A 72,089-nucleotide genomic window follows, 5' to 3' on the forward strand; every position below is an offset into this window, starting at 1 on the left:
TTTGATGCGGTTTTAGGTACGATATGAGTCGAAGAAGCCGATCTTGACTGGAATCTGTTTAAAATGACAAAGAAAAACCTATTATCAATTCAAGGAAGTGAATTTTTAAGTAGTTATCTGCAGTTTTAATGTAGATTTCAGTTCGCTAAGTTATGAAAATGCATGTTTTGGCTATAATCTTCCGTAAATCAAGGGCGAAAACCAATTATTTGTCCCAAAAGAAGGTGTTTTAAGTATATATCTGCATTTCTAAGGTAGATTTGGGTACAATAAGAGGCGAAAAAGCAGATTCTGACTAAGATTTTATCGAAATCGGCAACTATTTGACTCAGAAAGGTTGCCTTACGTCGAAATCTAATAGTTTATTAAGGTTTTCGTTACTAAAATGCCCAAAGACGCCGATTTTGACTAGAATTTGAGAGATATTGACATGAATATATAACTGTTTGTATCAAAAAATGATAGTTTAAACTGATATTTGCAGTTTTGATGCGGTTTTAGATACGATATGAATCGAGGAAGCCGATTTTGACTGGAATCTGTTTAAAATGACAAAAAAAACCTATTATCAATTCAAGGAAGTGAATTTTTAAGTAGTTATCTGCAGTTTTAATGTAGATTTCAGTTCGCTAAGTTATGAAAATGCATGTTTTGGCTATAATCTTCCGTAAATCAAGGGCGAAAACCAATTATTTGTCCCAAAAGAAGGTGTTTTAAGTATATATCTGCATTTCTAAGGTAGATTTGGGTACAATAAGAGGCGAAAAAGCAGATTCTGACTAAGATTTTATCGAAATCGGCAACTATTTGACTCAGAATGGTTGCCTTACGTCGAAATCTAATAGTTTATTAAGGTTTTCGTTACTAAAATGCCCAAAGACGCCGATTTTGACTAGAATTTGAAAGATATTGACATGAATATATAACTGTTTGTATCAAAAAATCATAGTTTAAACTGATATTTGCAGTTTTGATGCGGTTTTAGCTACCATATGAGTCGAAGAAGCCGATTTTGACTGGAATCTGATTAAAATGACAAAGAAAAACCTATTATCAATTCAAGGAAGTGAATTTTTAAGTAGTTATCTGCAGTTTTAATGTAGATTTCAGTTCGCTAAGTTATGAAAATGCATGTTTTGGCTATAATCTTCCGTAAATCAAGGGCGAAAACCAATTATTTGTCCCAAAAGAAGGTGTTTTAAGTATATATCTGCATTTCTAAGGTAGATTTGGGTACATTAAGACTGGAAAAAGCAGATTCTGACTAAGATTTTATCGAAATCGGCAACTATTTGACTCAGAATGGTTGCCTTACTTCGAAATCTAATAGTTTATTAAGGTTTTCGTTACTAAAATGCCCAAAGACGCCGATTTTGACTAGAATTTGAAAGATATTGACATGAATATATAACTGTTTGTATCAAAAAATGATAGTTTAAACTGATATTTGCAGTTTTGATGCGGTTTTAGGTACGATATGAGTCGAAGAAGCCGATCTTGACTGGAATCTGTTTAAAATGACAAAGAAAAACCTATTATCAATTCAAGGAAGTGAATTTTTAAGTAGTTATCTGCAGTTTTAATGTAGATTTCAGTTCGCTAAGTTATGAAAATGCATGTTTTGGCTATAATCTTCCGTAAATCAAGGGCGAAAACCAGTTATTTGTCCCAAAAGAAGGTGTTTTAAGTATATATCTGCATTTCTAAGGTAGATTTGGGTACAATAAGAGGCGAAAAAGCAGATTCTGACTAAGATTTTATCGAAATCGGCAACTATTTGACTCAGAATGGTTGCCTTACGTCGAAATCTAATAGTTTATTAAGGTTTTCGTTACTAAAATGCCCAAAGACGCCGATTTTGACTAGAATTTGAAAGATATTGACATGAATATATAACTGTTTGTATCAAAAAATGATAGTTTAAACTGATATTTGCAGTTTTGATGCGGTTTTAGGTACGATATGAGTCGAAGAAGCCGATTTTGACTGGAATCTGTTTAAAATGATAAAGAAAAACCTATTATCAATTCAAGGAAGTGAATTTTTATGTAGTTATCTGCAGTTTTAATGTAGATTTCAGTTCGCTAAGTTATGAAAATGCCTGTTTTGGCTATAATCTTCCGTAAATCAAGGGCGAAAACCAATTATTTGTCCCAAAAGAAGGTGTTTTAAGTATATATCTGCATTTCTAAGGTAGATTTGGGTACAATAAGAGGTGAAAAAGCAGATTCTGACTAAGATTTTATCGAAATCGGCAACTATTTGACTCAGAAAGGTTGCCTTACGTCGAAATCTAATAGTTTATTAAGGTTTTCGTTACTAAAATGCCTAAAGACGCCGATTTTGACTAGAACTTGAAAGATATTGACATGAATATATAACTGTTTGTATCAAAAAATGATAGTTTAAACTGATATTTGTAGTTTTGATGCGGTTTTAGGTACGATATGACTCGAGGAAGCCGATTTTGACTGGAATCTGTTTAAAATGACAAAGAAAAACCTATTATCAATTCAAGGAAGTGAATTTTTAAGTAGTTATCTGCAGTTTTAATGTAGATTTCAGTTCGCTAAGTTATGAAAATGCATGTTTTGGCTATAATCTTCCGTAAATCAAGGGCGAAAACCAATTATTTGTCCCAAAAGAAGGTGTTTTAAGTATATATCTGCATTTCTAAGGTAGATTTGGGTACAATAAGAGGTGAAAAAGCAGATTCTGACTAAGATTTTATCGAAATCGGCAACTATTTGACTCAGAAAGGTTGCCTTACGTCGAAATCTAATAGTTTATAAAGGTTTTCGTTACTAAAATGCCCAAAGACGCCGATTTTGACTAGAATTTGAAAGATATTGACATGAATATATAACTGTTTGTATCAAAAAATGATAGTTTAAACTGATACTTGCAGTTTTGATGCGGTTTTAGGTACGATATGAGTCGAAGAAGCCGATTTTGACTGGAATCTGTTTAAAATGACAAAGAAAAAAATATTATCAATTCAAGGAAGTGAATTTTTAAGTAGTTATCTGCAGTTTTAATGTAGATTTCAGTTCGCTAAGTTATGAATATGCATGTTTTGGCTATAATCTTCCGTAAATCAAGGGCGAAAACCAATTATTTGTCCCAAAAGAAGGTGTTTTAAGTATATATCTGCATTTGTAAGGTAGATTTGGGTACAATAAGAGGCGAAAAAGCAGATTTTGACTAAGATTTTATCGAAATCGGCAACTATTTGACTCAGAAAGGTTGCCTTACGTCGAAATCTAATAGTTTATTAAGGTTTTCGTTACTAAAATGCCCAAAGACGCCGATTTTGACTAGAATTTGAAAGATATTGACTTGAATATATAACTGATTGTATCAAAAAATGATAGTTTAAACTGATATTTGCAGTTTTGATGCGGTTTTAGATACGATATGAGTCGAAGAAGCCGATTTTGACTGGAATCTGTTTAAAATGACAAAGAAAAACCTATTATCAATTCAAGGAAGTGAATTTTTAACTAGTTATCTGCAGTTTTAATGTAGATTTCAGTTCGCTAAGTTATGAAAATGCATGTTTTGGCTATAATCTTCCGTAAATCAAGGGCGAAAACCAGTTATTTGTCCCAAAAGAAGGTGTTTTAAGTATATATCTGCATTTCTAAGGTAGATTTGGGTACAATAAGAGGCGAAAAAGCAGATTCTGACTAAGATTTTATCGAAATCGGCAACTATTTGACTCAGAAAGGTTGCCTTACGTCGAAATCTAATAGTTTATAAAGGTTTTCGTTACTAAAATGCCCAAAGACGCCGATTTTGACTAGAATTTGAAAGATATTGACATGAATATATAACTGTTTGTATCAAAAAATGATAGTTTAAACTGATATTTGCAGTTTTGATGCGGTTTTAGGTACGATATGAGTCGAAGAAGCCGATTTTGACTGGAATCTGTTTAAAATGACAAAGAAAAACCTGTTATCAATTCAAGGAAGTGAATTTTTATGTAGTTATCTGCAGTTTTAATGTAGATTTCAGTTCGCTAAGTTATGAAAATGCATGTTTTGGCTATAACCTTCCGTAAATCAAGGGCGAAAACCAATTATTTGTCCCAAAAGAAGGTGTTTTAAGTATATATCTGCATTTCTAAGGTAGATTTGGGTACAATAAGAAGCGAAAAAGCAGATTCTGACTAAGATTTTATCGAAATCGGCAACTATTTGACTCAGAAAGGTTGCCTTACGTCGAAATCTAATAGTTTATTAAGGTTTTCGTTACTAAAATGCCTAAAGACGCCGATTTTGACTAGAATTTGAAAGATATTGACATGAATATATAACTGTTTGTATCAAAAAATGATAGTTTAAACTGATATTTGCAGTTTTGATGCGGTTTTAGGTACGATATGAGTCGAAGAAGCCGATTTTGACTGGAATCTGTTTAAAATGACAAAGAAAAACCTATTATCAATTCAAGGAAGTGAATTTTTATGTAGTTATCTGCAGTTTTAATGTAGATTTCAGTTCGCTAAGTTATGAATATGCATGTTTTGGCTATAATCTTCCGTAAATCAAGGGCGAAAACCAATTATTTGTCGCAAAAGAAGGTGTTTTAAGTATATATCTGCATTTCTAAGGTAGATTTGGGTACAATAAGAGGCGAAAAAGCAGATTCTGACTAAGATTTTATCGAAATCGGCAACTATTTGACTCAGAATGGTTGCCTTACGTCGAAATCTAATAGTTTATTAAGGTTTTCGTTACTAAAATGCCCAAAGACGCCGATTTTGACTAGAATTTGAAAGATATTGACATGAATATATAACTGTTTGTATCAAAAAATGATAGTTTAAACTGATATTTGCAGTTTTGATGCGGTTTTAGGTACGATATGAGTCGAAGAAGCCGATTTTGACTGGAATCTGTTTAAAATGACAAAGAAAAACCTATTATCAATTCAAGGAAGTGAATTTTTAAGTAGTTATCTGCAGTTTTAATGTAGATTTCAGTTCGCTAAGTTATGAAAATGCATGTTTTGGCTATAATCTTCCGTAAATCAAGGGCGAAAACCAGTTATTTGTCCCAAAAGAAGGTGTTTTAAGTATATATCTGCATTTCTAAGGTAGATTTGGGTACAATAAGAGGCGAAAAAGCAGATTCTGACTAAGATTTTATCGAAATCGGCAACTATTTGACTCAGAAAGGTTGCCTTACGTCGAAATCTAATAGCTTATAAAGGTTTTCGTTACTAAAATGCCCAAAGACGCCGATTTTGACTAGAATTTGAAAGATATTGACATGAATATATAACTGTTTGTATCAAAAAATGATAGTTTAAACTGATATTTGCAGTTTTGATGCGGTTTTAGGTACGATATGAGTCGAAGAAGCCGATTTTGACTGGAATCTGTTTAAAATGACAAAGAAAAACCTATTATCAATTCAAGGAAGTGAATTTTTAAGTAGTTATCTGCAGTTTTAATGTAGATTTCAGTTCGCTAAGTTATGAAAATGCATGTTTTGGCTATAACCTTCCGTAAATCAAGGGCGAAAACCAATTATTTGTCCCAAAAGAAGGTGTTTTAAGTATATATCTGCATTTCTAAGGTAGATTTGGGTACAATAAGAGGCGAAAAAGCAGATTCTGACTAAGATTTTATCGAAATCGGCAACTATTTGACTCAGAAAGGTTGCCTTACGTCGAAATCTAATAGTTTATTAAGGTTTTCGTTACTAAAATGCCTAAAGACGCCGATTTTGACTAGAACTTGAAAGATATTGACATGAATATATAACTGTTTGTATCAAAAAATGATAGTTTAAACTGATATTTGCAGTTTTGATGCGGTTTTAGGTACGATATGGGTCGAAGAAGCCGATTTTGACTGGAATCTGTTTAAAATGACAAAGAAAAACCTATTATCAATTCAAGGAAGTGAATTTTTAAGTAGTTATCTGCAGTTTTAATGTAGATTTCAGTTCGCTAAGTTATGAAAATGCATGTTTTGGCTATAACCTTCCGTAAATCAAGGGCGAAAACCAATTATTTGTCCCAAAAGAAGGTGTTTTAAGTATATATCTGCATTTCTAAGGTAGATTTGGGTACAATAAGAGGCGAAAAAGCAGATTCTGACTAAGATTTTATCGAAATCGGCAACTATTTGACTCAGAAAGGTTGCCTTACGTCGAAATCTAATAGTTTATTAAGGTTTTCGTTACTAAAATGCCCAAAGACGCCGATTTTGACTAGAATTTGAAAGATATTGACATGAATATATAACTGTTTGTATCAAAAAATGATAGTTTAAACTGATATTTGCAGTTTTGATGCGGTTTTAGATACGATATGAATCGAAGAAGCCGATTTTGACTGGAATCTGTTTAAAATGACAAAAAAAAACCTATTATCAATTCAAGGAAGTGAATTTTTAAGTAGTTATCTGCAGTTTTAATGTAGATTTCAGTTCGCTAAATTATGAAAATGCATGTTTTGGCTATAATCTTCCGTAAATCAAGGGCGAAAACCAATTATTTGTCCCGAAAGAAGGTGCTTTAATAATATATCTGCATTTCTAAGGTAGATTTGGGTACAATAAGAGGCGAAAAAGCAGATTCTGACTAAGATTTTATCGAAATCGGCAACTATTTGACTCAGAAAGGTTGCCTTACGTCGAAATCTAGTAGTTTATTAAGGTTTTCGTTACTAAAATGCCCAAAGACGCCGATTTTGACTAGAATTTGAAAGATATTGACATGAATATATAACTGTTTGTATCAAAAAATGATAGTTTAAACTGATATTTGCAGTTTTGATGCGGTTTTAGGTACGATATGAGTCGAAGAAGCCGATTTTGACTGGAATCTGTTTAAAATGACAAAGAAAAACCTATTATCAATTCAAGGAAGTGAATTTTTAAGTAGTTATCTGCAGTTTTAATGTAGATTTCAGTTCGCTAAGTTATGAAGATGCATGTTTTGGCTATAATCTTCCGTAAATCAAGGGCGAAAACCAATTATTTGTCCCAAAAGAAGGTGTTTTAAGTATATATCTGCATTTCTAAGGTAGATTTGGGTACAATAAGAGGCGAAAAAGCAGATTCTGACTAAGATTTTATCGAAATCGGCAACTATTTGACTCAGAAAGGTTGCCTTACGTCGAAATCTAATAGTTTATTAAAGTTTTCGTTACTAAAATGCCCAAAGACGCCGATTTTGACTAGAATTTGAAAGATATTGACATGAATATATAACTGTTTGTATCAAAAAATGATAGTTTAAACTGATATTTGCAGTTTTGATGCGGTTTTAGATACGATATGAATCGAAGAAGCCGATTTTGACTGGAATCTGTTTAAAATGACAAAAAAAAAACTATTATCAATTCAAGGAAGTGAATTTTTAAGCAGTTATCTGCAGTTTTAATGTAGATTTCAGTTCGCTAAATTATGAAAATGCATGTTTTGGCTATAATCTTCCGTAAATCAAGGGCGAAAACCAATTATTTGTCCCGAAAGAAGGTGCTTTAAGTATATATCTGCATTTCTAAGGTAGATTTGGGTACAATAAGAGGCGAAAAAGCAGATTCTGACTAAGATTTTATCGAAATCGGCAACTATTTGACTCAGAATGGTTGCCTTACGTCGAAATCTAATAGTTTATTAAGGTTTTCGTTACTAAAATGCCCAAAGACGCCGATTTTGACTAGAATTTGAAAGATATTGACATGAATATTTGCAGTTTTGATGCGGTTTTAGGTACGATATGAGTCGAAGAAGCCGATTTTGACTGGAATCTGTTTAAAATGACAAAGAAAAACCTATTATCAATTCAAGGAAGTGAATTTTTAAGTAGTTATCTGCAGTTTGAATGTAGATTTCAGTTCGCTAAGTTATGAAGATGCATGTTTTGGCTATAATCTTCCGTAAATCAAGGGCGAAAACCAATTATTTGTCCCAAAAGAAGGTGTTTTAAGTATATATCTGCATTTCTAAGGTAGATTTGGGTACAATAAGAGGCGAAAAAGCAGATTCTGACTAAGATTTTATCGAAATCGGCAACTATTTGACTCAGAAAGGTTGCCTTACGTCGAAATCTAATAGTTTATTAAGGTTTTCGTTACTAAAATGCCCAAAGACGCCGATTTTGACTAGAATTTGAAAGATATTGACATGAATATATAACTGTTTGTATCAAAAAATGATATTTTAAACTGATATTTGCAGTTTTGATGCGGTTTTAGATACGATATGAATCGAAGAAGCCGATTTTGACTGGAATCTGTTTAAAATGACAAAGAAAAACCTATTATCAATTCAAGGAAGTGAATTTTTAAGTAGTTATCTGCAGTTTTAATGTAGATTTCAGTTCGCTAAGTTATGAAAATGCATGTTTTGGCTATAATCTTCCGTAAATCAAGGGCGAAAACCAATTATTTGTCCCAAAAGAAGGTGTTTTAAGTATATATCTGCATTTCTAAGGTAGATTTGGGTACAATAAGAGGGGAAAAAGCAGATTCTGAATAAGATTTTATCGAAATCGGCAACTATTTGACTCAGAATGGTTGCCTTACGTCGAAATCTAATAGTTTATTAAGGTTTTCGTTACTAAAATGCCCAAAGACGCCGATTTTGACTAGAATTTGAAAGAATATATGAATGAATATATAACTGTTTGTATCAAAAAATGATAGTTTAAACTGATATTTGCAGTTTTGATGCGGTTTTAGGTACGATATGAGTCGAAGAAGCCGATTTTGACTGGACTCTGTTTAAAATGACAAAGAAAAACCTATTATCAATTCAAGGAAGTGAATTTTTAAGTAGTTATCTGCAGTTTTAATGTAGATTTCAGTTCGCTAAGTTATGAAAATGCATGTTTTGGCTATAATCTTCCGTAAATCAAGGGCGAAAACCAATTATTTGTCCCAAAAGAAGGTGTTTTAAGTATATATCTGCATTTCTAAGGTAGATTTGGGTACAATAAGAGGCGAAAAAGCAGATTCTGACTAAGATTTTATCGAAATCGGCAACTATTTGACTCAGAAAGGTTGCCTTACGTCGAAATCTAATAGTTTATTAAGGTTTTCGTTACTAAAATGACCAAAGACGCCGATTTTGACTAGAATTTGAGAGATATTTTGACATGAATATATAACTGTTTGTATCAAAAAATGATAGTTTAAACTGATATTTGCAGTTTTGATGCGGTTTTAGATACGATATGAATCGAGGAAGCCGATTTTGAGTGGAATCTGTTTAAAATGACAAAAAAAACCTATTATCAATTCAAGGAAGTGAATTTTTAAGTAGTTATCTGCAGTTTTAATGTAGATTTCAGTTCGCTAAGTTATGAAAATTCATGTTTTGGCTATAATCTTCCGTAAATCAAGGGCGAAAACCAATTATTTGTCCCAAAAGAAGGTGTTTTAAGTATATATCTGCATTTCTAAGGTAGATTTGGGTACAATAAGAGGCGAAAAAGCAGATTCTGACTAAGATTTTATCGAAATCGGCAACTATTTGACTCAGAATGGTTGCCTTACGTCGAAATCTAATAGTTTATTAAGGTTTTCGTTACTAAAATGCCCAAAGACGCCGATTTTGACTAGAATTTGAAAGATATTGACATGAATATATAACTGTTTGTATCAAAAAATGATAGTTTAAACTGATATTTGCAGTTTTGATGCGGTTTTAGCTACCATATGAGTCGAAGAAGCCGATTTTGACTGGAATCTGATTAAAATGACAAAGAAAAACCTATTATCAATTCAAGGAAGTGAATTTTTAAGTAGTTATCTGCAGTTTTAATGTAGATTTCAGTTCGCTAAGTTATGAAGATGCATGTTTTGGCTATAATCTTCCGTAAATCAAGGGCGAAAACCAATTATTTGTCCCAAAAGAAGGTGTTTTAAGTATATATCTGCGTTTCTAAGGTAGATTTGGGTACAATAAGAGGCGAAAAAGCAGATTCTGACTAAGATTTTATCGAAATCGGCAACTATTTGACTCAGAAAGGTTGCCTTACGTCGAAATCTAATAGTTTATTAAGGTTTTCGTTACTAAAATGCCCAAAGACGCCGATTTTGACTAGAATTTGAAAGATATTGACACGAATATATAACTGTTTGTATCAAAAAATGATAGTTTAAACTGATATTTGCAGTTTTGATGCGGTTTTAGATACGATATGAATCGAAGAAGCCGATTTTGACTTGAATCTGTTTAAAATGACAAAAAAAAAACTATTATCAATTCAAGGAAGTGAATTTTTAAGTAGTTATCTGCAGTTTGAATGTAGATTTCAGTTCGCTAAGTTATGGAAATGCATGTTTTGGCTATAACCTTCCGTAAATCAAGGGCGAAAACCAATTATTTGTCCCAAAAGAAGGTGTTTTAAGTATATATCTGCATTTCTAAGGTAGATTTGGGTACAATAAGAGGCGAAAAAGCAGATTCTGACTAAGATTTTATCGAAATCGGCAACTATTTGACTCAGAAAGGTTGCCTTACGTCGAAATCTAATAGTTTATTAAGGTTTTCGTTACTAAAATGCCCAAAGACGCCGATTTCGACTAGAATTTGAAAGATATTGACTTGAATATATAACTGATTGTATCAAAAAATGATAGTTTAAACTGATATTTGCAGTTTTGATGCGGTTTTAGATACGATATGAGTCGAAGAAGCCGATTTTGACTGGAATCTGTTTAAAATGACAAAGAAAAACCTATTATCAATTCAAGGAAGTGAATTTTTAACTAGTTATCTGCAGTTTTAATGTAGATTTCAGTTCGCTAAGTTATGAAAATGCATGTTTTGGCTATAATCTTCCGTAAATCAAGGGCGAAAACCAGTTATTTGTCCCAAAAGAAGGTGTTTTAAGTATATATCTGCATTTCTAAGGTAGATTTGGGTACAATAAGAGGCGAAAAAGCAGATTCTGACTAAGATTTTATCGAAATCGGCAACTATTTGACTCAGAAAGGTTGCCTTACGTCGAAATCTAATAGTTTATAAAGGTTTTCGTTACTAAAATGCCCAAAGACGCCGATTTTGACTAGAATTTGAAAGATATTGACATGAATATATAACTGTTTGTATCAAAAAATGATAGTTTAAACTGATATTTGCAGTTTTGATGCGGTTTTAGGTACGATATGAGTCGAAGAAGCCGATTTTGACTGGAATCTGTTTAAAATGACAAAGAAAAACCTGTTATCAATTCAAGGAAGTGAATTTTTATGTAGTTATCTGCAGTTTTAATGTAGATTTCAGTTCGCTAAGTTATGAAAATGCATGTTTTGGCTATAACCTTCCGTAAATCAAGGGCGAAAACCAATTATTTGTCCCAAAAGAAGGTGTTTTAAGTATATATCTGCATTTCTAAGGTAGATTTGGGTACAATAAGAGGTGAAAAAGCAGATTCTGACTAAGATTTTATCGAAATCGGCAACTATTTGACTCAGAAAGGTTGCCTTACGTCGAAATCTAATAGTTTATAAAGGTTTTCGTTACTAAAATGCCCAAAGACGCCGATTTTGACTAGAATTTGAAAGATATTGACATGAATATATAACTGTTTGTATCAAAAAATGATAGTTTAAACTGATACTTGCAGTTTTGATGCGGTTTTAGGTACGATATGAGTCGAAGAAGCCGATTTTGACTGGAATCTGTTTAAAATGACAAAGAAAAAAATATTATCAATTCAAGGAAGTGAATTTTTAAGTAGTTATCTGCAGTTTTAATGTAGATTTCAGTTCGCTAAGTTATGAATATGCATGTTTTGGCTATAATCTTCCGTAAATCAAGGGCGAAAACCAATTATTTGTCCCAAAAGAAGGTGTTTTAAGTATATATCTGCATTTGTAAGGTAGATTTGGGTATAATAAGAGGCGAAAAAGCAGATTTTGACTAAGATTTTATCGAAATCGGCAACTATTTGACTCAGAAAGGTTGCCTTACGTCGAAATCTAATAGTTTATTAAGGTTTTCGTTACTAAAATGCCCAAAGACGCCGATTTTGACTAGAATTTGAAAGATATTGACTTGAATATATAACTGATTGTATCAAAAAATGATAGTTTAAACTGATATTTGCAGTTTTGATGCGGTTTTAGATACGATATGAGTCGAAGAAGCCGATTTTGACTGGAATCTGTTTAAAATGACAAAGAAAAACCTATTATCAATTCAAGGAAGTGAATTTTTAACTAGTTATCTGCAGTTTTAATGTAGATTTCAGTTCGCTAAGTTATGAAAATGCATGTTTTGGCTATAATCTTCCGTAAATCAAGGGCGAAAACCAGTTATTTGTCCCAAAAGAAGGTGTTTTAAGTATATATCTGCATTTCTAAGGTAGATTTGGGTACAATAAGAGGCGAAAAAGCAGATTCTGACTAAGATTTTATCGAAATCGGCAACTATTTGACTCAGAAAGGTTGCCTTACGTCGAAATCTAATAGTTTATAAAGGTTTTCGTTACTAAAATGCCCAAAGACGCCGATTTTGACTAGAATTTGAAAGATATTGACATGAATATATAACTGTTTGTATCAAAAAATGATAGTTTAAACTGATATTTGCAGTTTTGATGCGGTTTTAGGTACGATATGAGTCGAAGAAGCCGATTTTGACTGGAATCTGTTTAAAATGACAAAGAAAAACCTGTTATCAATTCAAGGAAGTGAATTTTTATGTAGTTATCTGCAGTTTTAATGTAGATTTCAGTTCGCTAAGTTATGAAAATGCATGTTTTGGCTATAACCTTCCGTAAATCAAGGGCGAAAACCAATTATTTGTCCCAAAAGAAGGTGTTTTAAGTATATATCTGCATTTCTAAGGTAGATTTGGGTACAATAAGAAGCGAAAAAGCAGATTCTGACTAAGATTTTATCGAAATCGGCAACTATTTGACTCAGAAAGGTTGCCTTACGTCGAAATCTAATAGTTTATTAAGGTTTTCGTTACTAAAATGCCTAAAGACGCCGATTTTGACTAGAATTTGAAAGATATTGACATGAATATATAACTGTTTGTATCAAAAAATGATAGTTTAAACTGATATTTGCAGTTTTGATGCGGTTTTAGGTACGATATGAGTCGAAGAAGCCGATTTTGACTGGAATCTGTTTAAAATGACAAAGAAAAACCTATTATCAATTCAAGGAAGTGAATTTTTATGTAGTTATCTGCAGTTTTAATGTAGATTTCAGTTCGCTAAGTTATGAATATGCATGTTTTGGCTATAATCTTCCGTAAATCAAGGGCGAAAACCAATTATTTGTCGCAAAAGAAGGTGTTTTAAGTATATATCTGCATTTCTAAGGTAGATTTGGGTACAATAAGAGGCGAAAAAGCAGATTCTGACTAAGATTTTATCGAAATCGGCAACTATTTGACTCAGAATGGTTGCCTTACGTCGAAATCTAATAGTTTATTAAGGTTTTCGTTACTAAAATGCCCAAAGACGCCGATTTTGACTAGAATTTGAAAGATATTGACATGAATATATAACTGTTTGTATCAAAAAATGATAGTTTAAACTGATATTTGCAGTTTTGATGCGGTTTTAGGTACGATATGAGTCGAAGAAGCCGATTTTGACTGGAATCTGTTTAAAATGACAAAGAAAAACCTATTATCAATTCAAGGAAGTGAATTTTTAAGTAGTTATCTGCAGTTTTAATGTAGATTTCAGTTCGCTAAGTTATGAAAATGCATGTTTTGGCTATAATCTTCCGTAAATCAAGGGCGAAAACCAGTTATTTGTCCCAAAAGAAGGTGTTTTAAGTATATATCTGCATTTCTAAGGTAGATTTGGGTACAATAAGAGGCGAAAAAGCAGATTCTGACTAAGATTTTATCGAAATCGGCAACTATTTGACTCAGAAAGGTTGCCTTACGTCGAAATCTAATAGCTTATAAAGGTTTTCGTTACTAAAATGCCCAAAGACGCCGATTTTGACTAGAATTTGAAAGATATTGACATGAATATATAACTGTTTGTATCAAAAAATGATAGTTTAAACTGATATTTGCAGTTTTGATGCGGTTTTAGGTACGATATGAGTCGAAGAAGCCGATTTTGACTGGAATCTGTTTAAAATGACAAAGAAAAACCTATTATCAATTCAAGGAAGTGAATTTTTAAGTAGTTATCTGCAGTTTTAATGTAGATTTCAGTTCGCTAAGTTATGAAAATGCATGTTTTGGCTATAACCTTCCGTAAATCAAGGGCGAAAACCAATTATTTGTCCCAAAAGAAGGTGTTTTAAGTATATATCTGCATTTCTAAGGTAGATTTGGGTACAATAAGAGGCGAAAAAGCAGATTCTGACTAAGATTTTATCGAAATCGGCAACTATTTGACTCAGAAAGGTTGCCTTACGTCGAAATCTAATAGTTTATTAAGGTTTTCGTTACTAAAATGCCTAAAGACGCCGATTTTGACTAGAACTTGAAAGATATTGACATGAATATATAACTGTTTGTATCAAAAAATGATAGTTTAAACTGATATTTGCAGTTTTGATGCGGTTTTAGGTACGATATGGGTCGAAGAAGCCGATTTTGACTGGAATCTGTTTAAAATGACAAAGAAAAACCTATTATCAATTCAAGGAAGTGAATTTTTAAGTAGTTATCTGCAGTTTTAATGTAGATTTCAGTTCGCTAAGTTATGAAAATGCATGTTTTGGCTATAACCTTCCGTAAATCAAGGGCGAAAACCAATTATTTGTCCCAAAAGAAGGTGTTTTAAGTATATATCTGCATTTCTAAGGTAGATTTGGGTACAATAAGAGGCGAAAAAGCAGATTCTGACTAAGATTTTATCGAAATCGGCAACTATTTGACTCAGAAAGGTTGCCTTACGTCGAAATCTAATAGTTTATTAAGGTTTTCGTTACTAAAATGCCTAAAGACGCCGATTTTGACTAGAACTTAAAAGATATTGACATGAATATATAACTGTTTGTATCAAAAAATGATAGTTTAAACTGATATTTGCAGTTTTGATGCGGTTTTAGGTACGATATGAGTCGAAGAAGCCGATTTTGACTGGAATAAGTATATATCTGCATTTCTAAGGTAGATATAGGTACAATAAGAGGCGAAAAAGCAGATTCTGACTAAGATTTTATCGAAATCGGCAACTATTTGACTCAGAAAGGTTGCCTTACGTCGAATTCTAATAGTTTATTAAGGTTTTCGTTACTAAAATGCCCAAAGACGCCGATTTTGACTAGAATTTGAAAGATATTGACATGAATATATAACTGTTTGTATCAAAAAATGATAGTTTAAACTGATATTTGCAGTTTTGATGCGGTTTTAGATACGATATGAATCGAAGAAGCCGATTTTGACTGGAATCTGTTTAAAATGACAAAAAAAAACCTATTATCAATTCAAGGAAGTGAATTTTTAAGTAGTTATCTGCAGTTTTAATGTAGATTTCAGTTCGCTAAATTATGAAAATGCATGTTTTGGCTATAATCTTCCGTAAATCAAGGGCGAAAACCAATTATTTGTCCCGAAAGAAGGTGCTTTAAGTATATATCTGCATTTCTAAGGTAGATTTGGGTACAATAAGAGGCGAAAAAGCAGATTCTGACTAAGATTTTATCGAAATCGGCAACTATTTGACTCAGAAAGGTTGCCTTACGTCGAAATCTAGTAGTTTATTAAGGTTTTCGTTACTAAAATGCCCAAAGACGCCGATTTTGACTAGAATTTGAAAGATATTGACATGAATATATAACTGTTTGTATCAAAAAATGATAGTTTAAACTGATATTTGCAGTTTTGATGCGGTTTTAGGTACGATATGAGTCGAAGAAGCCGATTTTGACTGGAATCTGTTTAAAATGACAAAGAAAAACCTATTATCAATTCAAGGAAGTGAATTTTTAAGTAGTTATCTGCAGTTTTAATGTAGATTTCAGTTCGCTAAGTTATGAAGATGCATGTTTTGGCTATAATCTTCCGTAAATCAAGGGCGAAAACCAATTATTTGTCCCAAAAGAAGGTGTTTTAAGTATATATCTGCATTTCTAAGGTAGATTTGGGTACAATAAGAGGCGAAAAAGCAGATTCTGACTAAGATTTTATCGAAATCGGCAACTATTTGACTCAGAAAGGTTGCCTTACGTCGAAATCTAATAGTTTATTAAGGTTTTCGTTACTAAAATGCCCAAAGACGCCGATTTTGACTAGAATTTGAAAGATATTGACATGAATATATAACTGTTTGTATCAAAAAATGATAGTTTAAACTGATATTTGCAGTTTTGATGCGGTTTTAGATACGATATGAATCGAAGAAGCCGATTTTGACTGGAATCTGTTTAAAATGACAAAAAAAAAAACTATTATCAATTCAAGGAAGTGAATTTTTAAGTAGTTATCTGCAGTTTTAATGTAGATTTCAGTTCGCTAAATTATGAAAATGCATGTTTTGGCTATAATCTTCCGTAAATCAAGGGCGAAAACCAATTATTTGTCCCGAAAGAAGGTGCTTTAAGTATATATCTGCATTTCTAAGGTAGATTTGGGTACAATAAGAGGCGAAAAAGCAGATTCTGACTAAGATTTTATCGAAATCGGCAACTATTTGACTCAGAATGGTTGCCTTACGTCGAAATCTAATAGTTTATTAAGGTTTTCGTTACTAAAATGCCCAAAGACGCCGATTTTGACTAGAATTTGAAAGATATTGACATGAATATTTGCAGTTTTGATGCGGTTTTAGGTACGATATGAGTCGAAGAAGCCGATTTTGACTGGAATCTGTTTAAAATGACAAAGAAAAACCTATTATCAATTCAAGGAAGTGAATTTTTAAGTAGTTATCTGCAGTTTGAATGTAGATTTCAGTTCGCTAAGTTATGAAGATGCATGTTTTGGCTATAATCTTCCGTAAATCAAGGGCGAAAACCAATTATTTGTCCCAAAAGAAGGTGTTTTAAGTATATATCTGCATTTCTAAGGTAGATTTGGGTACAATAAGAGGCGAAAAAGCAGATTCTGACTAAGATTTTATCGAAATCGGCAACTATTTGACTCAGAAAGGTTGCCTTACGTCGAAATCTAATAGTTTATTAAGGTTTTCGTTACTAAAATGCCCAAAGACGCCGATTTTGACTAGAATTTGAAAGATATTGACATGAATATATAACTGTTTGTATCAAAAAATGATATTTTAAACTGATATTTGCAGTTTTGATGCGGTTTTAGATACGATATGAATCGAAGAAGCCGATTTTGACTGGAATCTGTTTAAAATGACAAAGAAAAACCTATTATCAATTCAAGGAAGTGAATTTTTAAGTAGTTATCTGCAGTTTTAATGTAGATTTCAGTTCGCTAAGTTATGAAAATGCATGTTTTGGCTATAATCTTCCGTAAATCAAGGGCGAAAACCAATTATTTGTCCCAAAAGAAGGTGTTTTAAGTATATATCTGCATTTCTAAGGTAGATTTGGGTACAATAAGAGGGGAAAAAGCAGATTCTGAATAAGATTTTATCGAAATCGGCAACTATTTGACTCAGAATGGTTGCCTTACGTCGAAATCTAATAGTTTATTAAGGTTTTCGTTACTAAAATGCCCAAAGACGCCGATTTTGACTAGAATTTGAAAGAATATATGAATGAATATATAACTGTTTGTATCAAAAAATGATAGTTTAAACTGATATTTGCAGTTTTGATGCGGTTTTAGGTACGATATGAGTCGAAGAAGCCGATTTTGACTGGAATCTGTTTAAAATGACAAAGAAAAACCTATTATCAATTCAAGGAAGTGAATTTTTAAGTAGTTATCTGCAGTTTTAATGTAGATTTCAGTTCGCTAAGTTATGAAAATGCATGTTTTGGCTATAATCTTCCGTAAATCAAGGGCGAAAACCAATTATTTGTCCCAAAAGAAGGTGTTTTAAGTATATATCTGCATTTCTAAGGTAGATTTGGGTACAATAAGAGGCGAAAAAGCAGATTCTGACTAAGATTTTATCGAAATCGGCAACTATTTGACTCAGAAAGGTTGCCTTACGTCGAAATCTAATAGTTTATTAAGGTTTTCGTTACTTAAATGACCAAAGACGCCGATTTTGACTAGAATTTGAGAGATATTTTGACATGAATATATAACTGTTTGTATCAAAAAATGATAGTTTAAACTGATATTTGCAGTTTTGATGCGGTTTTAGATACGATATGAATCGAGGAAGCCGATTTTGACTGGAATCTGTTTAAAATGACAAAAAAAACCTATTATCAATTCAAGGAAGTGAATTTTTAAGTAGTTATCTGCAGTTTTAATGTAGATTTCAGTTCGCTAAGTTATGAAAATTCATGTTTTGGCTATAATCTTCCGTAAATCAAGGGCGAAAACCAATTATTTGTCCCAAAAGAAGGTGTTTTAAGTATATATCTGCATTTCTAAGGTAGATTTGGGTACAATAAGAGGCGAAAAAGCAGATTCTGACTAAGATTTTATCGAAATCGGCAACTATTTGACTCAGAATGGTTGCCTTACGTCGAAATCTAATAGTTTATTAAGGTTTTCGTTACTAAAATGCCCAAAGACGCCGATTTTGACTAGAATTTGAAAGATATTGACATGAATATATAACTGTTTGTATCAAAAAATGATAGTTTAAACTGATATTTGCAGTTTTGATGCGGTTTTAGCTACCATATGAGTCGAAGAAGCCGATTTTGACTGGAATCTGATTAAAATGACAAAGAAAAACCTATTATCAATTCAAGGAAGTGAATTTTTAAGTAGTTATCTGCAGTTTTAATGTAGATTTCAGTTCGCTAAGTTATGAAGATGCATGTTTTGGCTATAATCTTCCGTAAATCAAGGGCGAAAACCAATTATTTGTCCCAAAAGAAGGTGTTTTAAGTATATATCTGCGTTTCTAAGGTAGATTTGGGTACAATAAGAGGCGAAAAAGCAGATTCTGACTAAGATTTTATCGAAATCGGCAACTATTTGACTCAGAAAGGTTGCCTTACGTCGAAATCTAATAGTTTATTAAGGTTTTCGTTACTAAAATGCCCAAAGACGCCGATTTTGACTAGAATTTGAAAGATATTGACATGAATATATAACTGTTTGTATCAAAAAATGATAGTTTAAACTGATATTTGCAGTTTTGATGCGGTTTTAGATACGATATGAATCGAAGAAGCCGATTTTGACTTGAATCTGTTTAAAATGACAAAAAAAAAACTATTATCAATTCAAGGAAGTGAATTTTTAAGTAGTTATCTGCAGTTTGAATGTAGATTTCAGTTCGCTAAGTTATGAAGATGCATGTTTTGGCTATAATCTTCCGTAAATCAAGGGCGAAAACCAATTATTTGTCCCAAAAGAAGGTGTTTTAAGTATATATCTGCATTTCTAAGGTAGATTTGGGTACAATAAGAGGCGAAAAAGCAGATTCTGACTAAGATTTTATCGAAATCGGCAACTATTTGACTCAGAAAGGTTGCCTTACGTCGAAATCTAATAGTTTATTAAGGTTTTCGTTACTAAAATGCCCAAAGACGCCGATTTTGACTAGAATTTGAAAGATATTGACATGAATATATAACTGTTTGTATCAAAAAATGATATTTTAAACTGATATTTGCAGTTTTGATGCGGTTTTAGATACGATATGAATCGAAGAAGCCGATTTTGACTGGAATCTGTTTAAAATGACAAAGAAAAACCTATTATCAATTCAAGGAAGTGAATTTTTAAGTAGTTATCTGCAGTTTTAATGTAGATTTCAGTTCGCTAAGTTATGAAAATGCATGTTTTGGCTATAATCTTGAGTAAATCAAGGGCGAAAACCAATTATTTGTCCCAAAAGAAGGTGTTTTAAGTATATATCTGCATTTCTAAGGTAGATTTGGGTACAATAAGAGGGGAAAAAGCAGATTCTGACTAAGATTTTATCGAAATCGGCAACTATTTGACTCAGAATGGTTGCCTTACGTCGAAATCTAATAGTTTATTAAGGTTTTCGTTACTAAAATGCCCAAAGACGCCGATTTTGACTAGAATTTGAAAGATATTGACATGAATATATAACTGTTTGTATCAAAAAATGATAGTTTAAACTGATATTTGCAGTTTTGATGCGGTTTTAGGTACGATATGAGTCGAAGAAGCCGATTTTGACTGGAATCTGTTTAAAATGACAAAGAAAAACCTATTATCAATTCAAGGAAGTGAATTTTTAAGTAGTTATCTGCAGTTTTAATGTAGATTTCAGTTCGCTAAGTTATGAAAATGCATGTGTTGGCTATAATCTTCCGTAAATCAAGGGCGAAAACCAATTATTTGTCCCAAAAGAAGGTGTTTTAAGTATATGTCTGCATTTCTAAGGTAGATTTGGGTACAATAAGAGGCGAAAAAGCAGATTCTGACTAAGATTTTATCGAAATCGGCAACTATTTGACTCAGAAAGGTTGCCTTACGTCGAAATCTAATAGTTTATTAAGGTTTTCGTTACTAAAATGCCCAAAGACGCCGATTTTGACTAGAATTTGAGAGATATTGACATGAATATATAACTGTTTGTATCAAAAAATGATAGTTTAAACTGATATTTGCAGTTTTGATGCGGTTTTAGATACGATATGAATCGAGGAAGCCGATTTTGACTGGAATCTGTTTAAAATGACAAAAAAAAACCTATTATCAATTCAAGGAAGTGAATTTTTAAGTAGTTATCTGCAGTTTTAATGTAGATTTCAGTTCGCTAAGTTATGAAAATGCATGTTTTGGCTATAATCTTCCGTAAATCAAGGGCGAAAACCAATTATTTGTCCCAAAAGAAGGTGTTTTAAGTATATATCTGCATTTCTAAGGTAGATTTGGGTACAATAAGAGGCGAAAAAGCAAATTCTGACTAAGATTTTATCGAAATCGGCAACTATTTGACTCAGAAAGGTTGCCTTACGTCGAAATCTAATAGTTTATTAAGGTTTTCGTTACTAAAATGCCCAAAGACGCCGATTTTGACTAGAATTTGAGAGATATTGACATGAATATATAACTGTTTGTATCAAAAAATGATAGTTTAAACTGATATTTGCAGTTTTGATGCGGTTTTAGATACGATATGAATCGAGGAAGCCGATTTTGACTGGAATCTGTTTAAAATGACAAAAAAAAACCTATTATCAATTCAAGGAAGTGAATTTTTAAGTAGTTATCTGCAGTTTTAATGTAGATTTCAGTTCGCTAAGTTATGAAAATGCATGTTTTGGCTATAATCTTCCGTAAATCAAGGGCGAAAACCAATTATTTGTCCCAAAAGAAGGTGTTTTAAGTATATGTCTGCATTTCTAAGGTAGATTTGGGTACAATAAGAGGCGAAAAAGCAGATTCTGACTAAGATTTTATCGAAATCGGCAACTATTTGACTCAGAAAGGTTGCCTTACGTCGAAATCTAATAGTTTATTAAGGTTTTCGTTACTAAAATGCCCAAAGACGCCGATTTTGACTAGAATTTGAGAGATATTGACATGAATATATAACTGTTTGTATCAAAAAATGATAGTTTAAACTGATATTTGCAGTTTTGATGCGGTTTTAGATACGATATGAATCGAAGAAGCCGATTTTGACTTGAATCTGTTTAAAATGACAAAAAAAAAACTATTATCAATTCAAGGAAGTGAATTTTTAAGTAGTTATCTGCAGTTTGAATGTAGATTTCAGTTCGCTAAGTTATGAAGATGCATGTTTTGGCTATAATCTTCCGTAAATCAAGGGCGAAAACCAATTATTTGTCCCAAAAGAAGGTGTTTTAAGTATATATCTGCATTTCTAAGGTAGATTTGGGTACAATAAGAGGGGAAAAAGCAAATTCTGACTAAGATTTTATCGAAATCGGCAACTATTTGACTCAGAAAGGTTGCCTTACGTCGAAATCTAATAGTTTATTAAGGTTTTCGTTACTAAAATGCCCAAAGACGCCGATTTTGACTAGAATTTGAAAGATATTGACATGAATATATAACTGTTTGTATCAAAAAATGATAGTTTAAACTGATATTTGCAGTTTTGATGCGGTTTTAGGTACGATATGAGTCGAAGAAGCCGATTTTGACTGGAATCTGTTTAAAATGACAAAGAAAAACCTATTATCAATTCAAGGAAGTGAATTTTTAAGTAGTTATCTGCAGTTTTAATGTAGATTTCAGTTCGCTAAGTTATGAAAATGCATGTTTTGGCTATAATCTTCCGTAAATCAAGGGCGAAAACCAATTATTTGTCCCAAAAGAAGGTGTTTTAAGTATATGTCTGCATTTCTAAGGTAGATTTGGGTACAATAAGAGGCGAAAAAGCAGATTCTGACTAAGATTTTATCGAAATCGGCAACTATTTGACTCAGAAAGGTTGCCTTACGTCGAAATCTAATAGTTTATTAAGGTTTTCGTTACTAAAATGCCCAAAGACGCCGATTTTGACTAGAATTTGAGAGATATTGACATGAATATATAACTGTTTGTATCAAAAAATGATAGTTTAAACTGATATTTGCAGTTTTGATGCGGTTTTAGATACGATATGAATCGAGGAAGCCGATTTTGACTGGAATCTGTTTAAAATGACAAAAAAAAACCTATTATCAATTCAAGGAAGTGAATTTTTAAGTAGTTATCTGCAGTTTTAATGTAGATTTCAGTTCGCTAAGTTATGAAAATGCATGTTTTGGCTATAATCTTCCGTAAATCAAGGGCGAAAACCAATTATTTGTCCCAAAAGAAGGTGTTTTAAGTATATATCTGCATTTCTAAGGTAGATTTGGGTACAATAAGAGGCGAAAAAGCAGATTCTGACTAAGATTTTATCGAAATCGGCAACTATTTGACTCAGAATGGTTGCCTTACGTCGAAATCTAATAGTTTATAAAGGTTTTCGTTACTAAAATGCCCAAAGACGCCGATTTTGACTAGAATTTGAAAGATATTGACATGAATATATAACTGTTTGTATCAAAAAATGATAGTTTAAACTGATATTTGCAGTTTTGATGCGGTTTTAGGTACGATATGAGTCGAAGAAGCCGATTTTGACTGGAATCTGTTTAAAATGACAAAGAAAAACCTGTTATCAATTCAAGGAAGTGAATTTTTATGTAGTTATCTGCAGTTTTAATGTAGATTTCAGTTCGCTAAGTTATGAAAATGCATGTTTTGGCTATAACCTTCCGTAAATCAAGGGCGAAAACCAATTATTTGTCCCAAAAGAAGGTGTTTTAAGTATATATCTGCATTTCTAAGGTAGATTTGGGTACAATAAGAAGCGAAAAAGCAGATTCTGACTAAGATTTTATCGAAATCGGCAACTATTTGACTCAGAAAGGTTGCCTTACGTCGAAATCTAATAGTTTATTAAGGTTTTCGTTACTAAAATGCCTAAAGACGCCGATTTTGACTAGAATTTGAAAGATATTGACATGAATATATAACTGTTTGTATCAAAAAATGATAGTTTAAACTGATATTTGCAGTTTTGATGCGGTTTTAGGTACGATATGAGTCGAAGAAGCCGATCTTGACTGGAATCTGTTTAAAATGACAAAGAAAAACCTATTATCAATTCAAGGAAGTGAATTTTTATGTAGTTATCTGCAGTTTTAATGTAGATTTCAGTTCGCTAAGTTATGAAAATGCATGTTTTGGCTATAATCTTCCGTAAATCAAGGGCGAAAACCAATTATTTGTCCCAAAAGAAGGTGTTTTAAGTATATATCTGCATTTCTAAGGTAGATTTGGGTACAATAAGAGGCGAAAAAGCAGATTCTGACTAAGATTTTATCGAAATCGGCAACTATTTGACTCAGAAAGGTTGCCTTACGTCGAAATCTAATAGTTTATTAAGGTTTTCGTTACTAAAATGCCTAAAGACGCCGATTTTGACTAGAACTTGAAAGATATTGACATGAATATATAACTGTTTGTATCAAAAAATGATAGTTTAAACTGATATTTGCAGTTTTGATGCGGTTTTAGGTACGATATGAGTCGAAGAAGCCGATTTTGACTGGAATCTGTTTAAAATGACAAAGAAAAAAATATTATCAATTCAAGGAAGTGAATTTTTAAGTAGGTATCTGCAGTTTTAATGTAGATTTCAGTTCGCTAAGTTATGAATATGCATGTTTTGGCTATAATCTTCCGTAAATCAAGGGCGAAAACCAATTATTTGTCCCAAAAGAAGTTGTTTTAAGTATATATCTGCATTTCTAAGGTAGATTTGGGTACAATAAGAGGCGAAAAAGCAGATTTTGACTAAGATTTTATCGAAATCGGCAACTATTTGACTCAGAAAGGTTGCCTTACGTCGAAATCTAATAGTTTATTAAGGTTTTCGTTACTAAAATGCCCAAAGACGCCGATTTTGACTAGAATTTGAAAGATATTGACATGAACATATAACTGATTGTATCAAAAAATGATAGTTTAAACTGATATTTGCAGTTTTGATGCGGTTTTAGATACGATATGAGTCGAAGAAGCCGATTTTGACTGGAATCTGTTTAAAATGACAAAGAAAAACATATTATCAATTCAAGGAAGTGAATTTTTAAGTAGTTATCTGAAGTTTTAATGTAGATTTCAGTTCGCTAAGTTATGAAAATGCATGTTTTGGCTATAATCTTCCGTAAATCAAGGGCGAAAACCAGTTATTTGTCCCAAAAGAAGGTGTTTTAAGTATATATCTGCATTTCTAAGGTAGATTTGGGTACAATAAGAAGCGAAAAAGCAGATTCTGACTAAGATTTTATCGAAATCGGCAACTATTTGACTCAGAAAGGTTGCCTTACGTCGAAATCTAATAGTTTATTAAGGTTTTCGTTACTAAAATGCCTAAAGACGCCGATTTTGACTAGAATTTGAAAGATATTGACATGAATATATAACTGTTTGTATCAAAAAATGATAGTTTAAACTGATATTTGCAGTTTTGATGCGGTTTTAGATACGATATGAATCGAAGAAGCCGATTTTGACTGGAATCTGTTTAAAATGATAAAGAAAAACCTATTATCAATTCAAGGAAGTGAATTTTTATGTAGTTATCTGCAGTTTTAATGTAGATTTCAGTTCGCTAAGTTATGAAAATGCATGTTTTGGCTATAATCTTCCGTAAATCAAGGGCGAAAACCAATTATTTGTCCCAAAAGAAGGTGTTTTAAGTATATATCTGCATTTCTAAGGTAGATTTGGGTACAATAAGAGGCGAAAAAGCAGATTCTGACTAAGATTTTATCGAAATCGGCAACTATTTGACTCAGAAAGGTTGCCTTACGTCGAAATCTAATAGTTTATTAAGGTTTTCGTTACTAAAATGCCTAAAGACGCCGATTTTGACTAGAACTTGAAAGATATTGACATGAATATATAACTGTTTGTATCAAAAAATGATAGTTTAAACTGATATTTGCAGTTTTGATGCGGTTTTAGGTACGATATGAGTCGAAGAAGCCGATTTTGACTGGAATCTGTTTAAAATGACAAAGAAAAAAATATTATCAATTCAAGGAAGTGAATTTTTAAGTAGGTATCTGCAGTTTTAATGTAGATTTCAGTTCGCTAAGTTATGAATATGCATGTTTTGGCTATAATCTTCCGTAAATCAAGGGCGAAAACCAATTATTTGTCCCAAAAGAAGTTGTTTTAAGTATATATCTGCATTTCTAAGGTAGATTTGGGTACAATAAGAGGCGAAAAAGCAGATTTTGACTAAGATTTTATCGAAATCGGCAACTATTTGACTCAGAAAGGTTGCCTTTCGTCGAAATCTAATAGTTTATTAAGGTTTTCGTTACTAAAATGCCCAAAGACGCCGATTTTGACTAGAATTTGAAAGATATTGACATGAATATATAACTGATTGTATCAAAAAATGATAGTTTAAACTGATATTTGCAGTTTTGATGCGGTTTTAGATACGATATGAGTCGAAGAAGCCGATTTTGACTGGAATCTGTTTAAAATGACAAAGAAAAACATATTATCAATTCAAGGAAGTGAATTTTTAACTAGTTATCTGCAGTTTTAATGTAGATTTCAGTTCGCTAAGTTATGAAAATGCATGTTTTGGCTATAATCTTCCGTAAATCAAGGGCGAAAACCAGTTATTTGTCCCAAAAGAAGGTGTTTTAAGTATATATCTGCATTTCTAAGGTAGATTTGGGTACAATAAGAGGCGAAAAAGCAGATTCTGACTAAGATTTTATCGAAATCGGCAACTATTTGACTCAGAAAGGTTGCCTTACGTCGAAATCTAATAGTTTATAAAGGTTTTCGTTACTAAAATGCCCAAAGACGCCGATTTTGACTAGAATTTGAAAGATATTGACATGAATATATAACTGTTTGTATCAAAAAATGATAGTTTAAACTGATATTTGCAGTTTTGATGCGGTTTTAGGTACGATATGAGTCGAAGAAGCCGATTTTGACTGGAATCTGTTTAAAATGACAAAGAAAAACCTGTTATCAATTCAAGGAAGTGAATTTTTATGTAGTTATCTGCAGTTTTAATGTAGATTTCAGTTCGCTAAGTTATGAAAATGCATGTTTTGGCTATAACCTTCCGTAAATCAAGGGCGAAAACCAATTATTTGTCCCAAAAGAAGGTGTTTTAAGTATATATCTGCATTTCTAAGGTAGATTTGGGTACAATAAGAGGCGAAAAAGCAGATTTTGACTAAGATTTTATCGAAATCGGCAACTATTTGACTCAGAAAGGTTGCCTTACGTCGAAATCTAATAGTTTATTAAGGTTTTCGTTACTAAAATGCCCAAAGACGCCGATTTTGACTAGAATTTGAAAGATATTGACATGAATATATAACTGATTGTATCAAAAAATGATAGTTTAAACTGATATTTGCAGTTTTGATGCGGTTTTAGATACGATATGAGTCGAAGAAGCCGATTTTGACTGGAATCTGTTTAAAATGACAAAGAAAAACATATTATCAATTCAAGGAAGTGAATTTTTAACTAGTTATCTGCAGTTTTAATGTAGATTTCAGTTCGCTAAGTTATGAAAATGCATGTTTTGGCTATAATCTTCCGTAAATCAAGGGCGAAAACCAGTTATTTGTCCCAAAAGAAGGTGTTTTAAGTATATATCTGCATTTCTAAGGTAGATTTGGGTACAATAAGAGGCGAAAAAGCAGATTCTGACTAAGATTTTATCGAAATCGGCAACTATTTGACTCAGAAAGGTTGCCTTACGTCGAAATCTAATAGTTTATAAAGGTTTTCGTTACTAAAATGCCCAAAGACGCCGATTTTGACTAGAATTTGAAAGATATTGACATGAATATATAACTGTTTGTATCAAAAAATGATAGTTTAAACTGATATTTGCAGTTTTGATGCGGTTTTAGGTACGATATGAGTCGAAGAAGCCGATTTTGACTGGAATCTGTTTAAAATGACAAAGAAAAACCTGTTATCAATTCAAGGAAGTGAATTTTTATGTAGTTATCTGCAGTTTTAATGTAGATTTCAGTTCGCTAAGTTATGAAAATGCATGTTTTGGCTATAACCTTCCGTAAATCAAGGGCGAAAACCAATTATTTGTCCCAAAAGAAGGTGTTTTAAGTATATATCTGCATTTCTAAGGTAGATTTGGGTACAATAAGAAGCGAAAAAGCAGATTCTGACTAAGATTTTATCGAAATCGGCAACTATTTGACTCAGAAAGGTTGCCTTACGTCGAAATCTAATAGTTTATTAAGGTTTTCGTTACTAAAATGCCTAAAGACGCCGATTTTGACTAGAATTTGAAAGATATTGACATGAATATATAACTGTTTGTATCAAAAAATGATAGTTTAAACTGATATTTGCAGTTTTGATGCGGTTTTAGGTACGATATGAGTCGAAGAAGCCGATTTTGACTGGAATCTGTTTAAAATGACAAAGAAAAAAATATTATCAATTCAAGGAAGTGAATTTTTAAGTAGGTATCTGCAGTTTTAATGTAGATTTCAGTTCGCTAAGTTATGAATATGCATGTTTTGGCTATAATCTTCCGTAAATCAAGGGCGAAAACCAATTATTTGTCCCAAAAGAAGTTGTTTTAAGTATATATCTGCATTTCTAAGGTAGATTTGGGTACAATAAGAGGCGAAAAAGCAGATTTTGACTAAGATTTTATCGAAATCGGCAACTATTTGACTCAGAAAGGTTGCCTTACGTCGAAATCTAATAGTTTATTAAGGTTTTCGTTACTAAAATGCCCAAAGACGCCGATTTTGACTAGAATTTGAAAGATATTGACATGAATATATAACGGATTGTATCAAAAAATGATAGTTTAAACTGATATTTGCAGTTTTGATGCGGTTTTAGATACGATATGAGTCGAAGAAGCCGATTTTGACTGGAATCTGTTTAAAATGACAAAGAAAAACATATTATCAATTCAAGGAAGTGAATTTTTAACTAGTTATCTGCAGTTTTAATGTAGATTTCAGTTCGCTAAGTTATGAAAATGCATGTTTTGGCTATAATCTTCCGTAAATCAAGGGCGAAAACCAGTTATTTGTCCCAAAAGAAGGTGTTTTAAGTATATATCTGCATTTCTAAGGTAGATTTGGGTACAATAAGAGGCGAAAAAGCAGATTCTGACTAAGATTTTATCGAAATCGGCAACTATTTGACTCAGAAAGGTTGCCTTACGTCGAAATCTAATAGTTTATAAAGGTTTTCGTTACTAAAATGCCCAAAGACGCCGATTTTGACTAGAATTTGAAAGATATTGACATGAATATATAACTGTTTGTATCAAAAAATGATAGTTTAAACTGATATTTGCAGTTTTGATGCGGTTTTAGGTACGATATGAGTCGAAGAAGCCGATTTTGACTGGAATCTGTTTAAAATGACAAAGAAAAACCTGTTATCAATTCAAGGAAGTGAATTTTTATGTAGTTATCTGCAGTTTTAATGTAGATTTCAGTTCGCTAAGTTATGAAAATGCATGTTTTGGCTATAACCTTCCGTAAATCAAGGGCGAAAACCAATTATTTGTCCCAAAAGAAGGTGTTTTAAGTATATATCTGCATTTCTAAGGTAGATTTGGGTACAATAAGAGGCGAAAAAGCAGATTTTGACTAAGATTTTATCGAAATCGGCAACTATTTGACTCAGAAAGGTTGCCTTACGTCGAAATCTAATAGTTTATTAAGGTTTTCGTTACTAAAATGCCCAAAGACGCCGATTTTGACTAGAATTTGAAAGATATTGACATGAATATATAACTGATTGTATCAAAAAATGATAGTTTAAACTGATATTTGCAGTTTTGATGCGGTTTTAGATACGATATGAGTCGAAGAAGCCGATTTTGACTGGAATCTGTTTAAAATGACAAAGAAAAACATATTATCAATTCAAGGAAGTGAATTTTTAACTAGTTATCTGCAGTTTTAATGTAGATTTCAGTTCGCTAAGTTATGAAAATGCATGTTTTGGCTATAATCTTCCGTAAATCAAGGGCGAAAACCAGTTATTTGTCCCAAAAGAAGGTGTTTTAAGTATATATCTGCATTTCCAAGGTAGATTTGGGTACAATAAGAGGCGAAAAAGCAGATTCTGACTAAGATTTTATCGAAATCGGCAACTATTTGACTCAGAAAGGTTGCCTTACGTCGAAATCTAATAGTTTATAAAGGTTTTCGTTACTAAAATGCCCAAAGACGCCGATTTTGACTAGAATTTGAAAGATATTGACATGAATATATAACTGTTTGTATCAAAAAATGATAGTTTAAACTGATATTTGCAGTTTTGATGCGGTTTTAGGTACGATATGAGTCGAAGAAGCCGATTTTGACTGGAATCTGTTTAAAATGACAAAGAAAAACCTGTTATCAATTCAAGGAAGTGAATTTTTATGTAGTTATCTGCAGTTTTAATGTAGATTTCAGTTCGCTAAGTTATGAAAATGCATGTTTTGGCTATAACCTTCCGTAAATCAAGGGCGAAAACCAATTATTTGTCCCAAAAGAAGGTGTTTTAAGTATATATCTGCATTTCTAAGATAGATTTGGGTACAATAAGAAGCGAAAAAGCAGATTCTGACTAAGATTTTATCGAAATCGGCAACTATTTGACTCAGAAAGGTTGCCTTACGTCGAAATCTAATAGTTTATTAAGGTTTTCGTTACTAAAATGCCTAAAGACGCCGATTTTGACTAGAATTTGAAAGATATTGACATGAATATATAACTGTTTGTATCAAAAAATGATAGTTTAAACTGATATTTGCAGTTTTGATGCGGTTTTAGGTACGATATGAGTCGAAGAAGCCGATTTTGACTGGAATCTGTTTAAAATGACAAAGAAAAACCTATTATCAATTCAAGGAAGTGAATTTTTATGTAGTTATCTGCAGTTTTAATGTAGATTTCAGTTCGCTAAGTTATGAATATGCATGTTTTGGCTATAATCTTCCGTAAATCAAGGGCGAAAACCAATTATTTGTCGCAAAAGAAGGTGTTTTAAGTATATATCTGCATTTCTAAGGTAGATTTGGGTACAATAAGAGGCGAAAAAGCAGATTCTGACTAAGATTTTATCGAAATCGGCAACTATTTGACTCAGAATGGTTGCCTTACGTCGAAATCTAATAGTTTATTAAGGTTTTCGTTACTAAAATGCCCAAAGACGCCGATTTTGACTAGAATTTGAAAGATATTGACATGAATATATAACTGTTTGTATCAAAAAATGATAGTTTAAACTGATATTTGCAGTTTTGATGCGGTTTTAGGTACGATATGAGTCGAAGAAGCCGATTTTGACTGGAATCTGTTTAAAATGACAAAGAAAAACCTATTATCAATTCAAGGAAGTGAATTTTTAAGTAGTTATCTGCAGTTTTAATGTAGATTTCAGTTCGCTAAGTTATGAAAATGCATGTTTTGGCTATAATCTTCCGTAAATCAAGGGCGAAAACCAGTTATTTGTCCCAAAAGAAGGTGTTTTAAGTATATATCTGCATTTCTAAGGTAGATTTGGGTACAATAAGAGGCGAAAAAGCAGATTCTGACTAAGATTTTATCGAAATCGGCAACTATTTGACTCAGAAAGGTTGCCTTACGTCGAAATCTAATAGCTTATAAAGGTTTTCGTTACTAAAATGCCCAAAGACGCCGATTTTGACTAGAATTTGAAAGATATTGACATGAATATATAACTGTTTGTATCAAAAAATGATAGTTTAAACTGATATTTGCAGTTTTGATGCGGTTTTAGGTACGATATGAGCCGAAGAAGCCGATTTTGACTGGAATCTGTTTAAAATGACAAAGAAAAACCTATTATCAATTCAAGGAAGTGAATTTTTAAGTAGTTATCTGCAGTTTTAATGTAGATTTCAGTTCGCTAAGTTATGAAAATGCATGTTTTGGCTATAACCTTCCGTAAATCAAGGGCGAAAACCAATTATTTGTCCCAAAAGAAGGTGTTTTAAGTATATATCTGCATTTCTAAGGTAGATTTGGGTACAATAAGAGGCGAAAAAGCAGATTCTGACTAAGATTTTATCGAAATCGGCAACTATTTGACTCAGAAAGGTTGCCTTACGTCGAAATCTAATAGTTTATTAAGGTTTTCGTTACTAAAATGCCTAAAGACGCCGATTTTGACTAGAACTTGAAAGATATTGACATGAATATATAACTGTTTGTATCAAAAAATGATAGTTTAAACTGATATTTGCAGTTTTGATGCGGTTTTAGGTACGATATGAGTCGAAGAAGCCGATTTTGACTGGAATCTGTTTAAAATGACAAAGAAAAACCTATTATCAATTCAAGGAAGTGAATTTTTAAGTAGTTATCTGCAGTTTTAATGTAGATTTCAGTTCGCTAAGTTATGAAAATGCATGTTTTGGCTATAACCTTCCGTAAATCAAGGGCGAAAACCAATTATTTGTCCCAAAAGAAGGTGTTTTAAGTATATATCTGCATTTCTAAGGTAGATTTGGGTACAATAAGAGGCGAAAAAGCAGATTCTGACTAAGATTTTATCGAAATCGGCAACTATTTGACTCAGAAAAGTTGCCTTACGTCGAAATCTAATAGTTTATTAAGGTTTTCGTTACTAAAATGCCTAAAGACGCCGATTTTGACTAGAACTTGAAAGATATTGACATGAATATATAACTGTTTGTATCAAAAAATGATAGTTTAAACTGATATTTGCAGTTTTGATGCGGTTTTAGGTACGATATGAGTCGAAGAAGCCGATTTTGACTGGAATAAGTATATATCTGCATTTCTAAGGTAGATATGGGTACAATAAGAGGCGAAAAAGCAGATTCTGACTAAGATTTTATCGAAATCGGCAACTATTTGACTCAGAAAGGTTGCCTTACGTCGAAATCTAATAGTTTATTAAGGTTTTCGTTACTAAAATGCCCAAAGACGCCGATTTTGACTAGAATTTGAAAGATATTGACATGAATATATAACTGTTTGTATCAAAAAATGATAGTTTAAACTGATATTTGCAGTTTTGATGCGGTTTTAGATACGATATGAATCGAAGAAGCCGATTTTGACTGGAATCTGTTTAAAATGACAAAAAAAAACCTATTATCAATTCAAGGAAGTGAATTTTTAAGTAGTTATCTGCAGTTTTAATGTAGATTTCAGTTCGCTAAATTATGAAAATGCATGTTTTGGCTATAATCTTCCGTAAATCAAGGGCGAAAACCAATTATTTGTCCCGAAAGAAGGTGCTTTAAGTATATATCTGCATTTCTAAGGTAGATTTGGGTACAATAAGAGGCGAAAAAGCAGATTCTGACTAAGATTTTATCGAAATCGGCAACTATTTGACTCAGAAAGGTTGCCTTACGTCGAAATCTAGTAGTTTATTAAGGTTTTCGTTACTAAAATGCCCAAAGACGCCGATTTTGACTAGAATTTGAAAGATATTGACATGAATATATAACTGTTTGTATCAAAAAATGATAGTTTAAACTGATATTTGCAGTTTTGATGCGGTTTTAGGTACGATATGAGTCGAAGAAGCCGATTTTGACTGGAATCTGTTTAAAATGACAAAGAAAAACCTATTATCAATTCAAGGAAGTGAATTTTTAAGTAGTTATCTGCAGTTTTAATGTAGATTTCAGTTCGCTAAGTTATGAAGATGCATGTTTTGGCTATAATCTTCCGTAAATCAAGGGCGAAAACCAATTATTTGTCCCAAAAGAAGGTGTTTTAAGTATATATCTGCATTTCTAAGGTAGATTTGGGTACAATAAGAGGCGAAAAGCAGATTCTGACTAAGATTTTATCGAAATCGGCAACTATTTGACTCAGAAAGGTTGCCTTACGTCGAAATCTAATAGTTTATTAAGGTTTTCGTTACTAAAATGCCCAAAGACGCCGATTTTGACTAGAATTTGAAAGATATTGACATGAATATATAACTGTTTGTATCAAAAAATGATAGTTTAAACTGATATTTGCAGTTTTGATGCGGTTTTAGATACGATATGAATCGAAGAAGCCGATTTTGACTGGAATCTGTTTAAAATGACAAAAAAAAACTATTATCAATTCAAGGAAGTGAATTTTTAAGTAGTTATCTGCAGTTTTAATGTAGATTTCAGTTCGCTAAATTATGAAAATGCATGTTTTGGCTATAATCTTCCGTAAATCAAGGGCGAAAACCAATTATTTGTCCCAAAAGAAGGTGTTTTAAGTATATATCTGCATTTCTAAGGTAGATTTGGGTACAATAAGAGGCGAAAAAGCAGATTCTGACTAAGATTTTATCGAAATCGGCAACTATTTGACTCAGAAAGGTTGCCTTACGTCGAAATCTAATAGTTTATTAAGGTTTTCGTTACTAAAATGCCCAAAGACGCCGATTTTGACTAGAATTTGAAAGATATTGACATGAATATTTGCAGTTTTGATGCGGTTTTAGGTACGATATGAGTCGAAGAAGCCGATTTTGACTGGAATCTGTTTAAAATGACAAAGAAAAACCTATTATCAATTCAAGGAAGTGAATTTTTAAGTAGTTATCTGCAGTTTGAATGTAGATTTCAGTTCGCTAAGTTATGAAGATGCATGTTTTGGCTATAATCTTCCGTAAATCAAGGGCGAAATTTGTCCCAAAAGAAGGTGTTTTAAGTATATATCTGCATTTCTAAGGTAGATTTGGGTACAATAAGAGGCGAAAAAGCAGATTCTGACTAAGATTTTATCGAAATCGGCAACTATTTGACTCAGAAAGGTTGCCTTACGTCGAAATCTAATAGTTTATTAAGGTTTTCGTTACTAAAATGCCCAAAGACGCCGATTTTGACTAGAATTTGAAAGATATTGACATGAATATATAACTGTTTGTATCAAAAAATGATAGTTTAAACTGATATTTGCAGTTTTGATGCGGTTTTAGGTACGATATGAGTCGAAGAAGCCGATTTTGACTGGAATCTGTTTAAAATGACAAAGAAAAACCTATTATCAATTCAAGGAAGTGAATTTTTAAGTAGTTATCTGCAGTTTTAATGTAGATTTCAGTTCGCTAAGTTATGAAGATGCATGTTTTGGCTATAATCTTCCGTAAATCAAGGGCGAAAACCAATTATTTGTCCCAAAAGAAGGTGTTTTAAGTATATATCTGCATTTCTAAGGTAGATTTGGGTACAATAAGAGGCGAAAAGCAGATTCTGACTAAGATTTTATCGAAATCGGCAACTATTTGACTCAGAAAGGTTGCCTTACGTCGAAATCTAATAGTTTATTAAGGTTTTCGTTACTAAAATGCCCAAAGACGCCGATTTTGACTAGAATTTGAAAGATATTGACATGAATATATAACTGTTTGTATCAAAAAATGATAGTTTAAACTGATATTTGCAGTTTTGATGCGGTTTTAGATATGATATGAATCGAAGAAGCCGATTTTGACTGGAATCTGTTTAAAATGACAAAAAAAAACTATTATCAATTCAAGGAAGTGAATTTTTAAGTAGTTATCTGCAGTTTTAATGTAGATTTCAGTTCGCTAAATTATGAAAATGCATGTTTTGGCTATAATCTTCCGTAAATCAAGGGCGAAAACCAATTATTTGTCCCAAAAGAAGGTGTTTTAAGTATATATCTGCATTTCTAAGGTAGATTTGGGTACAATAAGAGGCGAAAAAGCAGATTCTGACTAAGATTTTATCGAAATCGGCAACTATTTGACTCAGAAAGGTTGCCTTACGTCGAAATCTAATAGTTTATTAAGGTTTTCGTTACTAAAATGCCCAAAGACGCCGATTTTGACTAGAATTTGAAAGATATTGACATGAATATTTGCAGTTTTGATGCGGTTTTAGGTACGATATGAGTCGAAGAAGCCGATTTTGACTGGAATCTGTTTAAAATGACAAAGAAAAACCTATTATCAATTCAAGGAAGTGAATTTTTAAGTAGTTATCTGCAGTTTGAATGTAGATTTCAGTTCGCTAAGTTATGAAGATGCATGTTTTGGCTATAATCTTCCGTAAATCAAGGGCGAAAACCAATTATTTGTCCCAAAAGAAGGTGTTTTAAGTATATATCTGCATTTCTAAGGTAGATTTGGGTACAATAAGAGGCGAAAAAGCAGATTCTGACTAAGATTTTATCGAAATCGGCAACTATTTGACTCAGAAAGGTTGCCTTACGTCGAAATCTAATAGTTTATTAAGGTTTTCGTTACTAAAATGCCCCAAGACGCCGATTTTGACTAGAATTTGAAAGATATTGACATGAATATATAACTGTTTGTATCAAAAAATGATAGTTTAAACTGATATTTGCAGTTTTGATGCGGTTTTAGGTACGATATGAGCCGAAGAAGCCGATTTTGACTGGAATCTGTTTAAAATGACAAAGAAAAACCTATTATCAATTCAAGGAAGTGAATTTTTAAGTAGTTATCTGCAGTTTTAATGTAGATTTCAGTTCGCTAAGTTATGAAAATGCATGTTTTGGCTATAACCTTCCGTAAATCAAGGGCGAAAACCAATTATTTGTCCCAAAAGAAGGTGTTTTAAGTATATATCTGCATTTCTAAGGTAGATTTGGGTACAATAAGAGGCGAAAAAGCAGATTCTGACTAAGATTTTATCGAAATCGGCAACTATTTGACTCAGAAAGGTTGCCTTACGTCGAAATCTAATAGTTTATTAAGGTTTTCGTTACTAAAATGCCTAAAGACGCCGATTTTGACTAGAACTTGAAAGATATTGACATGAATATATAACTGTTTGTATCAAAAAATGATAGTTTAAACTGATATTTGCAGTTTTGATGCGGTTTTAGGTACGATATGAGTCGAAGAAGCCGATTTTGACTGGAATCTGTTTAAAATGACAAAGAAAAACCTATTATCAATTCAAGGAAGTGAATTTTTAAGTAGTTATCTGCAGTTTTAATGTAGATTTCAGTTCGCTAAGTTATGAAAATGCATGTTTTGGCTATAACCTTCCGTAAATCAAGGGCGAAAACCAATTATTTGTCCCAAAAGAAGGTGTTTTAAGTATATATCTGCATTTCTAAGGTAGATTTGGGTACAATAAGAGGCGAAAAAGCAGATTCTGACTAAGATTTTATCGAAATCGGCAACTATTTGACTCAGAAAAGTTGCCTTACGTCGAAATCTAATAGTTTATTAAGGTTTTCGTTACTAAAATGCCTAAAGACGCCGATTTTGACTAGAACTTGAAAGATATTGACATGAATATATAACTGTTTGTATCAAAAAATGATAGTTTAAACTGATATTTGCAGTTTTGATGCGGTTTTAGGTACGATATGAGTCGAAGAAGCCGATTTTGACTGGAATAAGTATATATCTGCATTTCTAAGGTAGATATGGGTACAATAAGAGGCGAAAAAGCAGATTCTGACTAAGATTTTATCGAAATCGGCAACTATTTGACTCAGAAAGGTTGCCTTACGTCGAAATCTAATAGTTTATTAAGGTTTTCGTTACTAAAATGCCCAAAGACGCCGATTTTGACTAGAATTTGAAAGATATTGACATGAATATATAACTGTTTGTATCAAAAAATGATAGTTTAAACTGATATTTGCAGTTTTGATGCGGTTTTAGATACGATATGAATCGAAGAAGCCGATTTTGACTGGAATCTGTTTAAAATGACAAAAAAAAACCTATTATCAATTCAAGGAAGTGAATTTTTAAGTAGTTATCTGCAGTTTTAATGTAGATTTCAGTTCGCTAAATTATGAAAATGCATGTTTTGGCTATAATCTTCCGTAAATCAAGGGCGAAAACCAATTATTTGTCCCGAAAGAAGGTGCTTTAAGTATATATCTGCATTTCTAAGGTAGATTTGGGTACAATAAGAGGCGAAAAAGCAGATTCTGACTAAGATTTTATCGAAATCGGCAACTATTTGACTCAGAAAGGTTGCCTTACGTCGAAATCTAGTAGTTTATTAAGGTTTTCGTTACTAAAATGCCCAAAGACGCCGATTTTGACTAGAATTTGAAAGATATTGACATGAATATATAACTGTTTGTATCAAAAAATGATAGTTTAAACTGATATTTGCAGTTTTGATGCGGTTTTAGGTACGATATGAGTCGAAGAAGCCGATTTTGACTGGAATCTGTTTAAAATGACAAAGAAAAACCTATTATCAATTCAAGGAAGTGAATTTTTAAGTAGTTATCTGCAGTTTTAATGTAGATTTCAGTTCGCTAAGTTATGAAGATGCATGTTTTGGCTATAATCTTCCGTAAATCAAGGGCGAAAACCAATTATTTGTCCCAAAAGAAGGTGTTTTAAGTATATATCTGCATTTCTAAGGTAGATTTGGGTACAATAAGAGGCGAAAAGCAGATTCTGACTAAGATTTTATCGAAATCGGCAACTATTTGACTCAGAAAGGTTGCCTTACGTCGAAATCTAATAGTTTATTAAGGTTTTCGTTACTAAAATGCCGAAAGACGCCGATTTTGACTAGAATTTGAAAGATATTGACATGAATATATAACTGTTTGTATCAAAAAATGATAGTTTAAACTGATATTTGCAGTTTTGATGCGGTTTTAGGTACGATATGAGTCGAAGAAGCCGATTTTGACTGGAATCTGTTTAAAATGACAAAGAAAAACCTATTATCAATTCAAGGAAGTGAATTTTTAAGTAGTTATCTGCAGTTTGAATGTAGATTTCAGTTCGCTAAATTATGAAGATGCATGTTTTGGCTATAATCTTCCGTAAATCAAGGGCGAAAACCAATTATTTGTCCCAAAAGAAGGTGTTTTAAGTATATATCTGCATTTCTAAGGTAGATTTGGGTACAATAAGAGGCGAAAAAGCAGATTCTGACTAAGATTTTATCGAAATCGGCAACTATTTGACTCAGAAAGGTTGCCTTACGTCGAAATCTAATAGTTTATTAAGGTTTTCGTTACTAAAATGCCCCAAGACGCCGATTTTGACTAGAATTTGAAAGATATTGACATGAATATATAACTGTTTGTATCAAAAAATGATATTTTAAACTGATATTTGCAGTTTTGATGCGGTTTTAGATACGATATGAATCGAAGAAGCCGATTTTGACTGGAATCTGTTTAAAATGACAAAGAAAAACCTATTATCAATTCAAGGAAGTGAATTTTTAAGTAGTTATCTGCAGTTTTAATGTAGATTTCAGTTCGCTAAGTTATGAAAATGCATGTTTTGGCTATAATCTTCCGTAAATCAAGGGCGAAAACCAATTATTTGTCCCAAAAGAAGGTGTTTTAAGTATATATCTGCATTTCTAAGGTAGATTTGGGTACAATAAGAGGGGAAAAAGCAGATTCTGACTAAGATTTTATCGAAATCGGCAACTATTTGACTCAGAATGGTTGCCTTACGTCGAAATCTAATAGTTTATTAAGGTTTTCGTTACTAAAATGCCCAAAGACGCCGATTTTGACTAGAATTTGAAAGATATTGACATGAATATAAAACTGTTTGTATCAAAAAATGATAGTTTAAACTGATATTTGCAGTTTTGATGCGGTTTTAGCTACCATATGAGTCGAAGAAGCCGATTTTGACTGGAATCTGATTAAAATGACAAAGAAAAACCTATTATCAATTCAATGAAGTGAATTTTTAAGTAGTTATCTGCAGTTTTAATGTAGATTTCAGTTCGCTAAGTTATGAAGATGCATGTTTTGGCTATAATCTTCCGTAAATCAAGGGCGAAAACCAATTATTTGTCCCAAAAGAAGGTGTTTTAAGTATATATCTGCATTTCTAAGGTAGATTTGGGTACAATAAGAGGCGAAAAAGCAGATTCTGACTAAGATTTTATCGAAATCGGCAACTATTTGACTCAGAAAGGTTGCCTTACGTCGAAATCTAATAGTTTATTAAGGTTTTCGTTACTAAAATGCCCAAAGACGCCGATTTTGACTAGAATTTGAAAGATATTGACATGAATATATAACTGTTTGTATCAAAAAATGATAGTTTAAACTGATATTTGCAGTTTTGATGCGGTTTTAGATACGATATGAATCGAAGAAGCCGATTTTGACTTGAATCTGTTTAAAATGACAAAAAAAAACTATTATCAATTCAAGGAAGTGAATTTTTAAGTAGTTATCTGCAGTTTGAATGTAGATTTCAGTTCGCTAAGTTATGAAGATGCATGTTTTGGCTATAATCTTCCGTAAATCAAGGGCGAAAACCAATTATTTGTCCCAAAAGAAGGTGTTTTAAGTATATATCTGCATTTCTAAGGTAGATTTGGGTACAATAAGAGGCGAAAAAGCAGATTCTGACTAAGATTTTATCGAAATCGGCAACTATTTGACTCAGAAAGGTTGCCTTACGTCGAAATCTAATAGTTTATTAAGGTTTTCGTTACTAAAATGCCCAAAGACGCCGATTTTGACTAGAATTTGAAAGATATTGACATGAATATATAACTGTTTGTATCAAAAAATGATATTTTAAACTGATATTTGCAGTTTTGATGCGGTTTTAGATACGATATGAATCGAAGAAGCCGATTTTGACTGGAATCTGTTTAAAATGACAAAGAAAAACCTATTATCAATTCAAGGAAGTGAATTTTTAAGTAGTTATCTGAAGTTTTAATGTAGATTTCAGTTCGCTAAGTTATGAAAATGCATGTTTTGGCTATAATCTTCCGTAAATCAAGGGCGAAAACCAATTATTTGTCCCAAAAGAAGGTGTTTTAAGTATATATCTGCATTTCTAAGGTAGATTTGGGTACAATAAGAGGGGAAAAAGCAGATTCTGACTAAGATTTTATCGAAATCGGCAACTATTTGACTCAGAATGGTTGCCTTACGTCGAAATCTAATAGTTTATTAAGGTTTTCGTTACTAAAATGCCCAAAGACGCCGATTTTGACTAGAATTTGAAAGATATTGACATGAATATATAACTGTTTGTATCAAAAAATGATAGTTTAAACTGATATTTGCAGTTTTGATGCGGTTTTAGGTACGATATGAGTCGAAGAAGCCGATTTTGACTGGAATCTGTTTAAAATGACAAAGAAAAACCTATTATCAATTCAAGGAAGTGAATTTTTAAGTAGTTATCTGCAGTTTTAATGTAGATTTCAGTTCGCTAAGTTATGAAAATGCATGTTTTGGCTATAATCTTCCGTAAATCAAGGGCGAAAACCAATTATTTGTCCCAAAAGAAGGTGTTTTAAGTATATGTCTGCATTTCTAAGGTAGATTTGGGTACAATAAGAGGCGAAAAAGCAGATTCTGACTAAGATTTTATCGAAATCGGCAACTATTTGACTCAGAAAGGTTGCCTTACGTCGAAATCTAATAGTTTATTAAGGTTTTCGTTACTAAAATGCCCAAAGACGCCGATTTTGACTAGAATTTGAGAGATATTGACATGAATATATAACTGTTTGTATCAAAAAATGATAGTTTAAACTGATATTTGCAGTTTTGATGCGGTTTTAGATACGATATGAATCGAGGAAGCCGATTTTGACTGGAATCTGTTTAAAATGACAAAGAAAAACCTATTATCAATTCAAGGAAGTGAATTTTTAAGTAGTTATCTGCAGTTTTAATGTAGATTTCAGTTCGCTAAGTTATGAATATGCATGTTTTGGCTATAATCTTCCGTAAATCAAGGGCGAAAACCAATTATTTGTCCCAAAAGAAGGTGTTTTAAGTATATATCTGCATTTCTAAGGTAGATTTGGGTACAATAAGAGGCGAAAAAGCAGATTTTGACTAAGATTTTATCGAAATCGGCAACTATTTGACTCAGAAAGGTTGCCTTACGTCGAAATCTAATAGTTTATTAAGGTTTTCGTTACTAAAATGCCCAAAGACGCCGATTTTGACTAGAATTTGAAAGATATTGACATGAATATATAACTGATTGTATCAAAAAATGATAGTTTAAACTGATATTTGCAGTTTTGATGCGGTTTTAGATACGATATGAGTCGAAGAAGCCGATTTTGACTGGAATCTGTTTAAAATGACAAAGAAAAACCTATTATCAATTCAAGGAAGTGAATTTTTAACTAGTTATCTGCAGTTTTAATGTAGATTTCAGTTCGCTAAGTTATGAAAATGCATGTTTTGGCTATAATCTTCCGTAAATCAAGGGCGAAAACCAGTTATTTGTCCCAAAAGAAGGTGTTTTAAGTATATATCTGCATTTCTAAGGTAGATTTGGGTACAATAAGAGGCGAAAAAGCAGATTCTGACTAAGATTTTATCGAAATCGGCAACTATTTGACTCAGAAAGGTTGCCTTACGTCGAAATCTAATAGTTTATTAAGGTTTTCGTTACTAAAATGCCTAAAGACTCCGATTTTGACTAGAACTTGAAAGATATTGACATGAATATATAACTGTTTGTATCAAAAAATGATAGTTTCAACTGATATTTGCAGTTTTGATGCGGTTTTAGGTACGATATGAGTCGAAGAAGCCGATTTTGACTGGAATCTGTTTAAAATGACCAAGAAAAACCTATTATCAATTCAAGGAAGTGAATTTTTAAGTAGTTATCTGCAGTTTTAATGTAGATTTCAGTTCGCTAAGTTATGAAAATGCATGTTTTGGCTATAACCTTCCGTAAATCAAGGGCGAAAACCAATTATTTGTCCCAAAAGAAGGTGTTTTAAGTATATATCTGCATTTCTAAGGTAGATTTGGGTACAATAAGAGGCGAAAAAGCAGATTCTGACTAAGATTTTATCGAAATCGGCAACTATTTGACTCAGAAAGGTTGCCTTACGTCGAAATCTAATAGTTTATTAAGGTTTTCGTTACTAAAATGCCTAAAGACGCCGATTTTGACTAGAACTTGAAAGATATTGACATGAATATATAACTGTTTGTATCAAAAAATGATAGTTTAAACTGATATTTGCAGTTTTGATGCGGTTTTAGGTACGATATGAGTCGAAGAAGCCGATTTTGACTGGAATCTGTTTAAAATGACAAAGAAAAACCTATTATCAATTCAAGGAAGTGAATTTTTAAGTAGTTATCTGCAGTTTTAATGTAGATTTCAGTTCGCTAAGTTATGAAAATGCATGTTTTGGCTATAATCTTCCGTAAATCAAGGGCGAAAACCAATTATTTGTCCCAAAAGAAGGTGTTTTAAGTATATATCTGCATTTCTAAGGTAGATTTGGGTACAATAAGAGGTGAAAAAGCAGATTCTGACTAAGATTTTATCGAAATCGGCAACTATTTGACTCAGAAAGGTTGCCTTACGTCGAAATCTAATAGTTTATAAAGGTTTTCGTTACTAAAATGCCCTAAGACGCCGATTTTGACTAGAATTTGAAAGATATTGACATGAATATATAACTGTTTGTATCAAAAAATGATAGTTTAAACTGATATTTGCAGTTTTGATGCGGTTTTAGGTACGATATGAGTCGAAGAAGCCGATTTTGACTGGAATCTGTTTAAAATGACAATGAAAAACCTATTATCAATTCAAGGAAGTGAATTTTTAAGTAGTTATCTGAAGTTTTAATGTAGATTTCAGTTCGCTAAGTTATGAAAATGCATGTTTTGGCTATAATCTTCCGTAAATCAGGGGCGAAAACCAATCATTTGTCCCAAAAGAAGGTGTTTTAAGTATATATCTGCATTTCTAAGGTAGATTTGGGTACAATAAGAGGCGAAAAAGCAGATTCTGACTAAGATTTTATCGAAATCGTCAACTATTTGACTCAGAAAGGTTGCCTTACGTCGAAATCTAATAGTTTATTAAGGTTTCCGTTACTAAAATGCCCAAAGACGCCGATTTTGACTAGAATTTGAAAGATATTGACATGAATATATAACTGTTTGTATCAAAAAATGATAGTTTAAACTGATATTTGCAGTTTTGATGCGGTTTTAGGTACGATATGAGTCGAAGAAGCCGATTTTGACTGGAATCTGTTTAAAATGACAAAGAAAAACCTATTATCAATTCAAGGAAGTGAATTTTTAAGTAGTTATCTGCAGTTTTAATGTAGATTTCAGTTCGCTAAGTTATGAAAATGCATGTTTTGGCTATAATCTTCCGTAAATCAAGGGCGAAAACCAATTATTTGTCCCAAAAGAAGGTGTTTTAAGTATATATCTGCATTTCTAAGGTAGATTTGGGTACAATAAGAGGCGAAAAAGCAGATTCTGACTAAGATTTTATCGAAATCGGCAACTATTTGACTCAGAAAGGTTGCCTTACGTCGAAATCTAATAGTTTATTAAGGTTTTCGTTACTAAAATGCCCAAAGACGCCGATTTTGACTAGAATTTGAAAGATATTGACATGAATATATAACTGTTTGTATCAAAAAATGATAGTTTAAACTGATATTTGCAGTTTGGATGCGGTTTTAGGTACGATATGAGTCGAAGAAGCCGATTTTGACTGGAATCTGTTTAAAATGACAAAGAAAAACCTATTATCAATTCAAGGAAGTGAATTTTTAAGTAGTTATCTGCAGTTTTAATGTAGATTTCAGTTCGCTAAGTTATGAAAATGCATGTTTTGGCTATAATCTTCCATAAATCAAGGGCGAAAACCAATTATTTGTCCCAAAAGAAGGTGTTTTAAGTATATATCTGCATTTCTAAGGTAGATTTGGGTACAATAAGAGGCGAAAAAGCAGATTCTGACTAAGATTTTATCGAAATCGGCAACTATTTGACTCAGAAAGGTTGCCTTACGTCGAAATCTAATAGTTTATTAAGGTTTTCGTTACTAAAATGCCCAAAGACGCCGATTTTCACTAGAATTTGAAAGATATTGACATGAATATATAACTGTTTGTATCAAAAAATGATAGTTTAAACTGATATTTGCAGTTTTGATGCGGTTTTAGGTACGATATGAGTCGAAGAAGCCGATTTTGACTGGAATCTGTTTAAAATGACAAAGAAAAACCTATTATCAATTCAAGGAAGTGAATTTTTAAGTAATTATCTGCAGTTTTAATGTAGATTTCAGTTCGCTAAGTTATGAAAATGCATGTTTTGGCTATAATCTTCCGTAAATCAAGGGCGAAAACCAATTATTTGTCCCAAAAGAAGGTGTTTTAAGTATATATCTGCATTTCTAAGGTAGATTTGGGTACAATAAGAGGCGAAAAAGCAGATTCTGACTAAGATTTTATCGAAATCGGCAACTATTTGACTCAGAAAGGTTGCCTTACGTCGAAATCTAATAGTTTATTAAGGTTTTCGTTACTAAAATGCCCAAAGACGCCGATTTTGACTAGAATTTGAGAGATATTGACATGAATATATAACTGTTTGTATCAAAAAATGATAGTTTAAACTGATATTTGCAGTTTTGATGCGGTTTTAGGTACGATATGAGTCGAAGAAGCCGATTTTGACTGGAATCTGTTTAAAATGACAAAGAAAAACCTATTATCAATTCAAGGAAGTGAATTTTTAAGTAGTTATCTGCAGTTTTAATGTAGATTTCAGTTCGCTAAGTTATGAAAATGCATGTTTTGGCTATAATCTTCCGTAAATCAAGGGCGAAAACCAATTATTTGTCCCAAAAGAAGGTGTTTTAAGTATATATCTGCATTTCTAAGGTAGATTTGGGTACAATAAGAGGCGAAAAAGCAGATTCTGACTAAGATTTTATCGAAATCGGCAACTATTTGACTCAGAATGGTTGCCTTACGTCGAAATCTAATAGTTTATTAAGGTTTTCGTTACTAAAATGCCCAAAGACGCCGATTTTGACTAGAATTTGAAAGATATTGACATGAATATATAACTGTTTGTATCAAAAAATGATAGTTTAAACTGATATTTGCAGTTTTGATGCGGTTTTAGATACGATATGAATCGAAGAAGCCGATTTTGACTGGAATCTGTTTAAAATGACAAAGAAAAACCTATTATCAATTCAAGCAAGTAAATTTTTATGTAGTTATCTGCAGTTTTAGTGTAGATTTCAGTTCGCTAAGTTATGAAAATGCATGTTTTGGCTATAATCTTCCGTAAATCAAGGGCGAAAACCAATTATTTGTCCCAAAAGAAGGTGTTTTAACTATATATCTGCATTTCTAAGGTAGATTTGGGTACAATAAGAGGCGAAAAAGCAGATTCTGACTAAGATTTTATCGAAATCGGCAACTATTTGACTCAGAAAGGTTGCCTGTTCGCTAAGTTATGAAAATGCATGTTTTGGCTATAATCTTCCGTAAATCAAGGGCGAAAACCAATTATTTGTCCCAAAAGAAGGTGTTTTAAGTATATATCTGCATTTCTAAGGTAGATTTGGGTACAATAAGAGGCGAAAAAGCAGATTCTGACTAAGATTTTATCGAAATCGGCAACTATTTGACTCAGAATGGTTGCCTTACGTCGAAATCTAATAGTTTATTAAGGTTTTCGTTACTAAAATGCCCAAAGACGCCGATTTTGACTAGAATTTGAAAGATATTGACATGAATATATAACTGTTTGTATCAAAAAATGATAGTTTAAACTGATATTTGCAGTTTTGATGCGGTTTTAGATACGATATGAATCGAAGAAGCCGATTTTGACTGGAATCTGTTTAAAATGACAAAGAAAAACCTATTATCAATTCAAGCAAGTAAATTTTTATGTAGTTATCTGCAGTTTTAGTGTAGATTTCAGTTCGCTAAGTTATGAAAATGCATGTTTTGGCTATAATCTTCCGTAAATCAAGGGCGAAAACCAATTATTTGTCCCAAAAGAAGGTGTTTTAACTATATATCTGCATTTCTAAGGTAGATTTGGGTACAATAAGAGGCGAAAAAGCAGATTCTGACTAAGATTTTATCGAAATCGGCAACTATTTGACTCAGAAAGGTTGCCTTACGTCGAAATCTAATAGTTTATTAAGGTTTTCGTTACTAAAATGCCCAAAGACGCCGATTTTGACTAGAATTTGAGAGATATTGACATGAATATATAACTGTTTGTATCAAAAAATGATAGTTTAAACTGATATTTGCAGTTTTGATGCGGTTTTAGGTACGATATGAGTCGAAGAAGCCGATTTTGACTGGAATCTGTTTAAAATGACAAAGAAAAACCTATTATCAATTCAAGGAAGTGAATTTTTAAGTAGTTATCTGCAGTTTTAATGTAGATTTCAGTTCGCTAAGTTATGAAAATGCATGTTTTGGCTATAATCTTCCGTAAATCAAGGGCGAAAACGAATTATTTGTCCCAAAAGAAGGTGTTTTAAGTATATATCTGCATTTGTAAGGTAGATTTGGGTACAATAAGAGGCGAAAAAGCAGATTCTGACTAAGATTTTATCGAAATCGGCAACTATTTGACTCAGAATGGTTGCCTTACGTCGAAATCTAATAGTTTATTAAGGTTTTCGTTACTAAAATGCCCAAAGACGCCGATTTTGACTAGAATTTGAAAGATATTGACATGAATATATAACTGTTTGTATCAAAAAATGATAGTTTAAACTGATATTTGCAGTTTTGATGCGGTTTTAGATACGATATGAATCGAAGAAGCCGATTTTGACTGGAATCTGTTTAAAATGACAAAGAAAAACCTATTATCAATTCAAGCAAGTAAATTTTTATGTAGTTATCTGCAGTTTTAGTGTAGATTTCAGTTCGCTAAGTTATGAAAATGCATGTTTTGGCTATAATCTTCCGTAAATCAAGGGCGAAAACCAATTATTTGTCCCAAAAGAAGGTGTTTTAAGTATATATCTGCATTTCTAAGGTAGATTTGGGTACAATAAGAGGTGAAAAAGCAGATTCTGACTAAGATTTTATCGAAATCGGCAACTATTTGACTCAGAAAGGTTGCCTTACGTCGAAATCTAATAGTTTATAAAGGTTTTCGTTACTAAAATGCCCTAAGACGCCGATTTTGACTAGAATTTGAAAGATATTGACATGAATATATAACTGATTGTATCAAAAAATGATAGTTTAAACTGATATTTGCAGTTTTGATGCGGTTTTAGATACGATATGAGTCGAAGAAGCCGATTTTGACTGGAATCTGTTTAAAATGACAAAGAAAAACCTATTATCAATTCAAGGAAGTGAATTTTTAACTAGTTATCTGCAGTTTTAATGTAGATTTCAGTTCGCTAAGTTATGAAAATGCATGTTTTGGCTATAATCTTCCGTAAATCAAGGGCGAAAACCAGTTATTTGTCCCAAAAGAAGGTGTTTTAAGTATATATCTGCATTTCTAAGGTAGATTTGGGTACAATAAGAGGCGAAAAAGCAGATTCTGACTAAGATTTTATCGAAATCGGCAACTATTTGACTCAGAAAGGTTGCCTTACGTCGAAATCTAATAGTTTATTAAGGTTTTCGTTACTAAAATGCCTAAAGACTCCGATTTTGACTAGAACTTGAAAGATATTGACATGAATATATAACTGTTTGTATCAAAAAATGATAGTTTCAACTGATATTTGCAGTTTTGATGCGGTTTTAGGTACGATATGAGTCGAAGAAGCCGATTTTGACTGGAATCTGTTTAAAATGACCAAGAAAAACCTATTATCAATTCAAGGAAGTGAATTTTTAAGTAGTTATCTGCAGTTTTAATGTAGATTTCAGTTCGCTAAGTTATGAAAATGCATGTTTTGGCTATAACCTTCCGTAAATCAAGGGCGAAAACCAATTATTTGTCCCAAAAGAAGGTGTTTTAAGTATATATCTGCATTTCTAAGGTAGATTTGGGTACAATAAGAGGCGAAAAAGCAGATTCTGACTAAGATTTTATCGAAATCGGCAACTATTTGACTCAGAAAGGTTGCCTTACGTCGAAATCTAATAGTTTATTAAGGTTTTCGTTACTAAAATGCCTAAAGACGCCGATTTTGACTAGAACTTGAAAGATATTGACATGAATATATAACTGTTTGTATCAAAAAATGATAGTTTAAACTGATATTTGCAGTTTTGATGCGGTTTTAGGTACGATATGAGTCGAAGAAGCCGATTTTGACTGGAATCTGTTTAAAATGACAAAGAAAAACCTATTATCAATTCAAGGAAGTGAATTTTTAAGTAGTTATCTGCAGTTTTAATGTAGATTTCAGTTCGCTAAGTTATGAAAATGCATGTTTTGGCTATAATCTTCCGTAAATCAAGGGCGAAAACCAATTATTTGTCCCAAAAGAAGGTGTTTTAAGTATATATCTGCATTTCTAAGGTAGATTTGGGTACAATAAGAGGTGAAAAAGCAGATTCTGACTAAGATTTTATCGAAATCGGCAACTATTTGACTCAGAAAGGTTGCCTTACGTCGAAATCTAATAGTTTATAAAGGTTTTCGTTACTAAAATGCCCTAAGACGCCGATTTTGACTAGAATTTGAAAGATATTGACATGAATATATAACTGTTTGTATCAAAAAATGATAGTTTAAACTGATATTTGCAGTTTTGATGCGGTTTTAGGTACGATATGAGTCGAAGAAGCCGATTTTGACTGGAATCTGTTTAAAATGACAATGAAAAACCTATTATCAATTCAAGGAAGTGAATTTTTAAGTAGTTATCTGAAGTTTTAATGTAGATTTCAGTTCGCTAAGTTATGAAAATGCATGTTTTGGCTATAATCTTCCGTAAATCAGGGGCGAAAACCAATCATTTGTCCCAAAAGAAGGTGTTTTAAGTATATATCTGCATTTCTAAGGTAGATTTGGGTACAATAAGAGGCGAAAAAGCAGATTCTGACTAAGATTTTATCGAAATCGTCAACTATTTGACTCAGAAAGGTTGCCTTACGTCGAAATCTAATAGTTTATTAAGGTTTCCGTTACTAAAATGCCCAAAGACGCCGATTTTGACTAGAATTTGAAAGATATTGACATGAATATATAACTGTTTGTATCAAAAAATGATAGTTTAAACTGATATTTGCAGTTTTGATGCGGTTTTAGGTACGATATGAGTCGAAGAAGCCGATTTTGACTGGAATCTGTTTAAAATGACAAAGAAAAACCTATTATCAATTCAAGGAAGTGAATTTTTAAGTAGTTATCTGCAGTTTTAATGTAGATTTCAGTTCGCTAAGTTATGAAAATGCATGTTTTGGCTATAATCTTCCGTAAATCAAGGGCGAAAACCAATTATTTGTCCCAAAAGAAGGTGTTTTAAGTATATATCTGCATTTCTAAGGTAGATTTGGGTACAATAAGAGGCGAAAAAGCAGATTCTGACTAAGATTTTATCGAAATCGGCAACTATTTGACTCAGAAAGGTTGCCTTACGTCGAAATCTAATAGTTTATTAAGGTTTTCGTTACTAAAATGCCCAAAGACGCCGATTTTGACTAGAATTTGAAAGATATTGACATGAATATATAACTGTTTGTATCAAAAAATGATAGTTTAAACTGATATTTGCAGTTTGGATGCGGTTTTAGGTACGATATGAGTCGAAGAAGCCGATTTTGACTGGAATCTGTTTAAAATGACAAAGAAAAACCTATTATCAATTCAAGGAAGTGAATTTTTAAGTAGTTATCTGCAGTTTTAATGTAGATTTCAGTTCGCTAAGTTATGAAAATGCATGTTTTGGCTATAATCTTCCATAAATCAAGGGCGAAAACCAATTATTTGTCCCAAAAGAAGGTGTTTTAAGTATATATCTGCATTTCTAAGGTAGATTTGGGTACAATAAGAGGCGAAAAAGCAGATTCTGACTAAGATTTTATCGAAATCGGCAACTATTTGACTCAGAAAGGTTGCCTTACGTCGAAATCTAATAGTTTATTAAGGTTTTCGTTACTAAAATGCCCAAAGACGCCGATTTTCACTAGAATTTGAAAGATATTGACATGAATATATAACTGTTTGTATCAAAAAATGATAGTTTAAACTGATATTTGCAGTTTTGATGCGGTTTTAGGTACGATATGAGTCGAAGAAGCCGATTTTGACTGGAATCTGTTTAAAATGACAAAGAAAAACCTATTATCAATTCAAGGAAGTGAATTTTTAAGTAATTATCTGCAGTTTTAATGTAGATTTCAGTTCGCTAAGTTATGAAAATGCATGTTTTGGCTATAATCTTCCGTAAATCAAGGGCGAAAACCAATTATTTGTCCCAAAAGAAGGTGTTTTAAGTATATATCTGCATTTCTAAGGTAGATTTGGGTACAATAAGAGGCGAAAAAGCAGATTCTGACTAAGATTTTATCGAAATCGGCAACTATTTGACTCAGAAAGGTTGCCTTACGTCGAAATCTAATAGTTTATTAAGGTTTTCGTTACTAAAATGCCCAAAGACGCCGATTTTGACTAGAATTTGAGAGATATTGACATGAATATATAACTGTTTGTATCAAAAAATGATAGTTTAAACTGATATTTGCAGTTTTGATGCGGTTTTAGGTACGATATGAGTCGAAGAAGCCGATTTTGACTGGAATCTGTTTAAAATGACAAAGAAAAACCTATTATCAATTCAAGGAAGTGAATTTTTAAGTAGTTATCTGCAGTTTTAATGTAGATTTCAGTTCGCTAAGTTATGAAAATGCATGTTTTGGCTATAATCTTCCGTAAATCAAGGGCGAAAACCAATTATTTGTCCCAAAAGAAGGTGTTTTAAGTATATATCTGCATTTCTAAGGTAGATTTGGGTACAATAAGAGGCGAAAAAGCAGATTCTGACTAAGATTTTATCGAAATCGGCAACTATTTGACTCAGAATGGTTGCCTTACGTCGAAATCTAATAGTTTATTAAGGTTTTCGTTACTAAAATGCCCAAAGACGCCGATTTTGACTAGAATTTGAAAGATATTGACATGAATATATAACTGTTTGTATCAAAAAATGATAGTTTAAACTGATATTTGCAGTTTTGATGCGGTTTTAGATACGATATGAATCGAAGAAGCCGATTTTGACTGGAATCTGTTTAAAATGACAAAGAAAAACCTATTATCAATTCAAGCAAGTAAATTTTTATGTAGTTATCTGCAGTTTTAGTGTAGATTTCAGTTCGCTAAGTTATGAAAATGCATGTTTTGGCTATAATCTTCCGTAAATCAAGGGCGAAAACCAATTATTTGTCCCAAAAGAAGGTGTTTTAACTATATATCTGCATTTCTAAGGTAGATTTGGGTACAATAAGAGGCGAAAAAGCAGATTCTGACTAAGATTTTATCGAAATCGGCAACTATTTGACTCAGAAAGGTTGCCTGTTCGCTAAGTTATGAAAATGCATGTTTTGGCTATAATCTTCCGTAAATCAAGGGCGAAAACCAATTATTTGTCCCAAAAGAAGGTGTTTTAAGTATATATCTGCATTTCTAAGGTAGATTTGGGTACAATAAGAGGCGAAAAAGCAGATTCTGACTAAGATTTTATCGAAATCGGCAACTATTTGACTCAGAATGGTTGCCTTACGTCGAAATCTAATAGTTTATTAAGGTTTTCGTTACTAAAATGCCCAAAGACGCCGATTTTGACTAGAATTTGAAAGATATTGACATGAATATATAACTGTTTGTATCAAAAAATGATAGTTTAAACTGATATTTGCAGTTTTGATGCGGTTTTAGATACGATATGAATCGAAGAAGCCGATTTTGACTGGAATCTGTTTAAAATGACAAAGAAAAACCTATTATCAATTCAAGCAAGTAAATTTTTATGTAGTTATCTGCAGTTTTAGTGTAGATTTCAGTTCGCTAAGTTATGAAAATGCATGTTTTGGCTATAATCTTCCGTAAATCAAGGGCGAAAACCAATTATTTGTCCCAAAAGAAGGTGTTTTAACTATATATCTGCATTTCTAAGGTAGATTTGGGTACAATAAGAGGCGAAAAAGCAGATTCTGACTAAGATTTTATCGAAATCGGCAACTATTTGACTCAGAAAGGTTGCCTTACGTCGAAATCTAATAGTTTATTAAGGTTTTCGTTACTAAAATGCCCAAAGACGCCGATTTTGACTAGAATTTGAGAGATATTGACATGAATATATAACTGTTTGTATCAAAAAATGATAGTTTAAACTGATATTTGCAGTTTTGATGCGGTTTTAGGTACGATATGAGTCGAAGAAGCCGATTTTGACTGGAATCTGTTTAAAATGACAAAGAAAAACCTATTATCAATTCAAGGAAGTGAATTTTTAAGTAGTTATCTGCAGTTTTAATGTAGATTTCAGTTCGCTAAGTTATGAAAATGCATGTTTTGGCTATAATCTTCCGTAAATCAAGGGCGAAAACGAATTATTTGTCCCAAAAGAAGGTGTTTTAAGTATATATCTGCATTTGTAAGGTAGATTTGGGTACAATAAGAGGCGAAAAAGCAGATTCTGACTAAGATTTTATCGAAATCGGCAACTATTTGACTCAGAATGGTTGCCTTACGTCGAAATCTAATAGTTTATTAAGGTTTTCGTTACTAAAATGCCCAAAGACGCCGATTTTGACTAGAATTTGAAAGATATTGACATGAATATATAACTGTTTGTATCAAAAAATGATAGTTTAAACTGATATTTGCAGTTTTGATGCGGTTTTAGATACGATATGAATCGAAGAAGCCGATTTTGACTGGAATCTGTTTAAAATGACAAAGAAAAACCTATTATCAATTCAAGCAAGTAAATTTTTATGTAGTTATCTGCAGTTTTAGTGTAGATTTCAGTTCGCTAAGTTATGAAAATGCATGTTTTGGCTATAATCTTCCGTAAATCAAGGGCGAAAACCAATTATTTGTCCCAAAAGAAGGTGTTTTAACTATATATCTGCATTTCTAAGGTAGATTTGGGTACAATAAGAGGCGAAAAAGCAGATTCTGACTAAGATTTTATCGAAATCGGCAACTATTTGACTCAGAAAGGTTGCCTTACGTCGAAATCTAATAGTTTATTAAGGTTTTCGTTACTAAAATGCCTAAAGACGCCGATTTTGACTAGAACTTGAAAGATATTGACATGAATATATAACTGTTTGTATCAAAAAATGATAGTTTAAACTGATATTTGCAGTTTTGATGCGGTTTTAGGTACGATATGAGTCGAAGAAGCCGATTTTGACTGGAATCTGTTTAAAATGACAAAGAAAAACCTATTATCAATTCAAGGAAGTGAATTTTTAAGTAGTTATCTGCAGTTTTAATGTAGATTTCAGTTCGCTAAGTTATGAAAATGCATGTTTTGGCTATAATCTTCCGTAAATCAAGGGCAAAAACCAATTATTTGTCCCAAAAGAAGGTGTTTTAAGTATATATCTGCATTTCTAAGGTAGATTTGGGTACAATAAGAGGCGAAAAAGCAGATTCTGACTAAGATTTTATCGAAATCGGCAACTATTTGACTCAGAAAGGTTGCCTTACGTCGAAATCTAATAGTTTATAAAGGTTTTCGTTACTAAAATGCCCAAAGACGCCGATTTTGACTAGAATTTGAAAGATATTGACATGAATATATAACTGTATGGATCAAAAAATGATAGTTTAAACTGATATTTGCAGTTTTGATGCGGTTTTAGGTACGATATGAGTCGAAGAAGCCGATTTTGACTGGAATCTGTTTAAAATGACAAAGAAAAACCTATTATCAATTCAAGGAAGTGAATTTTTAAGTAGTTATCTGCAGTTTTAATGTAGATTTCAGTTCGCTAAGTTATGAAAATGCATGTTTTGGCTATAATCTTCCGTAAATCAAGCGCGAAAACCAATTATTTGTCCCAAAAGAAGGTGTTTTAAGTATATATCTGCATTTCTAAGGTAGATTTGGGTACAATAAGAGACGAAAAAGCAGATTCTGACTAAGATTTTATCGAAATCGGCAACTATTTGACTCAGAAAGGTTGCCTTACGTCGAAATCTAATAGTTTATTAAGGTTTCCGTTACTAAAATGCCCAAAGACGCCGATTTTGACTAGAATTTGAAAGATATTGACATGAATATATAACTGTTTGTATCAAAAAATGATAGTTTAAACTGATATTTGCAGTTTGGATGCGGTTTTAGGTACGATATGAGTCGAAGAAGCCGATTTTGACTGGAATCTGTTTAAAATGACAAAGAAAAACCTATTATCAATTCAAGGAAGTGAATTTTTAAGTAGTTATCTGCAGTTTTAATGTAGATTTCAGTTCGCTAAGTTATGAAAATGCATATTTTGGCTATAATCTTCCATAAATCAAGGGCGAAAACCAATTATTTGTCCCAAAAGAAGGTGTTTTAAGTATATATCTGCATTTCTAAGGTAGATTTGGGTACAATAAGAGGCGAAAAAGCAGATTCTGACTAAGATTTTATCGAAATCGGCAACTATTTGACTCAGAAAGGTTGCCTTACGTCGAAATCTAATAGTTTATTAAGGTTTTCGTTACTAAAATGCCCAAAGACGCCGATTTTCACTAGAATTTGAAAGATATTGACATGAATATATAACTGTTTGTATCAAAAAATGATAGTTTAAACTGATATTTGCAGTTTTGATGCGGTTTTAGGTACGATATGAGTCGAAGAAGCCGATTTTGACTGGAATCTGTTTAAAATGACAAAGAAAAACCTATTATCAATTCAAGGAAGTGAATTTTTAAGTAATTATCTGCAGTTTTAATGTAGATTTCAGTTCGCTAAGTTATGAAAATGCATGTTTTGGCTATAATCTTCCGTAAATCAAGGGCGAAAACCAATTATTTGTCCCAAAAGAAGGTGTTTTAAGTATATATCTGCATTTCTAAGGTAGATTTGGGTACAATAAGAGGCGAAAAAGCAGATTCTGACTAAGATTTTATCGAAATCGGCAACTATTTGACTCAGAAAGGTTGCCTTACGTCGAAATCTAATAGTTTATTAAGGTTTTCGTTACTAAAATGCCCAAAGACGCCGATTTTGACTAGAATTTGAGAGATATTGACATGAATATATAACTGTTTGTATCAAAAAATGATAGTTTAAACTGATATTTGCAGTTTTGATGCGGTTTTAGGTACGATATGAGTCGAAGAAGCCGATTTTGACTGGAATCTGTTTAAAATGACAAAGAAAAACCTATTATCAATTCAAGGAAGTGAATTTTTAAGTAGTTATCTGCAGTTTTAATGTAGATTTCAGTTCGCTAAGTTATGAAAATGCATGTTTTGGCTATAATCTTCCGTAAATCAAGGGCGAAAACCAATTATTTGTCCCAAAAGAAGGTGTTTTAAGTATATATCTGCATTTCTAAGGTAGATTTGGGTACAATAAGAGGCGAAAAAGCAGATTCTGACTAAGATTTTATCGAAATCGGCAACTATTTGACTCAGAATGGTTGCCTTACGTCGAAATCTAATAGTTTATTAAGGTTTTCGTTACTAAAATGCCCAAAGACGCCGATTTTGACTAGAATTTGAAAGATATTGACATGAATATATAACTGTTTGTATCAAAAAATGATAGTTTAAACTGATATTTGCAGTTTTGATGCGGTTTTAGATACGATATGAATCGAAGAAGCCGATTTTGACTGGAATCTGTTTAAAATGACAAAGAAAAACCTATTATCAATTCAAGCAAGTAAATTTTTATGTAGTTATCTGCAGTTTTAGTGTAGATTTCAGTTCGCTAAGTTATGAAAATGCATGTTTTGGCTATAATCTTCCGTAAATCAAGGGCGAAAACCAATTATTTGTCCCAAAAGAAGGTGTTTTAACTATATATCTGCATTTCTAAGGTAGATTTGGGTACAATAAGAGGCGAAAAAGCAGATTCTGACTAAGATTTTATCGAAATCGGCAACTATTTGACTCAGAAAGGTTGCCTTACGTCGAAATCTAATAGTTTATTAAGGTTTTCGTTACTAAAATGCCTAAAGACGCCGATGTTGACTAGAACTTGAAAGATATTGACATGAATATATAACTGTTTGTATCAAAAAATGATAGTTTAAACTGATATTTGCAGTTTTGATGCGGTTTTAGGTACGATATGAGTCGAAGAAGCCGATTTTGACTGGAATCTGTTTAAAATGACAAAGAAAAACCTATTATCAATTCAAGGAAGTGAATTTTTAAGTAGTTATCTGCAGTTTTAATGTAGATTTCAGTTCGCTAAGTTATGAAAATGCATGTTTTGGCTATAATCTTCCGTAAATCAAGGGCGAAAACCAATTATTTGTCCCAAAAGAAGGTGTTTTAAGTATATATCTGCATTTCTAAGGTAGATTTGGGTACAATAAGAGGCGAAAAAGCAGATTCTGACTAAGATTTTATCGAAATCGGCAACTATTTGACTCAGAAAGGTTGCCTTACGTCGAAATCTAATAGTTTATAAAGGTTTTCGTTACTAAAATGCCCAAAGACGCCGATTTTGACTAGAATTTGAAAGATATTGACATGAATATATAACTGTATGGATCAAAAAATGATAGTTTAAACTGATATTTGCAGTTTTGATGCGGTTTTAGGTACGATATGAGTCGAAGAAGCCGATTTTGACTGGAATCTGTTTAAAATGACAAAGAAAAACCTATTATCAATTCAAGGAAGTGAATTTTTAAGTAGTTATCTGCAGTTTTAATGTAGATTTCAGTTCGCTAAGTTATGAAAATGCATGTTTTGGCTATAATCTTCCGTAAATCAAGCGCGAAAACCAATTATTTGTCCCAAAAGAAGGTGTTTTAAGTATATATCTGCATTTCTAAGGTAGATTTGGGTACAATAAGAGACGAAAAAGCAGATTCTGACTAAGATTTTATCGAAATCGGCAACTATTTGACTCAGAAAGGTTGCCTTACGTCGAAATCTAATAGTTTATAAAGGTTTTCGTTACTAAAATGCCCAAAGACGCCGATTTTGACTAGAATTTGAAAGATATTGACATGAATATATAACTGTTTGTATCAAAAAATGATAGTTTATACTGATATTTGCAGTTTTGATGCGGTTTTAGGTACGATATGAGTCGAAGAAGCCGATTTTGACTGGAATCTGTTTAAAATGACAAAGAAAAACCTATTATAAATTCAAGGAAGTGAATTTTTAAGTAGTTATCTGCAGTTTTAATGTAGATTTCAGTTCGCTAAGTTATGAAAATGCATGTTTTGGCTATAATCTTCCGTAAATCAAGGGCGAAAACCAGTTATTTGTCCCAAAAGAAGGTGTTTTAAGTATATATCTGCATTTCTAAGGTAGATTTGGGTACAATAAGAGGCGAAAAAGCAGATTCTGACTAAGATTTTATCGAAATCGGCAACTATTTGACTCAGAAAGGTTGCCTTACGTCGAAATCTAATAGCTTATAAAGGTTTTCGTTACTAAAATGCCCAAAGACGCCGATTTTGACTAGAATTTGAAAGATATTGACATGAATATATAACTGTTTGTATCAAAAAATGATAGTTTAAACTGATATTTGCAGTTTTGATGCGGTTTTAGGTACGATATGAGTCGAAGAAGCCGATTTTGACTGGAATCTGTTTAAAATGACAAAGAAAAACCTATTATCAATTCAAGGAAGTGAATTTTTAAGTAGTTATCTGCAGTTTTAATGTAGATTTCAGTTCGCTAAGTTATGAAAATGCATGTTTTGGCTATAACCTTCCGTAAATCAAGGGCGAAAACCAATTATTTGTCCCAAAAGAAGGTGTTTTAAGTATATATCTGCATTTCTAAGGTAGATTTGGGTACAATAAGAGGCGAAAAAGCAGATTCTGACTAAGATTTTATCGAAATCGGCAACTATTTGACTCAGAAAGGTTGCCTTACGTCGAAATCTAATAGTTTATTAAGGTTTTCGTTACTAAAATGCCTAAAGACTCCGATTTTGACTAGAACTTGAAAGATATTGACATGAATATATAACTGTTTGTATCAAAAAATGATAGTTTAAACTGATATTTGCAGTTTTGATGCGGTTTTAGGTACGATATGAGTCGAAGAAGCCGATTTTGACTGGAATCTGTTTAAAATGACAAAGAAAAACCTATTATCAATTCAAGCAAGTAAATTTTTATGTAGTTATCTGCAGTTTTAGTGTAGATTTCAGTTCGCTAAGTTATGAAAATGCATGTTTTGGCTATAATCTTCCGTAAATCAAGGGCGAAAACCAATTATTTGTCCCAAAAGAAGGTGTTTTAACTATATATCTGCATTTCTAAGGTAGATTTGGGTACAATAAGAGGCGAAAAAGCAGATTCTGACTAAGATTTTATCGAAATCGGCAACTATTTGACTCAGAAAGGTTGCCTTACGTCGAAATCTAATAGTTTATTAAGGTTTTCGTTACTAAAATGCCCAAAGACGCCGATTTTGACTAGAATTTGAGAGATATTGACATGAATATATAACTGTTTGTATCAAAAAATGATAGTTTAAACTGATATTTGCAGTTTTGATGCGGTTTTAGGTACGATATGAGTCGAAGAAGCCGATTTTGACTGGAATCTGTTTAAAATGACAAAGAAAAACCTATTATCAATTCAAGGAAGTGAATTTTTAAGTAGTTATCTGCAGTTTTAATGTAGATTTCAGTTCGCTAAGTTATGAAAATGCATGTTTTGGCTATAATCTTCCGTAAACCAAGGGCGAAAACCAATTATTTGTCCCAAAAGAAGGTGTTTTAAGTATATATCTGCATTTCTAAGGTAGATTTGGGTACAATAAGAGGCGAAAAAGCAGATTCTGACTAAGATTTTATCGAAATCGGCAACTATTTGACTCAGAATGGTTGCCTTACGTCGAAATCTAATAGTTTATTAAGGTTTTCGTTACTAAAATGCCCAAAGACGCCGATTTTGACTAGAATTTGAAAGATATTGACATGAATATATAACTGTTTGTATCAAAAAATGATAGTTTAAACTGATATTTGCAGTTTTGATGCGGTTTTAGATACGATATGAATCGAAGAAGCCGATTTTGACTGGAATCTGTTTAAAATGACAAAGAAAAACCTATTATCAATTCAAGCAAGTAAATTTTTATGTAGTTATCTGCAGTTTTAGTGTAGATTTCAGTTCGCTAAGTTATGAAAATGCATGTTTTGGCTATAATCTTCCGTAAATCAAGGGCGAAAACCAATTATTTGTCCCAAAAGAAGGTGTTTTAACTATATATCTGCATTTCTAAGGTAGATTTGGGTACAATAAGAGGCGAAAAAGCAGATTCTGACTAAGATTTTATCGAAATCGGCAACTATTTGACTCAGAAAGGTTGCCTTACGTCGAAATCTAATAGTTTATTAAGGTTTTCGTTACTAAAATGCCTAAAGACGCCGATTTTGACTAGAACTTGAAAGATATTGACATGAATATATAACTGTTTGTATCAAAAAATGATAGTTTAAACTGATATTTGCAGTTTTGATGCGGTTTTAGGTACGATATGAGTCGAAGAAGCCGATTTTGACTGGAATCTGTTTAAAATGACAAAGAAAAACCTATTATCAATTCAAGGAAGTGAATTTTTAAGTAGTTATCTGCAGTTTTAATGTAGATTTCAGTTCGCTAAGTTATGAAAATGCATGTTTTGGCTATAATCTTCCGTAAATCAAGGGCGAAAACCAATTATTTGTCCCAAAAGAAGGTGTTTTAAGTATATATCTGCATTTCTAAGGTAGATTTGGGTACAATAAGAGGCGAAAAAGCAGATTCTGACTAAGATTTTATCGAAATCGGCAACTATTTGACTCAGAAAGGTTGCCTTACGTCGAAATCTAATAGTTTATAAAGGTTTTCGTTACTAAAATGCCCAAAGACGCCGATTTTGACTAGAATTTGAAAGATATTGACATGAATATATAACTGTATGGATCAAAAAATGATAGTTTAAACTGATATTTGCAGTTTTGATGCGGTTTTAGGTACGATATGAGTCGAAGAAGCCGATTTTGACTGGAATCTGTTTAAAATGACAAAGAAAAACCTATTATCAATTCAAGGAAGTGAATTTTTAAGTAGTTATCTGCAGTTTTAATGTAGATTTCAGTTCGCTAAGTTATGAAAATGCATGTTTTGGCTATAATCTTCCGTAAATCAAGCGCGAAAACCAATTATTTGTCCCAAAAGAAGGTGTTTTAAGTATATATCTGCATTTCTAAGGTAGATTTGGGTACAATAAGAGACGAAAAAGCAGATTCTGACTAAGATTTTATCGAAATCGGCAACTATTTGACTCAGAAAGGTTGCCTTACGTCGAAATCTAATAGTTTATTAAGGTTTCCGTTACTAAAATGCCCAAAGACGCCGATTTTGACTAGAATTTGAAAGATATTGACATGAATATATAACTGTTTGTATCAAAAAATGATAGTTTAAACTGATATTTGCAGTTTTGATGCGGTTTTAGGTACGATATGAGTCGAAGAAGCCGATTTTGACTGGAATCTGTTTAAAATGACAAAGAAAAACCTATTATCAATTCAAGGAAGTGAATTTTTAAGTAGTTATCTGCAGTTTTAATGTAGATTTCAGTTCGCTAAGTTATGAAAATGCATGTTTTGGCTATAATCTTCCGTAAATCAAGGGCGAAAACCAATTATTTGTCCCAAAAGAAGGTGTTTTAAGTATATATCTGCATTTCTAAGGTAGATTTGGGTACAATAAGAGGCGAAAAAGCAGATTCTGACTAAGATTTTATCGAAATCGGCAACTATTTGACTCAGAAAGGTTGCCTTACGTCGAAATCTAATAGTTTATTAAGGTTTTCGTTACTAAAATGCCCAAAGACGCCGATTTTGACTAGAATTTGAAAGATATTGACATGAATATATAACTGTTTGTATCAAAAAATGATAGTTTAAACTGATATTTGCAGTTTGGATGCGGTTTTAGGTACGATATGAGTCGAAGAAGCCGATTTTGACTGGAATCTGTTTAAAATGACAAAGAAAAACCTATTATCAATTCAAGGAAGTGAATTTTTAAGTAGTTATCTGCAGTTTTAATGTAGATTTCAGTTCGCTAAGTTATGAAAATGCATGTTTTGGCTATAATCTTCCATAAATCAAGGGCGAAAACCAATTATTTGTCCCAAAAGAAGGTGTTTTAAGTATATATCTGCATTTCTAAGGTAGATTTGGGTACAATAAGAGGCGAAAAAGCAGATTCTGACTAAGATTTTATCGAAATCGGCAACTATTTGACTCAGAAAGGTTGCCTTACGTCGAAATCTAATAGTTTATTAAGGTTTTCGTTACTAAAATGCCCAAAGACGCCGATTTTCACTAGAATTTGAAAGATATTGACATGAATATATAACTGTTTGTATCAAAAAATGATAGTTTAAACTGATATTTGCAGTTTTGATGCGGTTTTAGGTACGATATGAGTCGAAGAAGCCGATTTTGACTGGAATCTGTTTAAAATGACAAAGAAAAACCTATTATCAATTCAAGGAAGTGAATTTTTAAGTAATTATCTGCAGTTTTAATGTAGATTTCAGTTCGCTAAGTTATGAAAATGCATGTTTTGGCTATAATCTTCCGTAAATCAAGGGCGAAAACCAATTATTTGTCCCAAAAGAAGGTGTTTTAAGTATATATCTGCATTTCTAAGGTAGATTTGGGTACAATAAGAGGCGAAAAAGCAGATTCTGACTAAGATTTTATCGAAATCGGCAACTATTTGACTCAGAAAGGTTGCCTTACGTCGAAATCTAATAGTTTATTAAGGTTTTCGTTACTAAAATGCCCAAAGACGCCGATTTTGACTAGAATTTGAGAGATATTGACATGAATATATAACTGTTTGTATCAAAAAATGATAGTTTAAACTGATATTTGCAGTTTTGATGCGGTTTTAGGTACGATATGAGTCGAAGAAGCCGATTTTGACTGGAATCTGTTTAAAATGACAAAGAAAAACCTATTATCAATTCAAGGAAGTGAATTTTTAAGTAGTTATCTGCAGTTTTAATGTAGATTTCAGTTCGCTAAGTTATGAAAATGCATGTTTTGGCTATAATCTTCCGTAAATCAAGGGCGAAAACCAATTATTTGTCCCAAAAGAAGGTGTTTTAAGTATATATCTGCATTTCTAAGGTAGATTTGGGTACAATAAGAGGCGAAAAAGCAGATTCTGACTAAGATTTTATCGAAATCGGCAACTATTTGACTCAGAATGGTTGCCTTACGTCGAAATCTAATAGTTTATTAAGGTTTTCGTTACTAAAATGCCCAAAGACGCCGATTTTGACTAGAATTTGAAAGATATTGACATGAATATATAACTGTTTGTATCAAAAAATGATAGTTTAAACTGATATTTGCAGTTTTGATGCGGTTTTAGATACGATATGAATCGAAGAAGCCGATTTTGACTGGAATCTGTTTAAAATGACAAAGAAAAACCTATTATCAATTCAAGCAAGTAAATTTTTATGTAGTTATCTGCAGTTTTAGTGTAGATTTCAGTTCGCTAAGTTATGAAAATGCATGTTTTGGCTATAATCTTCCGTAAATCAAGGGCGAAAACCAATTATTTGTCCCAAAAGAAGGTGTTTTAACTATATATCTGCATTTCTAAGGTAGATTTGGGTACAATAAGAGGCGAAAAAGCAGATTCTGACTAAGATTTTATCGAAATCGGCAACTATTTGACTCAGAAAGGTTGCCTTACGTCGAAATCTAATAGTTTATTAAGGTTTTCGTTACTAAAATGCCTAAAGACGCCGATTTTGACTAGAACTTGAAAGATATTGACATGAATATATAACTGTTTGTATCAAAAAATGATAGTTTAAACTGATATTTGCAGTTTTGATGCGGTTTTAGGTACGATATGAGTCGAAGAAGCCGATTTTGACTGGAATCTGTTTAAAATGACAAAGAAAAACCTATTATCAATTCAAGGAAGTGAATTTTTAAGTAGTTATCTGCAGTTTTAATGTAGATTTCAGTTCGCTAAGTTATGAAAATGCATGTTTTGGCTATAATCTTCCGTAAATCAAGGGCGAAAACCAATTATTTGTCCCAAAAGAAGGTGTTTTAAGTATATATCTGCATTTCTAAGGTAGATTTGGGTACAATAAGAGGCGAAAAAGCAGATTCTGACTAAGATTTTATCGAAATCGGCAACTATTTGACTCAGAAAGGTTGCCTTACGTCGAAATCTAATAGTTTATAAAGGTTTTCGTTACTAAAATGCCCAAAGACGCCGATTTTGACTAGAATTTGAAAGATATTGACATGAATATATAACTGTATGGATCAAAAAATGATAGTTTAAACTGATATTTGCAGTTTTGATGCGGTTTTAGGTACGATATGAGTCGAAGAAGCCGATTTTGACTGGAATCTGTTTAAAATGACAAAGAAAAACCTATTATCAATTCAAGGAAGTGAATTTTTAAGTAGTTATCTGCAGTTTTAATGTAGATTTCAGTTCGCTAAGTTATGAAAATGCATGTTTTGGCTATAATCTTCCGTAAATCAAGCGCGAAAACCAATTATTTGTCCCAAAAGAAGGTGTTTTAAGTATATATCTGCATTTCTAAGGTAGATTTGGGTACAATAAGAGACGAAAAAGCAGATTCTGACTAAGATTTTATCGAAATCGGCAACTATTTGACTCAGAAAGGTTGCCTTACGTCGAAATCTAATAGTTTATAAAGGTTTTCGTTACTAAAATGCCCAAAGACGCCGATTTTGACTAGAATTTGAAAGATATTGACATGAATATATAACTGTTTGTATCAAAAAATGATAGTTTATACTGATATTTGCAGTTTTGATGCGGTTTTAGGTACGATATGAGTCGAAGAAGCCGATTTTGACTGGAATCTGTTTAAAATGACAAAGAAAAACCTATTATCAATTCAAGGAAGTGAATTTTTAAGTAGTTATCTGCAGTTTTAATGTAGATTTCAGTTCGCTAAGTTATGAAAATGCATGTTTTGGCTATAATCTTCCGTAAATCAAGGGCGAAAACCAGTTATTTGTCCCAAAAGAAGGTGTTTTAAGTATATATCTGCATTTCTAAGGTAGATTTGGGTACAATAAGAGGCGAAAAAGCAGATTCTGACTAAGATTTTATCGAAATCGGCAACTATTTGACTCAGAAAGGTTGCCTTACGTCGAAATCTAATAGCTTATAAAGGTTTTCGTTACTAAAATGCCCAAAGACGCCGATTTTGACTAGAATTTGAAAGATATTGACATGAATATATAACTGTTTGTATCAAAAAATGATAGTTTAAACTGATATTTGCAGTTTTGATGCGGTTTTAGGTACGATATGAGTCGAAGAAGCCGATTTTGACTGGAATCTGTTTAAAATGACAAAGAAAAACCTATTATCAATTCAAGGAAGTGAATTTTTAAGTAGTTATCTGCAGTTTTAATGTAGATTTCAGTTCGCTAAGTTATGAAAATGCATGTTTTGGCTATAACCTTCCGTAAATCAAGGGCGAAAACCAATTATTTGTCCCAAAAGAAGGTGTTTTAAGTATATATCTGCATTTCTAAGGTAGATTTGGGTACAATAAGAGGCGAAAAAGCAGATTCTGACTAAGATTTTATCGAAATCGGCAACTATTTGACTCAGAAAGGTTGCCTTACGTCGAAATCTAATAGTTTATTAAGGTTTTCGTTACTAAAATGCCTAAAGACTCCGATTTTGACTAGAACTTGAAAGATATTGACATGAATATATAACTGTTTGTATCAAAAAATGATAGTTTAAACTGATATTTGCAGTTTTGATGCGGTTTTAGGTACGATATGAGTCGAAGAAGCCGATTTTGACTGGAATCTGTTTAAAATGACAAAGAAAAACCTATTATCAATTCAAGGAAGTGAATTTTTAAGTAGTTATCTGCAGTTTTAATGTAGATTTCAGTTCGCTAAGTTATGAAAATGCATGTTTTGGCTATAACCTTCCGTAAATCAAGGGCGAAAACCAATTATTTGTCCCAAAAGAAGGTGTTTTAAGTATATATCTGCATTTCTAAGGTAGATTTGGGTACAATAAGAGGCGAAAAAGCAGATTCTGACTAAGATTTTATCGAAATCGGCAACTATTTGACTCAGAAAGGTTGCCTTACGTCGAAATCTAATAGTTTATTAAGGTTTTCGTTACTAAAATGCCTAAAGACGCCGATTTTGACTAGAACTTGAAAGACATTGACATGAATATATAACTGTTTGTATCAAAAAATGATAGTTTAAACTGATATTTGCAGTTTTGATGCTGTTTTAGGTACGATATGAGTCGAAGTAGCCGATTTTGACTGGAATCTGTTTAAAATGACAAAGAAAAACCTATTATCAATTCAAGGAAGTGAATTTTTAAGTAGTTATCTGCAGTTTTAATGTAGATTTCAGTTCGCTAAGTTATGAAAATGCATGTTTTGGCTATAATCTTCCGTAAATCAAGCGCGAAAACCAATTATTTGTCCCAAAAGAAGGTGTTTTAAGTATATATCTGCATTTCTAAGGTAGATTTGGGTACAATAAGAGGCGAAAAAGCAGATTCTGACTAAGATTTTATCGAAATCGGCAACTATTTGACTCAGAAAGGTTGCCTTACGTCGAAATCTAATAGTTTATTAAGGTTTTCGTTACTAAAATGCCCAAAGACGCCGATTTTGACTAGAATTTGAAAGATATTGACATGAATATATAACTGTTTGTATCAAAAAATGATAGTTTAAACTGATATTTGCAGTTTTGATGCGGTTTTAGGTACGATATGAGTCGAAGAAGCCGATTTTGACTGGAATCTGTTTAAAATGACAATGAAAAACCTATTATCAATTCAAGGAAGTGAATTTTTAAGTAGTTATCTGAAGTTTTAATGTAGATTTCAGTTCGCTAAGTTATGAAAATGCATGTTTTGGCTATAATCTTCCGTAAATCAGGGGCGAAAACCAATTATTTGTCCCAAAAGAAGGTGTTTTAAGTATATATCTGCATTTCTAAGGTAGATTTGGGTACAATAAGAGGCGAAAAAGCAGATTCTGACTAAGATTTTATCGAAATCGGCAACTATTTGACTCAGAAAGGTTGCCTTACGTCGAAATCTAATAGTTTAATAAGGTTTTCGTTACTAAAATGCCCACAGACGCCGATTTTGACTAGAATTTGAGAGATATTGACAGGAATATATAACTGTTTGTATCAAAAAATGATAGTTTAAACTGATATTTGCAGTTTTGATGCGGTTTTAGATACGATATGAATCGAAGAAGCCGATTTTGACTGGAATCTGTTTAAAATGACAAAAAAAACCTATTATCAATTCAAGGAAGTGAATTTTTAAGTAGTTATCTGCAGTTTTAATGTAGATTTCAGTTCGCTAAGTTATGAAAATGCATGTTTTGGCTATAATCTTCCGTAAATCAAGGGCGAAAACCAATTATTTGTCCCAAAAGAAGGTGTTTTAAGTATATATCTGCATTTCTAAGGTAGATTTGGGTACAATAAGAGGCGAAAAAGCAGATTCTGACTAAGATTTTATCGAAATCGGCAACTATTTGACTCAGAAAGGTTGCCTTACGTCGAAATCTAATAGTTTATTAAGGTTTTCGTTACTAAAATGCCTAAAGACGCCGATTTTGACTAGAACTTGAAAGATATTGACATGAATATATAACTGTTTGTATCAAAAAATGATAGTTTAAACTGATATTTGCAGTTTTGATGCGGTTATAGGTACGATATGAGTCGAAGAAGCCGATTTTGACTGGAATCTGTTTAAAATGACAAAGAAAAACCTATTATCAATTCAAGGAAGTGAATTTTTAAGTAGTTATCTGAAGTTTTAATGTAGATATCAGTTCGCTAAGTTATGAAAATGCATGTTTTGGCTATAATCCTCCGTAAATCAAGGGCGAAACCAATTATTTGTCCCAAAAGAAGGTGTTTTAAGTATATATCTGCATTTCTAAGGTAGATTTGGGTACAATAAGAGGCGAAAAAGCAGATTCTGACTATGATTTTATCGAAATCGGCAACTATTTGACTCAGAAAGGTTGCCTTACGTCGAAATCTAATAGTTTATTAAGGTTTTCGTTACTAAAATGCCCAAAGACGCCGATTTTGACTAGAATTTGAAAGATATTGACATGAATATATAACTGTTTGTATCAAAAAATGATAGTTTAAACTGATATTTGCAGTTTTGATGCGGTTTTAGGTACGATATGAGTCGAAGAAGCCGATTTTGACTGGAATCTGTTTAAAATGACAAAGAAAAACCTATTATCAATTCAAGGAAGTGAATTTTTAAGTAGTTATCTGCAGTTTTAATGTAGATTTCAGTTCGCTAAGTTATGAAAATGCATGTTTTGGCTATAATCTTCCGTAAATCAAGGGCGAAAACCAGTTATTTGTCCCAAAAGAAGGTGTTTTAAGTATATATCTGCATTTCTAAGGTAGATTTGGGTACAATAAGAGGCGAAAAAGCAGATTCTGACTAAGATTTTATCGAAATCGGCAACTATTTGACTCAGAAAGGTTGCCTTACGTCGAAATCTAATAGCTTATAAAGGTTTTCGTTACTAAAATGCCCAAAGACGCCGATTTTGACTAGAATTTGAAAGATATTGACATGAATATATAACTGTTTGTATCAAAAAATGATAGTTTAAACTGATATTTGCAGTTTTGATGCGGTTTTAGGTACGATATGAGTCGAAGAAGCCGATTTTGACTGGAATCTGTTTAAAATGACAAAGAAAAACCTATTATCAATTCAAGGAAGTGAATTTTTAAGTAGTTATCTGCAGTTTTAATGTAGATTTCAGTTCGCTAAGTTATGAAAATGCATGTTTTGGCTATAACCTTCCGTAAATCAAGGGCGAAAACCAATTATTTGTCCCAAAAGAAGGTGTTTTAAGTATATATCTGCATTTCTAAGGTAGATTTGGGTACAATAAGAGGCGAAAAAGCAGATTCTGACTAAGATTTTATCGAAATCGGCAACTATTTGACTCAGAAAGGTTGCCTTACGTCGAAATCTAATAGTTTATTAAGGTTTTCGTTACTAAAATGCCTAAAGACTCCGATTTTGACTAGAACTTGAAAGATATTGACATGAATATATAACTGTTTGTATCAAAAAATGATAGTTTAAACTGATATTTGCAGTTTTGATGCGGTTTTAGGTACGATATGAGTCGAAGAAGCCGATTTTGACTGGAATTTGTTTAAAATGACAAAGAAAAACCTATTATCAATTCAAGGAAGTGAATTTTTAAGTAGTTATCTGCAGTTTTAATGTAGATTTCAGTTCGCTAAGTTATGAAAATGCATGTTTTGGCTATAACCTTCCGTAAATCAAGGGCGAAAACCAATTATTTGTCCCAAAAGAAGGTGTTTTAAGTATATATCTGCATTTCTAAGGTAGATTTGGGTACAATAAGAGGCGAAAAAGCAGATTCTGACTAAGATTTTATCGAAATCGGCAACTATTTGACTCAGAAAGGTTGCCTTACGTCGAAATCTAATAGTTTATTAAGGTTTTCGTTACTAAAATGCCTAAAGACGCCGATTTTGACTAGAACTTGAAAGACATTGACATGAATATATAACTGTTTGTATCAAAAAATGATAGTTTAAACTGATATTTGCAGTTTTGATGCGGTTTTAGGTACGATATGAGTCGAAGAAGCCGATTTTGACTGGAATCTGTTTAAAATGACAAAGAAAAACCTATTATCAATTCAAGGAAGTGAATTTTTAAGTAGTTATCTGCAGTTTTAATGTAGATTTCAGTTCGCTAAGTTATGAAAATGCATGTTTTGGCTATAATCTTCCGTAAATCAAGCGCGAAAACCAATTATTTGTCCCAAAAGAAGGTGTTTTAAGTATATATCTGCATTTCTAAGGTAGATTTGGGTACAATAAGAGGCGAAAAAGCAGATTCTGACTAAGATTTTATCGAAATCGGCAACTATTTGACTCAGAAAGGTTGCCTTACGTCGAAATCTAATAGTTTATTAAGGTTTTCGTTACTAAAATGCCCAAAGACGCCGATTTTGACTAGAATTTGAAAGATATTGACATGAATATATAACTGTTTGTATCAAAAAATGATAGTTTAAACTGATATTTGCAGTTTTGATGCGGTTTTAGGTACGATATGAGTCGAAGAAGCCGATTTTGACTGGAATCTGTTTAAAATGACAATGAAAAACCTATTATCAATTCAAGGAAGTGAATTTTTAAGTAGTTATCTGAAGTTTTAATGTAGATTTCAGTTCGCTAAGTTATGAAAATGCATGTTTTGGCTATAATCTTCCGTAAATCAGGGGCGAAAACCAATTATTTGTCCCAAAAGAAGGTGTTTTAAGTATATATCTGCATTTCTAAGGTAGATTTGGGTACAATAAGAGGCGAAAAAGCAGATTCTGACTAAGATTTTATCGAAATCGGCAACTATTTGACTCAGAAAGGTTGCCTTACGTCGAAATCTAATAGTTTAATAAGGTTTTCGTTACTAAAATGCCCACAGACGCCGATTTTGACTAGAATTTGAGAGATATTGACATGAATATATAACTGTTTGTATCAAAAAATGATAGTTTAAACTGATATTTGCAGTTTTGATGCGGTTTTAGATACGATATGAATCGAAGAAGCCGATTTTGACTGGAATCTGTTTAAAATGACAAAAAAAACCTATTATCAATTCAAGGAAGTGAATTTTTAAGTAGTTATCTGCAGTTTTAATGTAGATTTCAGTTCGCTAAGTTATGAAAATGCATGTTTTGGCTATAATCTTCCGTAAATCAAGGGCGAAAACCAATTATTTGTCCCAAAAGAAGGTGTTTTAAGTATATATCTGCATTTCTAAGGTAGATTTGGGTACAATAAGAGGCGAAAAAGCAGATTCTGACTAAGATTTTATCGAAATCGGCAACTATTTGACTCAGAAAGGTTGCCTTACGTCGAAATCTAATAGTTTATTAAGGTTTTCGTTACTAAAATGCCTAAAGACGCCGATTTTGACTAGAACTTGAAAGATATTGACATGAATATATAACTGTTTGTATCAAAAAATGATAGTTTAAACTGATATTTGCAGTTTTGATGCGGTTTTAGGTACGATATGAGTCGAAGAAGCCGATTTTGACTGGAATCTGTTTAAAATGACAAAGAAAAACCTATTATCAATTCAAGGAAGTGAATTTTTAAGTAGTTATCTGAAGTTTTAATGTAGATATCAGTTCGCTAAGTTATGAAAATGCATGTTTTGGCTATAATCTTCCGTAAATCAAGGGCGAAACCAATTATTTGTCCCAAAAGAAGGTGTTTTAAGTATATATCTGCATTTCTAAGGTAGATTTGGGTACAATAAGAGGCGAAAAAGCAGATTCTGACTATGATTTTATCGAAATCGGCAACTATTTGACTCAGAAAGGTTGCCTTACGTCGAAATCTAATAGTTTATTAAGGTTTTCGTTACTAAAATGCCCAAAGACGCCGATTTTGACTAGAATTTGAAAGATATTGACATGAATATATAACTGTTTGTATCAAAAAATGATAGTTTAAACTGATATTTGCAGTTTTGATGCGGTTTTAGGTACGATATGAGTCGAAGAAGCCGATTTTGACTGGAATCTGTTTAAAATGACAAAGAAAAACCTATTATCAATTCAAGGAAGTGAATTTTTAAGTAGTTATCTGCAGTTTTAATGTAGATTTCAGTTCGCTAAGTTATGAAAATGCATGTTTTGGCTATAATCTTCCGTAAATCAAGGGCGAAACCAATTATTTGTCCCAAAAGAAGGTGTTTTAAGTATATATCTGCATTTCTAAGGTAGATTTGGGTACAATAAGAGGCGAAAAAGCAGATTCTGACTATGATTTTATCGAAATCGGCAACTATTTGACTCAGAAAGGTTGCCTTACGTCGAAATCTAATAGTTTATTAAGGTTTTCGTTACTAAAATGCCCAAAGACGCCGATTTTGACTAGAATTTGAAAGATATTGACATGAATATATAACTGTTTGTATCAAAAAATGATAGTTTAAACTGATATTTGCAGTTTTGATGCGGTTTTAGGTACGATATGAGTCGAAGAAGCCGATTTTGACTGGAATCTGTTTAAAATGACAATGAAAAACCTATTATCAATTCAAGGAAGTGAATTTTTAAGTAGTTATCTGAAGTTTTAATGTAGATTTCAGTTCGCTAAGTTATGAAAATGCATGTTTTGGCTATAATCTTCCGTAAATCAGGGGCGAAAACCAATTATTTGTCCCAAAAGAAGGTGTTTTAAGTATATATCTGCATTTCTAAGGTAGATTTGGGTACAATAAGAGGCGAAAAAGCAGATTCTGACTAAGATTTTATCGAAATCGGCAACTATTTGACTCAGAAAGGTTGCCTTACGTCGAAATCTAATAGTTTAATAAGGTTTTCGTTACTAAAATGCCCAAAGACGCCGATTTTGACTAGAATTTGAAAGATATTGACATGAATATATAACTGTTTGTATCAAAAAATGATAGTTTAAACTGATATTTGCAGTTTTGATGCGGTTTTAGATACGATATGAATCGAAGAAGCCGATTTTGACTGGAATCTGTTTAAAATGACAAAAAAAACCTATTATCAATTCAAGGAAGTGAATTTTTAAGTAGTTATCTGCAGTT

Source organism: Cylas formicarius, unplaced genomic scaffold (genome assembly GCF_029955315.1).
Source record: "Cylas formicarius isolate icCylForm1 unplaced genomic scaffold, icCylForm1.1 PGA_scaffold_3__17_contigs__length_32017465, whole genome shotgun sequence".
NCBI lineage: Eukaryota > Metazoa > Arthropoda > Insecta > Coleoptera > Brentidae > Cylas > Cylas formicarius.